General features: G+C 41.4%; 2 protein-coding genes and 2 pseudogenes across 2 annotated transcripts; 2 read left to right on the forward strand and 2 right to left on the reverse strand.

Moving 5' to 3' along the window:
* Positions 1–570: 570 nt before the first annotated feature.
* LOC137292105 (uncharacterized) lies at positions 571–27,229 on the forward strand (annotated as a pseudogene).
* LOC137291549 (actin-5-like) lies at positions 13,315–17,918 on the reverse strand. Its single transcript, XM_067822928.1, has 3 exons — positions 17,837–17,918; positions 16,010–16,136; positions 13,315–14,465 (listed from the first exon to the last, which is right to left on the reverse strand). The coding sequence occupies exons 2-3, from the start codon at positions 16,130–16,132 to the stop codon at positions 13,476–13,478; spliced, it is 1,113 nt and encodes a 370-aa protein (XP_067679029.1). The 5' UTR covers positions 16,133–16,136; positions 17,837–17,918; the 3' UTR covers positions 13,315–13,475.
* Positions 27,230–35,658: 8,429 nt separating the features above from the next.
* Positions 35,659–41,215, reverse strand: LOC137291550 (actin-like). The gene is made up of 3 exons (XM_067822929.1): positions 41,116–41,215; positions 39,283–39,409; positions 35,659–37,749 (listed from the first exon to the last, which is right to left on the reverse strand). Exons 2-3 carry the CDS (start codon positions 39,403–39,405, stop codon positions 36,760–36,762), a joined length of 1,113 nt encoding a protein of 370 aa, XP_067679030.1. The 5' UTR covers positions 39,406–39,409; positions 41,116–41,215; the 3' UTR covers positions 35,659–36,759.
* Positions 41,216–43,529: 2,314 nt separating this feature from the next.
* On the forward strand, positions 43,530–48,997 carry LOC137292106 (uncharacterized; annotated as a pseudogene).
* The last annotated feature ends 3,423 nt before the right edge of the window (positions 48,998–52,420 follow it).

The following is a 52,420-nucleotide window of genomic DNA, read 5'->3' on the forward strand; positions in this document are numbered from 1 at the left end:
CTCTTCGTGCATATTTGTTCAATGAACACTGATTTACTGATTTTGTTCATTTTGATCCCTTGACTCTTTCTTTGACTTGCAGCAAATGCAAGACCAGCATTACGATGAACTTTCAGTAAATGTATTGGAAAATGGTTTCTGTTTGTAAAATAATCAGCATAAATCTAACATACCGCTTTGTTTCCAAGTGAAGTCAGTGACTTTCGTTTTGACAGAAGTTTATAAACAAAACAAAACGTGCAAATCTCTGATCGATTGATAATTATTGATTTCTTCTTCTTGACATTCCAACCCTGCACCGCAACACCCCTCCCGTACCGAACCATCATATCTCTGAGACGAGTCTCCTCTTCTTCCTTATTTCCCCACCCTTGCCCCATCCCCGAAAACTGGCACAGCTATTATCACGTTCCACGGGATCAATACATGTAGTATGACAGTGCTTTATAAGGGAACTGTTGTGGTACCCGAGAACTGCATTGATCTTCGCACATAAATACAGCTGTGGAGGATGTAGAGTACTTCAGTCCTCAGCCGGCGTGCAACAAGGAACGATACTTGCTCTACACTATGAGTGATGACAAGGTTGCTGCGATTGTTATCGACAACGGCGCTGGCACTGTGAAGGCCGGGTTAGCTGGTAGTGATGCCCCAACAACTGTTATCCCCTGCGTCGTTGGTCGTCCCCGTCATCAGGTATAACACTTAATATTGCTAGTGTCATCTTGAAATATTACAATTTAACATTTGTTAGGAAGATATCAGTTACTCACAGTCTTCGATTATATTTCTATATACTTTTGTCATCTCTCAGACGGAAAGACAGATTTGTGTTTGTATATGTTGCCCTGAGGTCATCAGTACATGATGTGTAAAATTATACCAATGAATTAATGCGCAACCTGTAAATTTACGATTTATTAGGACATTGATAAATCAGTAAATACCATAAACACGTTTTCCTCAACATAAATAGGTGGTACATCACAACATTATTGTGGCTACCTTACAATAATTCAACATTTTCTATGCGAAGTAGCATAAGTGATTTATGTCTTGACGGTTGGTTGTGGAAAAATAAGGCAGATATTTTTACTTTATTTCTAAATATAAAGGACATAAACGTAATACATGGTACTCACTGGACATTGGGTATCTATTACATTTACACTTTTCGTAACTAGTACTGCTTCAGCTTTGAAGTTGTGAGCATTACATCTAAAGTAAGAGTATGCTTAAGTTGTGATGATTTAGTCTGAAAAGGATATACGTCCGTATTAACGCACTTTGTATAATCTGAACTAGAGATGAACACATTGCTGTCAAAAGGGACAGAAAATTCAATGATATAAATAATTTCATTAGCTTCATTTTCGAAGACGCCCTGGACATGTCCAGGGTCATACCGTGGATGGACCTCCGGGTCAAAGCCACAGGCATGGCAGAGACGATAGTAAAAGCAGCGAGCCATGCCATCATGTCTTTTAAGATATGCTGTTAAGAAGGGCATCCACTCACAAGGTGTTGGGCAGTCTCTGTAGATTCATTGCAGAGACGACATTTCATGTTCACATTTTGATTAAGAATCACAGTCTGGCGATTGTGAGTGGGAAGTGACTGGTCCTGAGCAGCAAAATGGAAGCCCTCAGTCTCACATGTGAGACCAGGCGAAGGAGTCGGTTGGACTGCTGTTCTGTTCCACGCACTGCATGTACACAAGATGCAATGGCTTCTCAGACAGCTTCTCCACAAAGAACCGGCGCTGGGCAGACTTGGTAAAGGACTTCACCTGGTTTACTCCCATCGCTGTACTGTCCAGCAGTACATCACCATGAGCAAAATCAACTTCAAATTTCAGAATATGTCCAACACCCTTGGCACGCTTAAAATAGCTGTGGAACTCCTTGCTTTCATTGTGAGTCTTGACGTGCATCACCAGAGAATCATCCGATAAATAAATATGTGCAAAAGTACACAATAAATTCTGTCATGAAGAGCTTCCACCTTAATCAAACCCCGACCTCCTGAACTGATTGGCATATATAAACGATTAAGAGAGGAAAGAGGGTGGTGTGCTCTGTTATCAGACATGATCCTTCTGGTCAGGCGGTCAAGACTCTGGATGTCTTGTTTTGTCCAATCAACTACTCCAAAATTATTAATTGAAACAATATTCCTTTTGGCTGTGTCAAAAATAACAATCGTCTGACCCGTCAATACATTTTACATTTCAGACGGCGGGACAGAAGGAAATCTACGTTGGTGAGGAGGCTAAGTCCAAGAGAGGTATCCTCACCCTGAATTACCCCATTGAGCACGGTATCGTCACCAACTGGGACGACATGGAGAAGATCTGGCATCACGTCTTCTACAACCAGCTCCGTGTGGCTCCAGAGGAGCATTCAGTCCTTCTGACAGAGTCACCCCTCAATCCCAAAGCTAACCGTGAAAAGATGACCCAGATCATGTTCGAGACCTTCAACTCTCACGCTGTGTATTTGGCCAACCAGGCAGTTCTGTCTCTGCTCGCCTCTGGTCGTACCACGGGTATCGTGTTGGACTCGGGCGATGGTGTCACCCACACTGCTCCCATCTTTGAAGGTTGCTCCCTACCCCATGGTATTCTCAGGTTGAACTTTGGTGGCCGTGATCTCACTGATTACCTCGCGAAGATTCTAAGTGAGCGTGGTTACTCCACCACCACAGACAGACAAATCGCCAGGGACATCAAAGAGAAACTGTGTTATGTTGCACTTGACTTTGAGCATGAAATGCAGACGGCTGCCACATTCACTTCTTTGGAGAAAAGTTACGAGCTTCCCGACGGACAGGTCATCACTATTGGCAACGAGAGATTCCGTGGTCCAGAGGCATTGTACCAGCCATCCTTCTTGGGTGGGGAGTATGCTGGTATCCACGAAACAACGTACAACTCCATCATGAAGTGTGATGTTGATATCCGTAAAGAGTTATACGCCAACATTCTTCTCTCCGGAGGTAACAGCATGTTCCCAGGAATGGCTGATAGACTACAGAAGGAGATCACAGCCCTTGCTCCACCAACTATGAAGATCAAGGTCATCGCTCCTCCAGAGAGAAAATACTCCGTCTGGATCGGTGGTTCTATTCTTGCACCTCGTTTGACCTCCCAGCAGAAGTGGATCAGCAAGCAAGAGTACGATGAGTCCGGTGCATCAATTGTTCACAGAAAGTGTTAGGTACTGACACTGCATAAAGCGGTGACATTCAGGCAAATACCTATGATCATTGTGATTGCTGCTATCATTTACTGTTCTTCGAATCGTTTCAACTGTTGTAATATTGAAATGACAAAGAAAACGTACTTCATGGCCTCTCCATAATGCTTGGAGCTTTTTTCATGTTTTCTTACATGCTGCCTTTCTTACTGGGTATTCATAACTATTTTTGTCTTTAATATCTTTTCAATGTCTTTTTTACTCCTTTGTGTCTATTGCATGGCTAGTTTGAAAAAGAGTAAGGAGCCGAGATGTCCTATTCACTGCAGCAAAACCATCGATTAATGGCTTTGGGTAATTATAACGTTCCCACAACGTATTTGTATCTGAGCAACATAAAATGACTGTGTCATTTCTGTTGGGTATGTTACGCAGATAAACAGATTATATGTAGTTCCGATTGCTTCCACGAGTGAAAGTATGATTTTCACATGTTAGCCATTATATCTTCTAAGGTGACAGGGGTATGTATTCTTGATCCCAGTCTGACCCCGTTTGTGGCAAGGTAAGTACATGTCATATAAATAAAATATTTCCTTTAATGCATTTTTGTTCATATTTGAAAAACAAATCGATATGAAACTTGGAGATCAGTGTGCAATCAAGAGATTGATAACTGAATGTTGGACTGTTTTATGAATACATTCACACAGTAAAGCTCTGACACGCATCAAAGATGATGAGCCTTTGGTAATATGAATGTGACGGTTGGAGAGAATATTAAAGATGGTCGCTCTGACTGCTGGACGTTGTAAAAGTGGTGGTATCTCTGACTGTTGAAGAGTAACAAAGATGGTCTTTATGACTGTTGGAGAGTGTAACAGAGATGGTGTCTCTGACTGTTGTATCTCTGACTGTTGAAGAGTAACAAAGACGGTCTTTATGACTGTTGGAGAGTGTAACAGAGATGGTCTCGTATCTCTGACTGTTGAAGAGTAACAAAGACGGTCTTTATGACTGTTGGAGAGTGTAACAGAGATGGTCTCTCTGACTGTTGTATCTCTGCCTGTTGAAGAGTAACAAAGACGGTCTTTATGACTGTTGGAGAGTGTAACAGAGATGGTCTCTCTGACTGTTGTATCTCTGACTGTTGAAGAGTAACAAAGACGGTCTTTATGACTGTTGGAGAGTGTAACAGAGATGGTCTCTCCGACTGTTGGAGGCTGTAAAGATGATGATCTCCCTGTTGGAGAGTGTAAAAGCGATGGTCTCCCTGTTGAAGAGTGTAACAGTGGTGGTCTATCTGGCTGTTGAAGAGTGTAACAAATATGGTCTCTCTGGCAGTTGGAGAGTGTAAAGATGATAGCCTCTGACTGTTGGAGAGTACAAAAGTGATGGTCTCTCTGACTGTTGGAGTGCAAAAGTGGTTGCCTCTCGGACTGTGGAGAGTATAAAGATGATCTAACTGGATGTTGGTGAGTGTAAAAATGATGGTTTCCCTGTCTGTGGAGAGCGTACAAATTATGGTTTCTCTGACTGTTGAATGGAACAAAGTGATAGTCTCTCTATTCATAAATATGAAGATTCAAACTGTCATTCTCAGTGTACGATTCAAGATCAATACCTAATATAACCTCCATATGACTGTATGACAGCCAGCACTCATACCCTGTGACCCTCCTGATCCTCTGGCAGATCAGTCTATGCATTTTATCGCTTAAAGCATGTCCTTATTGGGCCAAGTTCTGTATCGGAGGATCCCTTTGCTATACATGACGACCAGTCAGGTCTAACATATGCTTCAAAGTGTTAAGAACGGGGTTTATTCAATCGTGAGATATGTCAAGTTTCTTGGTGTTAATAATTCCATTGAATGATTAATACACTTATTGGTAAATACTGCATAACATAACCTTGTTTCTGTAATTTCTTTGCATAATTTTGATATTTTGCATGAAACGTTAATCCTTTTTTGAAAGCACAACACATACAGCAAAGTAAGATACAATATATATATATAGCATGCATGCATTTTTTTTTCGCTGTAAAGTATTCAAATATGTAATATACAAATGGGTCTTTAGGAAGAGTAAAATTTCTGTATTTCTGGCCAAAGACCTTGTACTGAATAGAATATGTCTGTCTGTATGAATAATTAGTCAGCAGCAGAGGTCCCAAACCCCAGCTTGATGGCCCGGTGGACTGTGACTTGTCACTTCCTTTGATGGGCCGGTGGGCCTAAAGGATGTTGATAGATTGTACGAACGCTTCCAGCGGTTTGACAAACGATCTCAGCGTCTTACCGATAAAATCTCCTACCGATAAAATCTACATTTCAAAATTCCGACCTTCAGAAATTCTGATGCTTCCTCTGACAACATAAAAAATGTAGTCATATTCAGTGAATAAATAGTTTATTGACTTACACATGCTACACATCCTTGATCAAATGTACACCATTTAAACTAGAAACATCAAGATAAGAGATTAGATTTTCGGCTTATTTCTTAGGGCGCCATCACATCTTTCGGTCACAGGCGTTGTTCTGATGGCCGTAGTGATTAACATAGCAAATCATAGTTTGATTATAATGCCATCTTACCTTGTGTACTACGGTCAAAACAATGGTGCATTGGGGTCAGTTACGGTCTACTTTCCATAGTCTGTTTCTAGGCTCTCCTAATCATGTAATGCCACTGTTTCACAGCCAGGCAACCTTACACAGAACACACATGGTCACATAGTCGCCTACTGATGTTTCCATGGACACCACCAGTGTTACAATGCCCGGTAGCCCAAGATATAACAGACGCAGTCACATAGTCGCCTATTGATGTGCCGTGGACACTGCCACTGTTACAAGCCCTACATATACCACACAAGGTCATATAGTCGTCTATTGATGCGTCGTGGACACAGCCATTGTAAAACTGTTCGACAGGCGGTGAATGTACATTCACATCCACTTCCACATCCACATCCACATTCACATCCACATCCACATCCACATTCACATTCACATCCACATCCACATCCACATCCACATTCACATTCACATTCACATTCACAATCACAATCACATCCAAATCCACATCCACATCCACATCCACATCCAAATCCACATCCACATCCACATCCACATCCACATCCTCATTCACATCCACATTCACATTCACATTCACATTCACAATCACAATCACATCCAAATCCACATCCACATGCACATCCACATCCACATCCACATCCACATCAACATCCACATCCACATCCACATTCACATCCACATCCACATCCACATCCACATCCACATCCACATCCACATCCACATCCACATCCACATTCACATCCTCATTCACATCAAGTCTTTGAATGTCATTTAGAAGTGAAAATACATAAGATCCCATCGAATTGAGTGTTCAGGGTTCTTGAGAATGTGTTCAGAGATGGCCGATTTCTGGTCGAGTTTCCTGACTGAGGTCTGATGTTCCTTCATTCTGGTGTTGATTGGTCTCAGCGTTTCTCCAATGTATAGGTCAGACCTCAGTCAGGAAACTCGACCAGAAATCGGCCATCTCTGAACACATTCTCAAGAACCCTGAACACTCAATTCGATGGGAGGACACTAGGATACTATCTATCACAACAACAACAACTGGCGCCAAAGGAAACTGCAAGAGGCCATCGAGATCCGGAGACAGAAACCAGCCATCAACCGCGACCAAGGAGTGTACCTACCAAGTGCCTGGGACTTATTGATAAATTAATCTCATCTACCTGTGTACATTCTATCTATGTAATTCATGTATAGCCAAGCTACCCGAGTACATCCTTACCTACTTGTGTTTGTACATCATCAACCCTCATGTAAACATGCTCACCCCCTATCGTGTGTTATGTACATCATCCTATCATGCGTAATGTATCACCATTGGCTTCCATCCTTATCCCCAATCATGTACATCGTCCTTACCCCGTATCTGTGTTATGTAAACATATCCAATCAACTGTAATGCATTACCATTGGCTTCCATCATTGTTATCTTAACTATCGGCTTCCTATCAGTGCTTGTTTACACTAGCTTTCGTTAACTCGTTCCACTTGTTACTTTGTTATTGTTTTACCTGTACATATAAATACACCTCTGTATCCCTTTCCCAATCACCTGATGAAGGAGTAAGCATTAACTCCGAAACGTTGTGTTCTCTCATAAAGAAGTTGATATCCATAAAAATCTTCATTCTTACTCATTCACATCCACATTCGCATCTACATTCACATCCACATCCACATCCACATCCACATCCACATCCACATCCACATCCACATCCACATCCACATCCACATTCACATTCACATTCACATTTACATTTACATTTACATTCACATCCACATTCACATTCACATCCACATCCACATCCACATCCACATCCACATCCACATCAACATCAACATCAACATCAACATCAACATCAACATCAACATCAACATCAACATCCACATCCACATCAACATTCACATCAACATCAACATCAACATCAACATCAACATTCACATCAACATCAACATCAACATCAACATCAACATCAACATCAACATTCACATCCACATCCACATCCACATCCACATCCACATCAACATCAACATTCACATCAACATCAACATCAACATCAACATCAACATCAACATCAACATCAACATCAACATCCACATTCACATTCACATTCACACCGTCAACTATAGTTCTTACAGGTAAGCTGTCACTGTTACAGACAACGCCATGTTTGTGTTCTGGGATTTCATCAAAGCGTATCCTTTGGGTTGTGTTTAAGCGCTATCCTTGCGTTCATGTCACCAAAAGGCGTGACCTCATCGTTCATAACTGAATGTTCTATCAGCCACCGATCTACCAGCTTGATTGTTGTTGTGTTGTCTCCTGCAGCATGAACCTTTGAGCTAGTGGAGAAACATGCATTTCCTTTAAGATGATATCGCTACAAAATGTTTACAGAGCAAAGAGTTTGCAGTTTGTTGTGAAAATCTGATACCTTCTGACAGTATGCAGTTACAGTTTTGTTCATAAACACGTATACGCCGCCTGATAATCTAACTCCTTTAGACAGTCTGATGTAGGATAGATAAAACATCGATACCAGATGGATTCCAGATGGATACCAGATTTTGAAGAAAGATTCAGTCAGATAAATTATGTCAATTCTTTATATAACTAATAAATTCAGTTATATAATTCTTTATATAACTGCATCATCAAGTTTTGAAATAATGAAAGGAATGCCCTCAATATTCCAGGGCCTAGATTTTCGACGCTCTCTTGGCGGTATGATAGTCGTAAGTTAATGTTAATCTCTTTTCATATCATATATATTCAACGGCAAGAGCATTTTTAGCGACAGTCTATAGCAATCTCTTGTTTACTTCCTGTTCGAGAAGTTATAAATGAATGGCGAATGTTCCCGACACTCTGTCAGTGTATATAAAGGATGGCTCTGTTGAGACACATACAGACTTACACTCGGAAATACTGGAGCTGTGTGCCTCTGCCTATCAACGTCTGTTTGTCAACAATATCAGATTCAAGACTGACACTCCGTGCCTGACCGCTCACTGTGGAAACAAGCGTCAGTAAATATCTGATCTCACTGTAAAATGCCAAGATTCTGGTGAGTTAATATTTGATATGTGTGACCCATTACCTTAGACTTGTGACTCAAGTGCATCGTACTAGAAATCTGTATTTTGATTCATTGTAACTTGCTCACTGTTTGCTCAATGTATTATTGAATATTTAAGACTTGTGTATGGTATTTTTGCTGGTTCAGAGGGGACTCTTAACCGTAACACACCCTAGAAGAGATAAACAACTAAAACATGAAAATCGTGGACATCACAGTTTCATTATAGGAATCAATTAGAACACACTATGATATTGTGTATTTCTGTAAAATACTCAACAGAAATCACTATTACCTTAACATAGTTTTCGTTCTGCAGCTTCCAACATCATTAACAGACTACAGCGTGTCCAGAATTTCTGCAGCCAAAATTCTCCACAATACCGAATTGTCTTCCCAGTTCTCATTGTAACTTTCTAGTGTTTATCGAGTATTGTGTCATGGTAGCTGAAGGACCTGATCTATCCTTCTGCTCGCAACATGAAGTCTCATTGTCGTCAGCATCTGTATGTACCAAAAGTGTAAATTTACTTGGTTGTGGTCATCGCTCCTTTGCTTTGCAGCAAACACACGAGTGGAACTGCTATTCTTCTTGACATTAAATCCTCAGATTCTCTTCAGATCACTTCAAAGTATTCCACGTGCCTATACAGACAAGAGCTCTCCAACTTTTCGTGCGCTGTCAGCATACATTGTGTATGGAGATATGCACCGTAATTATTGCAAATATTTTTTGTTGCTACTGACATCTACTGAAAGACTAAAACAATTAGGCAAAACTACTCCGTGTAGTTACGTTCAGATTTCGTAACTTTATTGACGGATGGTTACAGGCGACGTCACTTTCCATGAAGTCTGCAGCAGTGAATAGTGCAAGAAACCGAATATCTCTCTCTTTACTCGTTTTCAAACCAACCATACAAGAGATCCAAGAGAGTAGAAACATATAAAAGACACAATGAAAGTTATGAATACCCAATACCAAAAGGAAACATACTTAAAAGCTCAAAGCATGAAGGAGAGGACACCAGGAATTTTGTCATTTCAATGCATTTCAATACAGCTCCAACTACCAGAATAAAACTACGAAAGAGTGGTCTTCTAAATGACTGAAAGTGCTCTCTTCAATGTCAACATCACATGCAGCTGCAGTACCAGGAACTAAGCACACTTATTGTGAACAACGGATGGACCGGACTCATCGTACTCCTGCTTGCTGATGTATCTTTGCTCAGAGGTCAAACGAAGGGCAAGGGTGGAGCCACCGATCCAGACTGAGAATTCTGGTGAAGCGCTGCCCTTGATCTTCATTGTTGCTGGGGCAAGGGCTGGATCTCATTCTGCATTCTATCTGCGATACCTGGGAGCATGGTGGCATATAGGTCTTTACGAATATCAACATTACACTGCATGATGGAGTTGTATGCTGTTTCGTGGATACCGTTTGATACATACCCACGAAGGATGGCTGGAAGAGGGCCTCTGGACAAAGGAACCTCTCCTTGCCAATGACGACGACCTGTCAGGAAGCTCATAGCTCTTCTCCAGGGAGGCAGAAGCGGAAGTAGAAGGCATCGCCCGCTCTAAGTCCAGTGCGACATAGCACAGTTTCTCCTTGGCCTGGCGATTTTTCCCTCGGCAGTGGTAGTGAAGGAACAACCACCTGAGTCAGGATCTTCATCAAATATTCAGTGAGATCACGGCCACCAATATCCAGTCTCATTGTGGCGTTGGGTATGGCATGGCATGACACTGGCAGAATTAAGTGTAATACCTGATGATGGGGAAGACCGACGATGGAGGGGAAAACAACTCTTGGGGTATCGTCACCGGCAAAGCCTGCCTTACAAATGCCGGATCCATTGTCAATAACCAAAGCTGAAACGAAGTCAAACATGTTAATAAAATAAAGTAGGAGCAAGTATTGTTCCTTGTTGAGAGCCTGCTGGGGATTCACACTGTGATAATATTGTGAAAGACTGCCCGAGTTGATTGTCCAAGAGTCAGGAGGGACTGTATGTAACTTTGGAACGGGTTTGATAGAATAGACAGTGAAACGATATATGATATTGATGTATAAATTTTCAAATATGTTTCAAATTTTGACGTTTGATTCTTGTGTTTTCGATGTTTTAAGGCTGGTTTGTGTGCAAGAATAAATGCGCAGTGCACTACTTTTCTAAGTTTTACGCTTATACAGTGTACATGTGGTATATTGACATGGTCCCCATTTGCAAACGATGAGCCTAATATCTTACCGTGTATGGACAGTTTTGTCACTTCCCCTCAGGCAAACGTTTTGCCCTATCGCAATTCCTAGAATTATCACCTCTATTTAACATTTTTCACCAAAGTGGAGATAGATTGTTTGGTTGGAGACTTCATATGTTGTATTGGAGACTTCATATACTGTATGTCTGTTTGTATGTGTTGTTAATGCTAAAATAACAAGTAGTGACACACGACAACGAGGAATATTGTCTTTACACCTTAAGTCTGAGTTCTGTTTGAAACATATTTCACATCGACCGAGGCACAACTCGCACCAGGAGGAAACAATACCTAAAATTATACTACTCTATTTTACATAGGTTTTGTTGACATGCAAAACTACATCGAGCAAATCAAGACTGGCATATCCTAGTGAATGATAATTGAGACTTCAGTTTCTCGAGGAGAGGTTGGATAGCCGATAGGTCAAAACATTCATTCGTCAAGCTGTAGATCCGTGTTCGATCCCCCACATGAATGGAGCCGATTTTTGGTGCCCCCCTCTTGCGACATAAAACGTCATTATCGGAGGGCACTACTACTTTGGAAACTAAGGATTGAGTCACTGAATGCACGTATGGCCTCCAGCATCAGATTACACGTTTACTGGAAACTGTGTCAACAATGCTTCACCTTGCAGACTTCAGTCAAAGTGTAATCAGCAGAACACTGAGTCAGTACCAGAAGTTTGGGTCAGATGTCCAGTGATATTGTTAGGAGTGGGTATTTTCCGCGATTAGAGTTGTTATTAATTATTATTATTATTATGGTATTTGTAATTGAGTCATAATATTTACGGTTTTAGGGTGAGTTGTTATGGGTCACACTTCCCACAGAGAATTATTTAAACGGCACACCTCTAAGGCAGCACTTTGGAGTTACCTCCCTTCGACAAACATAAACACGAGGCTACGACTATGTTCTAGAGCTCTCCACGTTATTGGCGATGGTCGTAAGTGCTCGAAAGTTTTTGAAACTATGACAGTATATGCGAATGCTAGTTGCCGTGACGGACACGGACACACATTACTGGAGTATACATCATCAATATCAAAACCTATAACAGTTAAGCTGATAGACAGGTGAGGGACTTGGTAACCAATAAACCGATTTATTTTGAAAGAATAAGCCGCTAGTGCAGGTACATTAATGCAGTCACTTTAATGAAAGCTTACACAGTTTGAACGAGAGGTATACACTTTGTCAGTCTTCGCTTAATCAAGTTATCAGCAAACTTGACATCTGAACTGAACTAAACAATATATACATCCAACGTGGCGGTGGAATGTTTGTTAGGTGGAGGGTACACTATCATAATAATGAGGAATAATAGATAAAACTCCTCTGACATCGTCCTCGATATATCCAGGGCATCAAATCTTAAGGATAACAGTGTCTTTTGTTTTAAACTGTATGCATGGAAAAAATCTCTCTCTAACATGCGTCTTTGATGTGCTTCCAGTAAACATGGTTCCGAGGAGAAAGAAGAATTTTAGGATGGATTCTTAGAGGATGTTATATGAGTGCCCATGTCATACTATGGTAATGTTGGTATTTCGGCGTTTCGGCACGAGTGTCGTAATCATAGTATGGCATGGGCACGAATGTGATATTCTGTTTATTGTCGTAGAAATATGCATCACTTAAACACGGAGGGAAGTACCTGATTATAATGAAAGGCCACGTCACCTGTAATAGCGGCGGAAGAAAATATCAACGTAATCAGGCAGACCTTAGCACCACTTACAGCCACTTACCTACTCGCATATGAAGTAAGTGCGCATTTTCATTAACAGTTATTTGTAAACCCTGAGTCTGAAAAAACACAAACATATATTTCAGTCATAAATATATAATTGATAACCTTTAATCTCCCATCAACAAGAGTTTTGTTTGAAAGAGCCACTGGTTATCTATGAATGAACGTAGTAAAGCATAGTAAATTTAATGAATGACAAAATAGTTCCGTTCGAAATCGAGGCTTGACATGGAAAACTTCCTCGTAAAGTGATACTTTATCCTACGGCATCGTATGATAATATAAACCCCGATATGTTTGCCCTCGTAAATATTATATATCAAAATTCGAATGATCGCTGATCTTACAAAACTAGGTATGAATGTAGCAAAATTTGGTACTTTTTGACAAGTCACCGATCCTTATCCCCTGCACAATTATGGATAAAATAGTTTTTCAAAATGTGATTTGTTTTTTAACAATGTTGAAATATATGTATGTATCTTCTGAATACGACAAAAATGAATATGTTGCAAAAATGCTTATAGGAATAAAAACAATGACGGTTCAGTGATGGTTCAAAAACAACAACGATGAACTAGAGATGGGCCATATTCATCGTACATATCTTTCGTCATTACAGCATCCATGAAGGAGGGCAACGCCGCCCTCACAGAGCCTCCCACCCATGCTGACAGGATTCCATGCGGAGGTGTTCTCACGTTGACGGAAGTTCCAGCGGGTGCTAGGATCTCTACCTCTTTCCGGAGGCGGTCAGAGAATCCTGGGAAAAGTGTAGACCCCCCACACAAGACTATATTGTCATACAGCTGATCACGGATGGAGCTATCACACAGCTGTATGGAGCGACACAAAATATCCTGTATACCCGGCATTTCCTCACCCAGCAATGGAGGATTAAAAATCCCCTCAGGGCACTTGAAGCGTTCCTCACCCACATTGATGAAGGTCCCATCGGACTGTACATAGGTTTTGTTTAAAGTAGACTTGGTCATCGTATTCAGCTCGTGTTCGTAGTCATAGGCCACGTAGCACAGCGTCTCTTTAATGTCTCTGGCGACGTTATAGTTGACATCGTCGCCTTTTTCGATGAGCAATTTTAACAGGTAATATGTTAGATCTCGCCCCGACACTGTCGTCTTACAGACAGCGTGTGGCAAATAATATCCTTCATATACGGGAACTGGATGCGCTGTACCGTCACCGAAATCCAGAACAATACCCGTCTTACGGCCAGATGAAGTCAGAGTCAAAACAGCCTGGGCTGCCAGAGACATAGCGGGAGAGTTGAAGGTTTCGAACATGATCTGGGTCATCTTTTCACGGTTGGCCTTGGGGTTGAGGGGAGCCTCAGTCAGGAGGACTGAATGCTCCTCTGGAGCCACACGGAGCTCGTTGTAGAAGGTATGATGCCAGATCTTCTCCATGTCGTCCCAGTTGGTGACGACACCGTGTTCGATAGGGTACTTGACAGCAAGGATACCTCTTTTGGTCTGTGCCTCGTCACCGACGTAGCTGTCTTTCTGTCCCTTTCCGACCATCACACCCTGAAAGAGAACGTGTCAGCATTATGTGTATATAAGCCAGTAGTTATCGTGGCAGTCATTATATTTATTCAATGATTACAAATCGTAGACAGCTGTATACGACTTAGGTATGAGGCGACAAAAACAATGTGTCTGTAAACAGCAGACACAAAAGACCAAGCGTTAAGTACCACTCTGTGTCAGGACACGCTCATTTCAGCAACATAACATGTTCTACATGCCTTACTTATCTCGTATTTAGACCCTGCATAACGATATAAAAAATTCATACAAGGGGGATAACTCCAACGTTTTTCCCTTTTTGTCGGATATTCAGGCTGCATCAGTTGTTGGTGTCTACATTTCACAACTCTTGAAATACTTTCAAGCATGCTCTTTCTATATATGTGTTTTTCTAAAGGACCGCTCATAATTTATGGCTGTGGGTTGGGGTGGGGGTACACATATTGTACACATGTTCTGAATCCGAAAGGGGGTTGTCATTGATTTTGTGCAATCACTTACTATGTTCATTAAATCTTTTGTTTGTTTGTTTGTTTGCTTATTAGTTTCTTTGGTGTGTGCGTGGTAGGTGTGTAGGTCTCTCTGTGGGTAGGTGTAGGTGGAGCAGTACATCCAGCGTTATGCGCCAATGGCTAGAGGATTGATTTGAAATTAATTACCAGTGATGAAGTGTAATGGTTGTCTGTATGATTTATATATTTCAACCAGACTTGACTGCGGTGTGAAACAATCACTAAACAAACGTTGGGATAAAGCATATCCACTTTCACATATGAATGTGGTACTGTTAATGGGCGATAGAAAATTTACCTTCTCAATATGTCCGAATACGTCTGAAAGTACAAAATGTCCGTACCAAGAGTACACTGCGTCCTGTTTGTGATTGTAGTAATCCATTCTTGAAATTGTAATCGTGGTTTCCAAAACTCATGTTTCAATATTACAGTTCCAGAAAGAAGTAAGAACATGCACGCTCACTTTCATTGATATTGCACCTTATGATGACGCATTATGAATAGAGATCAACATCCGAGCGTAGACGCAATATGTATTTACAACATCGGTCACTGGCTGAATGATATTTCTCGAGCTAATGCTGCAAATGCAATATGACTTTCAGGACTTTTGTTCTGTTCAAGTAAGGAACTAATGATTAGTCCAGAGAATAATTGTTTACAGTTGAAGCTTCAGGGCACGTACTCGTCAGGGATTAGAAAAGAATACTTAACAACACAAGATTCACAGCTCTATGAGACAGCTCTATGTGTGTCTGATATCGTACCCAGTGGATTAGTATTAATTAATCTTACGACCGGATTTTTCTTACAGTGCACACTATGTCTGTCTACGTTATCTCTATATCAACGCCGGACCCGAACCAGTCTCCATTATCCGATAAAGCATATGCCTTTGATCATAAATATACAAACACATGTAACCATAAAATCTATGTCAGGTAGATGAAAATAAGTCATACAATCAATTTTCGGGATAAGAGTTTGCCCTGCTATAAAATCCAAAAGAAACTGTTGGCTTCAGACCTGTCCTCTGGGCCTGCCAACAATGGTCGGGAAGATACACAACGGCTGGGCGGCCCCGGCAAACCCTGCCCTGCTTGTGCTCGAACCGTTGTCAATGACAATAGGGGTAGATACTTCATCCATCTTCCTAGAAAACAAAACACAACTAATCATGTACTCAATCACGTCACTCAATCTTTCTTTATTGTTTGTATGTATGTGCATATAAAATAGACAATAAAAGACAATAAATTGATTTACAAAATGCACAAAAGGAAGCATGATATTACTGGCACAAGAGTGAATCTCTAAGTTTCACTTCATGTTGTATATAAATATAAAGGTATTTTTTTTACTGGACTGCCAATTAACACTAGAGATTAATTAGAGATTTTTAAACTCATGAATGGTGGGATTTGAATAGAACTTATGTGGTAAATACAAACATCTCAGATTTTGATAACTACATTCAAACTAAAATAAAATGAAATTCATTTTCAAGAGAGTTATTTTTACACACAGGACATAATCTATTCGATCTGCGTTGGTTAATAATATATCGAACGGTTTCAGTTTGGAGACGGTGCGAAGAACATCGGAATTTAGCAAGGGCCGATTTGGAATTTTGTGATTAATAAATCTTCTATGTTATTCAACATTAAATGAGATTTTAAAACAAGAATAAAGTGAAAATTTAGGACTATTTACTTGCGATGAGTGCCACTCTTGTTCATAACTTGCTCTGAGTCTAAAGACAAATTCTGATATGAACTGATCAACATTACACAAATTTTGCCGATGTTCCCACATAAAGCAAAATCCAAAAAAGTAGACAATATTCCGAATTTTGTATGTCCAGTTTGTTTTACCATTTACAGAGTCTAAAAGTAACATATCGTAGCATTTCTTTACAAACCTAGAATCTGGCATTTTATATACTTTACACCAATATCTAACAGCCTTTTTTATATACATACACTAGATAACGGCCACATTCTCTCTTAACTACATTTTCGGAGTCGACCGCTTGACATTTAAGAACCGTTTACAGCAAAACATATGTACAATTTCAACTTCATTGAATTTAGCAACTCCCCATATTTCAGCTCCATATAAAACAACTGGGCTAATTTTAGTATCAAATATCTTAAATACCAAACCATAAGGACTTGGATTGAATGTGTAAACAGATTTTAGTATACCATATGCAATTTTCTTAGCTTGCAAATGTTACTATCTTGCACTGACTCCCTTCACACCTTGCAAAAATATTTCATTGGCTTCCCAACATGTTGTACTAATTTACATGTTGCATTTACTTCCCTTACATGTTTGCACAATTTCCTCGGCATATAACACTGAAAATTAGTTTTTCATTCCTCAATGCGCAACCTAAATTCGTGGATCACCTTTATTCGTAGATCGTGGTAATTACCGCGTTATCTCGTAAACTGTCTCGCACGACGTCACGCCTCGCTGACAAAGTAACACCAAGCTAGCCCGTTCATTCACCAGTGAGTGGGAGGTCGCCGACTGAGTACATAAAGCGTACACGTATTTGGACGTTTGAGCGTCGCCGCGCTCGGGTGTGTAGCTACGATAATACATGTTTCATCGCCACAAGAGAGAAACCCAAACAACTTGATAAAAAAAACCCGCTTAAATATCACTGCATACAAAACATTCAAAGAAGGAAGTAATCAACTGCAACATTGAAGTAAGTCCTGTAAGGGAGACAACTCGGACATACACACCCAACAATATCTCATAACGTGTGCACCAGCTGATTCCAGTGAATGACAGTGTAACACTTGTAACTGCCCTGATACCATTGATATTTGAACATACCTGACTTCAGTCTCAGCAAGAGTTCTACTACAGAACACGATCCCAACACCAGCCTGCCCATGGGCCGTGACTCGTCACTCTCTTACTTCCTGTACTGGGCAGTGGAGCGTGAATACCACGACCGGCTTTGGGCAGATTGTATGGACGCTTCTAGTGGTTTTTTGGCAAATATTACTATTAACTGACAAACTACTGATAAAATATTACCGTCCACCTGTGTCTACATTTTGCATCTCACGAATGTTTGCTGTACACACGTCTGTCTCAAGTACTTCTGAGTCTCGTTAAGACCAACACGTCGGTGTATGTAACAATTATATAATTATATTAATATATTGACAATTCTTTCAAATGTCAGGCAGCTGACTTGTGTGCTGGTGTTAACAGCCAAGTAATCAACAAACGTGTGTTGTGCAGATGGGGTCATCTCAAAAGCCGTTTTCTGGTTACCACTTGACAGATTTATTGGGAGTCAGTGTTGCCACTTTCAGAAGACGCTGTTTTCCGAATCGGTGTCACTATCGTCAGAGTCTACCCTGATGACAGCTGGCTTGATGGTGGCATGGTCCAGTCCACTTTGGTCCCAATAATGTCTTCCTATTTCATTCTCAACTTTCTCAACGCACTTTTGCCATGTGTCCTGCGTGATGGTGTCTATTGACTGTTGAACAATCGTCTGTACATCCCGAAGTATGAATGTTACATTTTGCCTGCCAACATCCGATTTCATGATACCCCAAATGAGTTCTATTGGGTTTAAATCGCAATGATAGGGTGGCAATCGCAAAACTGAATGATCATGTTCTGTAAGGTACTCATCAACCTTAAAGACAGGTGTGGTTTTAGTTGACTTTATGATGCCATACAGAACAGGTTTCTTCGCTTTTTCTGGATACGATATTCAACCATTTTATCATGTCCCCCCTCTTACTGTTAGATGTTTGGGCATTTGTATTAGGTACTTGAACGCCATGATATGGAGCGTTATCCATGACAAGCAGACTTTTGTGTGTTGGGGGCTGGGGGGGGGGTGGGGGGGGGGGGGTTTGGGGCAGTGCTGGTACCAATTGATTTGGTACCCATTCTAAGAAAACCATCCCATTCATTTCGGTATGATAGTATCGGTTGTCTTTAGATTTTGCCTTGAAGACTAGGGAGCAGCCAAGTAGGAATCCCCGACTCTCGCAACCAGCATGGAGCACAATCAGTCGCTCTCCCTTGCCAAGTGGTAACTTTCTGGCAAAGGACTCTGAAGAGGAGCTAGCGAACCATTGTGTCCTTGTGGTATGGGAAACATTTACCCATGTTTCGTCCAAATATACAGGCTCGTAACCCTCTGTACGTTTCTTTCGAATTGTGCATAAGTACTGGTTTCTTAGTCGAACAATATCACACCTCTCGCACAGTACACGTCTATTTTCTGAGCCTACTTGTTTGTAACGGAAACCAAATTTGTGAAGCAACGTCCATAAGTGATATTTTGAAGTGACCAAAGAATGATTTGTCTTCATATGCTTTTTTCAGAATTCGCAGAGAGACACAGGTACTTTGATTATATAGAGACTCGATGTCGTTTCTTACCAGCTATTGTTGAAATGAATCGACTTTCTCACATTGTGTGGGTTTTGAGACGGTCCACTTAGTTGTGTCATTGCAGGTTGAATCGGTACAATTTTTCAAGATAGTTTTTGACTTCCCTTCCTTCATCCAAACAGCACGTGCAGTTCGTAAACGATACTTAGCCACAGCACGTTGAGGCCTACCCCTTTCACCTTCGGTTTCAAAAAAGTTGAATACTTTGCAAATAGTTGGCTTAGCGTCGTGTGATAATCTCGTTGTTTCAGGTACTGCAATCACGAATGTCTAGTTCGCCGAGCAAATCACACGTGTCAATTTCACACGCGCACCTTGCCCACCTGGCTGTTCTACCAGCAAGAGGCCCCCCTCGTACAAACTAGCGAAAGGTGACAATAAAATGATGATCGTTTGTTAAATAACTTTTTTATTCGGGTGTCCCAAATTATGAGACACATCATCAGAGTTGGTCTGTCGATTTCATGTGGCTGTGCAAAATTTGGTTTTGTTGCAATTATTAGATTTTGTGTTAGTGAGCAATTCATTGGTCTCAAATGGAATCAAACGGACTGTACTTTCTAAGTGGCATTGTACAATCACAACTTCTTTCAAAGCCCTGGAGGCCAGCCTGGTTATCTGGGTATGATGCACTGGCACTTCACTGAGCGGGGACTGCACAATGGCGCCCTTCACTGCTGGGCGACAGCCAGTTTATTTACAATAGAAAAAAAATCCAGGAAGGGGTTGGCAGAATATTTTGTCAGGTTTTCATCGGTGCTGTAGCAGAGTATACGTGACCAAAGTAACAAACATCATTATCGTTAGAGAAGGACTAAGTTAGTCAAGCAGTTATTCGGATCAATGCGGTGGTAACAATGGCAGAGACTGACAACTGTCAACTGACAACTGTCACGACATTGTACTCACAATGACCACATGGGACAGAACGACCAACGTCGTTAGCATCTTTATGTGAGCAAAATTGAAGATTTCGGTGATTTTCTCTTCTCCTTGTCCCTTATACAGCTGGAATGTTGCTGAGTGCGGTGTAAAACTAAACTCGCTCACTAAAACACATGTTGTATGCTAGAAATACACTCAGCGCCTCATCACACTAATTAGAAAACAAAATTTTGATCCCTAGTCATGATGTTCATTGCTGGATCCAAATCAGTGGGACTGATATTTGGCCTCTTGGCCGTTTTTGGCACGAAAGGACTTTAATTCTCATTGTAAATTAGTCATAATTCATTTACAAATTTGAAATATATACCTGCCGTATTCAGTCGTGTATTTTGAAAAATGTTTTTATAAAAACAATTTGTTCACTGTTTGTATGTTACCTCCAGGACGCGATCTGACCCACTCAGCCACCGCAGCGGTCTAAATAGTTAACTGCATTCATTAACTTCGGCAATGGGAGACATCAAGTTAAACATGCAAAAGGGCACTCGAGGTACGTGATTGACACTACAGTGTGTGAGAGTGAGTTACGTTTTACACCGCAACATCCCAGCAATACCATGGCGGGGGACACCAGAAATGGACTTATCACATTGTACCCATTTCTAAATCTACCCTCTCAAAAACTTGAGACTGTGACAAGAGAGAAATGATGTTAAAAGGAATTATGCAATTATATAGCTCAATGTTCGAGCGTGTGAGATACCGTCTACGACTGGACAGATTTATGTTTGATAATTCTGACGTTTTGACAGATGATATGGAAAATGAAACTTTGGTCAAACTCTCAAGAATGCACCCTCGTGCACGTTCCCATACCGAGACGGGTACGGTTTTCGAACCATCATGCTGTTTGTATTTATTGCCTGTGACCTTTAAATTGAATAAATTTCTTCTTCTCCTTCAAAGAATCGACGGCAGCAGCTGGTTGGTTTGGGAATCAGCAATTCCAGGCTGTGAAAATCCATAACGATACAAACAGACATGACGGGTTAATGGCCTACAGTGGCATTTTTAGTGTGGCTGCAATGTTTCCAATTTGACAATATGTAAAGATACCACAGCTGGGACAAGTCCTGCAATGCATCATGTAAATAATTCTCAACTTTATCACAGTTCCTATTGTAGCGTTTGTTGAAAATTGGATTAAAATGAAGATTCACCAGGTACTCAGGGATGTGTCTCTTTGACACTTTTCCGTTATTAAGAAAACATCATTTCTTAGGAAACCATATGATTTAGTCGTGCTCAAATGTGCCTCTTATCCAGCGACAGTGCCTCTTATCCACATCGTGAACTCTGTTTACGCACACTGCAAACATACATAATATATGTATAACCATATTTTGGTGGTATTGGAAATAAGATTTAATCTGAAATGACACCGAAAGGAAAACAAATTCTGCATAGTTTTCAGTGTTGTGTAAGGCGTGTCATTGTCGTTTGTAAATACGGAGTTGACGTTGGACATGACGGGGATAGATCTCTAGATCAGGTTGACAATGGTTTTGTGGAAGAATCCAGCCCACATCACCACACCCCACAACCAAACATTTCTGACACCTTCTATTATGACGATACGGCAAACAATTTAGATCAGTCAGTGAACATATTCATCCTTTCTTATGATTTAGCTGTACATGAATTACAGCCGATGGCTCTTCTTATAGGGAAGACAACTCCGGATGCACGTGCATTGTCATTGTCATGAAATACATCCCATCATTGCTTTGGTTACTGCATTTTGACGACATGTTTCTTGTATAAACTAAAACATCTGAAACCAGATTGGCTAAATTGGCTATTTGAACCTTGGCTACAAAACCAGGTCTACCTAACATATAAAAAAGAGAAAAAATCATTAAAATTAACATGAAACATATCTGGCAATTGTTTCGTAGCGTGACATTTCTTTAGCGGTTTAGTATTGTATCCAACCATAGGGCATAGGAAAAAATATTATTCAGTGTTTTGTATCATTACGTTAAGAACAATGATTCTTGATTTATCAAGGAAACGACCTCCAAGTTGGTGAAAAATGCAAAATATCGGTAATCACTGCTAATCATTGATGACACCAGGTGTTCGTGAACGGGCAACGTGTTATCCGCAGATGAAATGACAAAAATGTCCATAAACGGTAATCTTTTAGACATCTCGTTTGCAAACTGGAACCGTTTCAATATGTAAACCCCACGTGTAAACTGTATATAACTTTAGAATATGCTTAAATTATACTAACCCTCCCTAAAAATGAAGGCTAAGACCTATTTTTGCTAAAGGTTAGTCTACATCCTCTGGCCCAAGCGTAGAATTTGTGATGCGTTAAATACAGGGAACACATTATCACCCCTATTGGGGGAAAATGAATTCTTTATTGTTTGTCTTTATATGTTGCGCTCTTTTCACATGTTCCTAACTAGTGGGCAAAAGAAAAACGTGTTAATGATCGATAGAATCAAAGCAAAATGTTTTTAAGTTACAGTACTTATAATGAAGTTAGCATTTGGGACAATGGACCAACAGTGTCTATGAGAAACTCATCACAGATGAAGAGCATGTGTCATGTAATAGACAGTGGGGTATGAATAGCACAGTTCATAGATACAAGAGTATACCAAAACACAGCACGAATATGCCGAGGACAATGACAAAAGGCGATTGGTATCGCCAGTATGGGGGCATCACAACGTTAACTGGCAAGAGCCTTAAACTGAAGCCAGGTCAATATCAGCATATTCCAAAGCGAGAGTTCCGACCCTTCTGTGGAATGGCATTCACCCGTCTTCACCGTCAACACAGACTGCAAATAGGTACGAACTGAACGTCGGTGGCTTGGAGAGAGTGCTACTTACAGATGAAAGTCGGTTCAGTTGCTTCAGAAACGATTGCATAGTACGAGTCTTGGATCCAGGAGAGACTGACCAACTGTGCAAGTTAGGACATTGTAAATCGTAAATAACCCTTAACTTAAGAGACGTTTACGACGGGCTTACTATGTCTGCATGGAACGAAATATGCTAGGTATCCTTCAGTAAGTCGTACAGAGTAAGTAAGCGCTCAGAGGCTTTTGTGAACCGACACCCTGGGTCCTTGGGGCCTGAAGCTTTTTAGAGTTGAGGGCAAACACTGCTCAGAGCGACTGATACCAAAATGCGTTCAAGAAGTTCAGCTGTCCAGTGAAGAAGGCGACATGGTATGTGGCGACATTTGTGGCAAGAGAACAAGAAGTCTAAATGTCTCGCGATACAGGGATGAAGTATTGAGACCTTTTGTGGTGTTATTGGACAACGTCCAAGTGAAGTCATTTTGTAGCACGACAATGAGATCTCACACCGCCAGAAGGTTTTGAGAATACCTGCATAACGTTAACGTCTTGCGTAATACCTTCTCTGGCGTTCTCGTATTCTGACATGAATCCCAGTGAACATCTCTGAGATCATCTTCATCGTCAGCTGAAACAGGTTGTATCACCTCCAGATAACCAACAGAGACTTGAACAGACTCCCATGAACAGAATCCCTCCGGACGTCATCCAAACGACGTCAATAAGGAGGCATGTGTTGGTGTGTATGGATGCCACGGTGGCCACACTCGCTACAAATTATGTGTTCCCTGATTTCTGTCGTGCCTCTTCGTGCATATTTTTTCAATGAACACTGATTTACTGATTTTGTTCATTTTGACCCCTTGACTCTTTCTTTGACTTGCAGCAAATGCAAGACCAGCATTACGATGAACTTTCAGTAAATGTATTGGAAAATGGTTTCTGTTTGTAAAATAATCAGCATAAATCTAACATACCGCTTTGTTTCCAAGTGAAGTCAGTGACTTTCGTTTTGACAGAAGTTTATAAACAAAACAAAACGTGCAAATCTCTGATCGATTGATGATTATTGATTTCTTCTTCTTGACATTCCAACCCTGCACCGCAACACCCCTCCCGTACCGAACCATCATATCTCTGAGACGAGTCTCCTCTTCTTCCTTATTTCCCCACCCTTGCCCCATCCCCGAAAACTGGCACAGCTATTATCACGTTCCACGGGATCAATACATGTAGTATGACAGTGCTTTATAAGGGAACTGTTGTGGTACCCGAGAACTGCATTGATCTTCGCACATAAATACAGCTGTGGAGGATGTAGAGTACGTCAGTCCTCAGCCGGCGTGCAACAAGGAACGATACTTGCTCTACACTATGAGTGATGACAAGGTTGCTGCGATTGTTATCGACAACGGCGCTGGCACTGTCAAAGCCGGGTTAGCCGGTAGTGATGCCCCAACAACTGTTATCCCCTGCGTCGTTGGTCGTCCCCGTCATCAGGTATAACACTTAATATTGCTAGTGTCATCTTGAAATATTACAATTTAACATTTGTTAGGAAGATATCAGTTACTCACAGTCTTCGATTATATTTCTATATACTTTTGTCATCTCTCAGACGGAAAGACAGGTTTGTGTTTGTATATGTTGCCCTGAGGTCATCAGTACATGATGTGTAAAATTATACCAGTGAATTAATGCGCAACCTGTAAATTTACGATTTATTAGGACATTGATAAATCAGTAAATACCATAAACACGTTTTCCTCAACATAAATAGGTGGTACATCACAACATTATTGTGGCTACCTTACAATAATTCAACATTTTCTATGCGAAGTAGCATAAGTGATTTATGTCTTGACGGTTGGTTGTGGAAAAATAAGGCAGATATTTTTACTTTATTTCTAAATATAAAGGACATAAACGTAATACATGGTACTCACTGGACATTGGGTATCTATTACATTTACACTTTTCGTAACTAGTACTGCTTCAGCTTTGAAGTTGTGAGCATTACATCTAAAGTAAGAGTATGCTTAAGTTGTGATGATTTAGTCTGAAAAGGATATACGTCCGTATTAACGCACTTTGTATAATCTGAACTAGAGATGAACACATTGCTGTCAAAAGGGACAGAAAATTCAATGATATAAATAATTTCATTAGCTTCATTTTCGAAGACGCCCTGGACATGTCCAGGGTCATACCGTGGATGGACCTCCGGTTCAAAGCCACAGGCATGGCAGAGACGATAGTAAAAGCAGCGAGCCATGCCATCATGTCTTTTAAGCTTAAGATATGCTGTTAAGAAGGGCATCCACTCACAAGGTGTTGGGCAGTCTCTGTAGATTCATTGCAGAGACGACATTTCATGTTCACATTTTGATTAAGAATCACAGTCTGGCGATTGTGAGTGGGAAGTGACTGGTCCTGAGCAGCAAAAAGGAAGCCCTCAGTCTCATATGTGAGACCAGGCGAAGGAGTCGGTTGGACTGCTGTTCTGTTCCACGCACTGCATGTACACAAGATGCAATGGCTTCTCAGACAGCTTCTCCACAAAGAACCGGCGCTGGGCAGACTTGGTAAAGGACTTCACCTGGTTTACTCCCATCGCTGTACTGTCCAGCAGTACATCACCATGAGCAAAATCAACTTCAAATTTCAGAATATGTCCAACACCCTTGGCACGCTTAAAATAGCTGTGGAACTCCTTGCTTTCATTGTGAGTCTTGACGTGCATCACCAGAGAATCATCCGATAAATAAATATGTGCAAAAGTACACAATAAATTCTGTCATGAAGAGCTTCCACCTTAATCAAACCCCGACCTCCTGAACTGATTGGCATATATAAACGATTAAGAGAGGAAAGAGGGTGGTGTGCTCTGTTATCAGACATGATCCTTCTGGTCAGGCGGTCAAGACTCTGGATGTCTTGTTTTGTCCAATCAACTACTCCAAAATTATTAATTGAAACAATATTCCTTTTGGCTGTGTCAAAAATAACAATCGTCTGACCCGTCAATACATTTTACATTTCAGACGGCGGGACAGAAGGAAATCTACGTTGGTGAGGAGGCTAAGTCCAAGAGAGGTATCCTCACCCTGAATTACCCCATTGAGCACGGTATCGTCACCAACTGGGACGACATGGAGAAGATCTGGCATCACGTCTTCTACAACCAGCTCCGTGTGGCTCCAGAGGAGCATTCAGTCCTTCTGACAGAGTCACCCCTCAATCCCAAAGCTAACCGTGAAAAGATGACCCAGATCATGTTCGAGACCTTCAACTCTCACGCTGTGTATTTGGCCAACCAGGCAGTTCTGTCTCTGCTCGCCTCTGGTCGTACCACGGGTATCGTGTTGGACTCGGGTGATGATGTCACCCACACTGCTCCCATCTTTGAAGGTTGCTCCCTACCCCATGGTATTCTCAGGTTGAACTTTGGTGGCCGTGATCTCACTGATTACCTCGCGAAGATTCTAAGTGAGCGTGGTTACTCCACCACCACAGACAGACAAATCGCCAGGGACATCAAAGAGAAACTGTGTTATGTTGCACTTGACTTTGAGCATGAAATGCAGACGGCTGCCACATTCACTTCTTTGGAGAAAAGTTACGAGCTTCCCGACGGACAGGTCATCACTATTGGCAACGAGAGATTCCGTGGTCCAGAGGCATTGTACCAGCCATCCTTCTTGGGTGGGGAGTATGCTGGTATCCACGAAACAACGTACAACTCCATCATGAAGTGTGATGTTGATATCCGTAAAGAGTTATACGCCAACATTTTTCTCTCCGGAGGTAACAGCATGTTCCCAGGAATGGCTGATAGACTACAGAAGGAGATCACAGCCCTTGCTCCACCAACTATGAAGATCAAGGTCATCGCTCCTCCAGAGAGAAAATACTCCGTCTGGATCGGTGGTTCTATTCTTGCACCTCGTTTGACCTCCCAGCAGAAGTGGATCAGCAAGCAAGAGTACGATGAGTCCGGTGCATCAATTGTTCACAGAAAGTGTTAGGTACTGACACTGCATAAAGCGGTGACATTCAGGCAAATACCTATGATCATTGTGATTGCTGCTATCATTTACTGTTCTTCGAATCGTTTCAACTGTTGTAATATTGAAATGACAAAGAAAACTTACTTCATGGCCTCTCCATAATGCTTGGAGCTTTTTTCATGTTTTCTTACATGCTGCCTTTCTTACTGGGTATTCATAACTATTTTTGTCTTTAATATCTTTTCAATGTCTTTTTTACTCCTTTGTGTCTATTGCATGGCTAGTTTGAAAAAGAGTAAGGAGCCGAGATGTCCTATTCACTGCAGCAAAACCATCGATTAATGGCTTTGGGTAATTATAACGTTCCCACAACGTATTTGTATCTGAGCAACATAAAATGACTGTGTCATTTCTGTTGGGTATGTTACGCAGATAAACAGATCATATGTAGTTCCGATTGCTTCCACGAGTGAAAGTATGATTTTCACATGTTAGCCATTATATCTTCTAAGGTGACAGGGGTATGTAATCTTGATCCCAGTCTGACCCCGTTTGTGGCAAGGTAAGTACATGTCATATAAATAAAATATTTCCTTTAATGCATTTTTGTTCATATTTGAAAAACAAATCGATATGAAACTTGGAGATCAGTGTGCAATCAAGAGATTGATAACTGAATGTTGGACTGTTTTATGAATACATTCACACAGTAAAGCTCTGACACGCATCAAAGATGATGAGCCTTTGGTAATATGAATGTGACGGTTGGAGAGAATATTAAAGATGGTCGCTCTGACTGCTGGACGTTGTAAAAGTGGTGGTATCTCTGACTGTTGAAGAGTAACAAAGATGGTCTTTATGACTGTTGGAGAATGTAACAGAGATGGTGTCTCTGACTGTTGTATCTCTGACTGTTGAAGAGTAACAAAGACGGTCTTTATGACTGTTGGAGAGTGTAACAGAGATGGTCTCGTATCTCTGACTGTTGAAGAGTAACAAATTATGACTGTTGGAGAGTGTAACAGAGATGGTCTCTCTGACTGTTGTATCTCTGACTGTTGAAGAGTAACAAAGACGGTCTTTATGACTGTTGGAGAGTGTAACAGAGATGGTCTCTCTGACTGTTGTATCTCTGACTGTTGAAGAGTAACAAAGACGGTCTTTATGACTGTTGGAGAGTGTAACAGAGGTGGTCTCTCCGACTGTTGGAGGCTGTAAAGATGATGATCTCCCTGTTGGAGAGTGTAAAAGCGATGGTCTCCCTGTTGAAGAGTGTAACAGTGGTGGTCTATCTGGCTGTTGAAGAGTGTAACAAATATGGTCTCTCTGGCAGTTGGAGAGTGTAAAGATGATAGCCTCTGACTGTTGGAGAGTACAAAAGTGATGGTCTCTCTGACTGCTGGAGTGCAAAAGTGGTTGCCTCTCGGACTGTGGAGAGTATAAAGATGATCTAACTGGATGTTGGTGAGTGTAAAAATGATGGTTTCCCTGTCTGTGGAGAGCGTACAAATTATGGTTTCTCTGACTGTTGAATGGAACAAAGTGATAGTCTCTCTATTCATAAATATGAAGATTCAAACTGTCATTCTCAGTGTACGATTCAAGATCAATACCTAATATAACCTCCATATGACTGTATGACAGCCAGCACTCATACCCTGTGACCCTCCTGATCCTCTGGCAGAGCAGTCTATGCATTTTATCGCTTAAAGCATGTCCTTATTGGGCCAAGTTCTGTGTCGGAGGATCCCTTTGCTATACATGACGACCAGTCAGGTCTAACATATGCTTCAAAGTGTTAAGAACGGGGTTTATTCAATCGTGAGATATGTCAAGTTTCTTGGTGTTAATAATTCCATTGAATGATTAATACACTTATTGGTAAATACTGCATAACATAACCTTGTTTCTGTAATTTCTTTGCATAATTTTGATATTTTGCATGAAACGTTAATCCTTTTTTGAAAGCACAACACATACAGCAAAGTAAGATACAATATATATATAGCATTCATGCATTTTTTTTCGCTGTAAAGTATTCAAATATGTAATATACAAATGGGTCTTTAGTAAGAGTAAAATTTCTGTATTTCTGGCCAAAGACCTTGTACTGAATAGAATATGTCTGTCTGTATGAATAATTAGTCAGCAGCAGAGGTCCCAAACCCCAGCTTGATGGGCCGGTGGACTGTGACTTGTCACTTCCTTTGATGGGCCGGTGGGCCTAAAGGATGTTGATAGATTGTACGAACGCTTCCAGCGGTTTGACAAACGATCTCAGCGTCTTACCGATAAAATCTACATTTCAAAATTCCGACCTTCAGAAATTCTGATGCTTCCTCTGACAACATAAAAAATGTAGTCATATTCAGTGAATAAATAGTTTATTGACTTACACATGCTACACATCCTTGATCAAATGTACACCATTTAAACTAGAAACATCAAGATAAGAGATTAGATTTTCGGCTTATTTCTTAGGGCGCCATCACATCTTTCGGTCACAGGCGTTGTTCTGATGGCCGTAGTGATTAACATAGCAAATCACAGTTTGATTATAATGCCATCTTACCTTGTGTACTACGGTCAAAACAATGGTGCATTGGGGTCAGTTACGGTCTACTTTCCTTAGTCTGTTTCTAGGCTCTCCTAATCATGTAATGCCACTGTTTCACAGCCAGGCAACCTTACACAGAACACACATGGTCACATAGTCGCCTACTGATGTTTCCATGGACACCACCACTGTTACAATGCCCGGTGGCCCAAGATATAACAGACGCAGTCACATAGTCGCCTATTGATGTGCCGTGGACACTGCCACTGTTACAAGCCCTACATATACCACACAAGGTCATATAGTCGTCTATTGATGCGTCGTGGACACAGCCATTCTAAAACTGTTCGACAGGCGGTGAATGTACATTCACATCCACTTCCACATCCACTTCCACATCCACATCCACATCCACATCCACATCCACATCCACATCCACATTCACATCCTCATTCACATCCACATTCACATTCACAATCACATTCACAATCACATCCAAATCCACATCCACATCCACATCCACATCCACATCCACATTCACATCCACATCCACATCCACATCCACTTCCACATCCACATTCACATTCACATTCACATCCACATCCACATTCACATTCACATCAACATTCACATTCACATCCACATCCCCATCCTCATTCACATTCACATTCACATTCACATTCACATCCAAATCCACATCCACATCCACATTCACATCCACATCCACATCCACATCCACATTCACATCCACATCCACTTCCACATCCACATCCACATTCACATCCACATTCACATTCACATTCACATTCACATCCACATCCACATTCACATCAACATTCACATCCACTTCCACATCCACATTCACATTCACATTCACATCCACATCCACATCCACATCCACATCCACATCCACATCCACATCCACATTCACATCCACATTCACATCCACATCCACATCCACATCCACATTCAAATTCACATTCACATCCTCATTCACATCCACATTCACATCTACATTCACATTCACATTCACATTCACATCCACATTCACATCCACATCCACATTCACATCTACATCCACATCCACATCCACATCCACATCCACATCCACATCCACATTCACATCCACATCCACATTCACATCCACATCCACATCCACATCCACATCCACATCAACATCAACATCAACATTCACATCAACATCAACATCAACATCAACATCCACATCCACATCCACATCCACATCCACATCCACATCCACATTCACATTCACATTCACACCGTCAACTATAGTTCTTACAGGTAAGCTGTCACTGTTACAGACTACGCCATGTTTGTGTTCTGGGATTTCATCAAAGCGTATCCTTTGGGTTGTGTTTAAACGCTATCCTTGCGTTCATGTCACCAAAAGGCGTGACCTCATCGTTCATAACTGAATGTTCTATCAGCCACCGATCTACCAGCTTGATTGTTGTTGTGTTGTCTCCTGCAGCATGAACCTTTGAGCTAGTGGAGAAACATGCATTTCCTTTAAGATGATATCGCTACAAAATGTTTACAGAGCAAAGAGTTTGCAGTTTGTTGTCAAAATCTGATACCTGCTGACAGTATGCAGTTACAGTTTTGTTCATAAGCACGTATACGCCGCCCGATAATCTAACTCCTTTAGACAGTCTGATGTAGGATAGATAAAACATCGATACCAGATGGATTCCAGATGGATACCAGATTTTGAAGAAAGATTCAGTCAGATAAATTATGTCAATTCTTTATATAACTAATAAATTCAGTTATATAATTCTTCATATAACTGCATCATCAAGTTTTGAAATAATGAAAGGAATGCCCTCAATATTCCAGGGCCTAGATTTTCGAAGCTCTCTTGGCGGTATGATAGTCGTAAGTTAATGTTAATCTCTTTTCATATCATATATATTCAATGGCAAGAGCATTTTTAGCGACAGTCTATGGCAATCTCTTGTTTACTTCCTGTTCGAGAAGTTATAAATGAATGGCGAATGTTCCCGACACTCTGTCAGTGTATATAAAGGATGGCTGTGTTGAGACACATACAGACTTACACTCGGAAATACTGGAGCTGTGTGCCTCTGCCTATCAACGTCTGTTTGTCAACAATATCAGATTCAAGACAGACACTCCGTGCCTGGCCGCTCACTCTGGAAACAAGCGTCAGTAAATATCTGATCTCACTGTAAAATGCCAAGATTCTGGTGAGTTAATATTTGATATGTGTGACCCATTACCTTAGACTTGTGACTCAAGTGCATCGTACTAGAAATCTGTATTTTGATTCATTGTAACTTGCTCATTGTTTGCTCAATGTATTATTGAATATTTAAGACTTGTGTATGGTATATTTTGCTGGTTCAGAGGGGACTCTTATACCTTTTGTCACATTATATTAACCCTAGAAGAGATAAACAACTAAAACATGAAAATCGTGGACATCACAGTTTCATTATAGGAATCAATTAGAACACACTATGATATTGTGTATTTCTGTAAAATACTCAACAGAAATCACTATTACCTTAACATAGTTTTCGTTCTGCAGCTTCCAACATCATTAACAGACTACAGCGTGTCCAGAATTTCTGCAGCCAAAATTCTCCACAATACCGAATTGTCTTCCCAGTTCTCATTGTAACTTTCTAGTGTTTATCGAGTATTGTGTCATGGTAGCTGAAGGACCTGATCTATCCTTCTGCTCGCAACATGAAGTCTCATTGTCGTCAGCATCTGTATGTACCAAAAGTGTAAATCTACTTGGTTGTGGTCATCGCTCCTTTGCTTTGCAGCAAACACACGAGTGGAACTGCTATTCTTCTTGACATTAAATCCTCAGATTCTCTTCAGATCACTTCAAAGTATTCCACGTGCCTATACAGACAAGAGCTCTCCAACTTTTCGTGCGCTGTCAGCACTTTCCATGAAGTCTGCAGCAGTGAATAGTGCAAGAAACCGGATATCTCTCTCTTTACTCGTTTTCAAACCAACCATACAAGAGATCCAAGAGAGTAGAAACATATAAAAGACACAATGAAAGTTATGAATACCCAATACCAAAAGGAAACATACTTAAAAGCTCAAAACATGAAGGAGGGGACACCAGGAATTTTGTCATTTCAATGCATTTCAATACAGCCCCAACGACCAGAATAAGACTACGAAAGAGTGGTCTTCTAAATGACTGAAAGTGCTCTCTTCAATGTCAACATCACATGCAGCTGCAGTACCAGGCACTAAGCACACTTATTGTGAACAATGGATGGACCGGACCCATCGTACTCCTGCTTGCTGATCCATCTTTGCTCAGAGGTCAAACGAAGGGCAAGGGTGGAGCCACCGATCCAGACTGAGAATTCTGGTGAAGCGCTGCCCTTGATCTTCATTGTTGCTGGGGCAAGGGCTGGATCTCATTCTGCATTCTATCTGCGATACCTGGGAGCATGGTGGCATATAGGTCTTTACGAATATCAACATTACACTGCTTGATGGAGTTGTATGCTGTTTTGTGGATACCGATTGATACATACCCACGAAAGATGGCTGGAAGAGGGCCTCTGGACAAAGGAACCTCTCCTTGCCAATGACGACGACCTGTCAGGAAGCTCATAGCTCTTCTCCAGGGAGGAAGAAGTGGAAGTAGAAGACATCGCCCGCTCGAAGTCCAGTGCGACATAGCACAGTTTCTCCTTTATGTCCCTGGCGATTTTTCCCTCGGCAGTGGTAGTGAAGGAACAACCACCTGAGTCAGGATCTTCATCAAATATTCAGTGGTGAGATCACGGCCACCAATATCCGGTCTCATTGTGGCGTTGGGTATGGCATGGCATGACACTGGCAGAATTAAGTGTAATACCTGATGATTGATACGACCAACGATGGAGGGGAAAACAACTCTTGGGGTATCATCATCGGCAAAGCCTGCCTTACAAATGCCGGATCCATTGTCAATAACCAAAGCTGAAACGAAGTCAAACATGTTAATAAAATAATGTAGGAGCAAGTATTGTTCCTTTTTGAGCGCCTGCTGGGGAATTAATGAATCGACATCCTCCACAGTTCTTGTGTGCGCCGATGAAAGAAGTTCTCGGGAACATTACTGTTTCTATTTCCGTCAACAAATTATTCTTAGTTTTCACACTGTGATAATACTGTGAAAGACTGCCCGAGTTGATTGTCCAAGAGTCAGGAGGGACTGTATGTAACTTTGGAACGGGTTTGATAGAACAGACAGTGAAACGATATATGATATTGATGTATAAATTTTCAAATATGTTTCAAAATTGGCGTTTGATTCTTGAGCTTTCGATGTTTTAAGGCTGGTTTGTGTGCAAGAATAAATGCACAGTGCACTACTTTTCTAAGTTTTACGCTTATACAGTGTACATGTGGTATATTGACATGGTCGCCATTTGCAAACGATGAGCCTAATATCTTACCGTGCATGGACAGTTTTGTCACTTCCCCTCAGGCAAACGTTTTGCCCTATCGCAATTCCTAGAATTATCACCTCTATTTTACATTTTTCACCAAAGTGGAGATAGATTGTTTGGTTGGAGACTTCATATGTTGTATTGGAGACTTCATATACTGTATGTCTGTTTGTATGTGTTGTTAATGCTAAAATAACAAGTAGTGACACACGACAACGAGTAATATTGTCTTTAGACCTTAAGTCTGAGTTCTGTTTGAAACATATTTCACATCGACCGAGGAACAACTCGCACCAGGAGGAAACAATACCTAAAATTATACTACTCTATTTTACATAGGTTTTGTTGACATGCAAAACTACATCGAGCAAATCAAGACTGGCATATCCTAGTGAATGATAACTGAGAAATGATATTTAACAATGCTTCACCTTGCAGACTTCAGTCAAAGTGTAATCAGCAAAACACTGAGTCTGTACTAGAAGTTTGGGTCAGATGTCCAGTGATATTGCTAGGAGTGGGTATTTTCCGCGATTAGAGTTGTTATTGATTATTATTATTATTATGGTATTTGTAATTGGGTCATAATATTTACGGTTTTAGGGTGAGTTGTTATGGGTCACACTTCCCACAGAGAATTATTTAAACGGCACACCTCCAAGGCAGCACTTTGGAGTTACCTCCCTTCGACAAACATAAACACGAGGCTACGACTATGTTCTAGAGCTCTCCACGTTATAGGCGATGGTCGTAAGTGCTCGAAAGTTTTTGAAACTATGACAGTATATGTGAATGCTAGTTGCCGTGACGGACACGGACACACATTACTGGAGTATACATCATCAATATCAAAACCTATAACAGTTAAGCTGATAGACAGGTGAGGGACTTGGTAACCAATAAACCGCCTGGCGCCCGATTTATTTTGAAAGAATAAGCCGCTAGGGCAGGTACATTAATGCAGTCACTTTAATGAAAGCTTACACAGTTTGAACGAGAGGTATACACTTTGTCAGTCTTCGCTTAATCAAGTTATCAGCAAACTTGACATCTGAACTCTGACGATGTTCAAGTTATTTAGAATTATTCAGATGATGCATTGTAGCTGCTATTTTGTTTGTTTTGTTTTGGGGGTTTTTGTGTGTGTGTATTCTTGTCTTTAAATACTACCAATGTTTAAACACTTAAAATGTCATTTTAGCCCACTAAACAGTCATTTCTGAATAGATCACTATGGATTCTGGCACATCTGTATGTCAGATATGAGCCCAAACAAACCACCTGCTGCCCTCGATTCCAGGGGATTCGTGATTGTATGCCACTAAATGACTGGGTCATGGCTTTTCCCATGCTGGAAGTATGTGGTTTTCTGAATCAGAAATAGTTTTGTCTGACAGACAAGACCCCAAACAAACTACCACTCTCGATCCTTTGAAGGAGAGGTTTATTCAGTATAAACAATATATACATCCAACGTGGCGGTGGAATGTTTGTTAGGTGGAGGGTACACTATCATAATAATGAGGAATAATAGATAAAACTCCTCTGACATCGTCCTCGATATCTCCAGGGCATCAAATCTTAAGGATAACAGTGTCTTCTGTTTTAAACTGTATGCATGGGAAAAATTTCTCTCTAACATGCGTCTTTGATGTGCTTCCAGTAAACATGGTTCCGAGGAGAAAGAAGAATTTTAGGATGGATTCATAGAGGATGTTATATGAGTGCCCATGTCATGCTATGGTAACGAGTACCGAAATGTTGGTATTTCGGCGTTTCGGCACGAGTGTCGTAATCATAGTATGGCATGGGCACGAATGTGATATTCTGTTTATTGTCGTAGAAATATGTATCACTTAAACACGGAGGGAAGTACCTGATTATAATGAAAGGCCACGTCACCTGTAATAGCGGCGGAAGAAAATATCAACGTAATCAGGCAGAGACCTTAGCACCACTTACAGCCACTTACCTACTCGCATATGAAGCAAGTGCGCATTTTCATTAACAGTTATTTGTAAACCCTGAGTCTGAAAAAACACAAACATATATTTCAGTCGTAAATATATAATTGATAACCTTTAATCTCCCATCAACAAGAGTTTTGTTTGAAAGAGCCACTGGTTATCTATGAATGAACGTAGTAAAGCATAGTAAATTTAATGAATGAAAAAATAGTTCCGTTCGAAATCGAGGCTTGACATGGAAAACTTCCTCGTAAAATGATACTTTATCCTACGGCATCGTATGATAATATAAACCCCGATATGTTTGCCCTCGTAAATATTATATATCAAAATTCGAATGATCGCTGATCTTATAAAACTAGGTATGAATGTAGCAAAATTTGGTACTTTTTGAAAAGTCACCGATCATTATCCCCTGCACAATTATGGATAAAATAGTTTTTCAAAATGTGATTTGTTTTTTAACAATGCGGAAATATATGTATGTGTCTTCTGAATACGACAAAAATGAATATGTTGCAACAATGCTTATAGGAATAAAAACAATGATGGTTCAGTGATGGTTCAAAAACAACAACGATGAACTAGAGATGGGCCATATTCATCGTACATATCTTTCGTCATTACAGCATCCATGAAGGAGGGCAACGCCGCCCTCACAGAGCCTCCCACCCATGCTGACAAGATTCCATGCGGAGGTGCTCTCACGTTGACGGAAGTTCCAGCGGGTGCTAGGATCTCAACCTCTTTCCGGAGGCGGTCAGGGAATCCTGGGAAAAGTGTAGACCCCCCACACAAGACTATATTGTCATACAGCTGATCACGGATGGAGCTATCACACAGCTGTATGGAGCGACACAAAATATCCTGTATACCCAGCATTTCCTCACCCAGCAATGGAGGATTAAAAATCCCCTCAGGGCACTTGAAGCGTTCCTCACCCACATTGATGAAGGTCCCATCGGACTGTACATAGGTTTTGTTTAAAGTAGACTTGGTCATCGTATTCAGCTCGTGTTCGTAGTCATAGGCCACGTAGCACAGCGTCTCTTTAATGTCTCTGGCGACGTTATAGTTGATATCGTCGCCTTTTTCGATGAGCAATTTTAACAGGTAATATGTTAGATCTCGCCCCGACACTGTCGTCTTACAGACAGCGTGTGGCAAATAATATCCTTCATATAGGGGAACTGGATGCGCTGTACCGTCACCGAAATCCAGAACAATACCCGTCTTACGGCCAGATGAAGTCAGAGTCAAAACAGCCTGGGCTGCCAGAGACATAGCGGGAGAGTTGAAGGTCTCGAACATGATCTGGGTCATCTTTTCACGGTTGGCCTTGGGGTTCAGGGGAGCCTCTGTCAGAAGGACGGGATGCTCCTCTGGAGCCACATGTAGCTCGTTGTAGAAGGTATGATGCCAGATCTTCTCCATGTCGTCCCAGTTGGTGACGATGCCGTATTCAATAGGGTACTTGACAGTGAGGATACCTCTCTTGGTCTGAACCTCGTGACCGACGTAGCTGTCTTTCTGTCCCTTTCCGACCATCACACCCTGAAAGAGAACGTCTCAGCATTATGTGTATATATGCCAGTAGTTATCGTGTTACTGGCAGTCAATATGTTTATTCAATGATTACAATTCGTAGACAGTTGTATACGACTTAGGTATGAGGCGACAAAAACAATGTGTCTGTAAACAGCAGACACAAAAGACCAAGCGTTAAGTACCACTCTGTGTCAGGACACACTTATGTCAGCAAAATAACATGTTCTACATATGTCGTATTCAGACCCTGCATAACGATATAAAAATTCATACAAGGGGGATAACTCCAACTTTTTTCCCTTCTTGTCGGATATTCAGGCTGCATCAGTTGTTGGTGTCTACATTTCACAACTCTTGAAATAATTTCAAGCATGCTCTTTCTATGTATGTGTTTTTCTAAGGGACTGCTCATAATTTACGGCTGTGGGTTGGGGTGGGGGTACACATGTTGTACACATGTTCTGAATCCGCGAGGGGGGTTGTCATTGATTTTGTGCAGTCACTTACTATGTACATTAATTTTTTTATTTGTTTGTCTGGTTGTTTATTAGTTTATTTGGCGTGTGCATGTGTCTGTCTGTTGGTAGGTGTAGGTGGAGCAGTACATCCAGCGTTATGTGCCAATGGCTAGAGGATTGATTTGAAATTAATTACCTGTGATGAAGTGTAATGGTTGTCTGTATAATTTATATATTTCAACCAGACTTGACTGCGGTGTGAAACAATCACTAAACAAACGTTGGGATAAAGCATATCCACTTTCACATATGAATATGGTATTGTTAATGAGCGATAGAAAATTTACCTTCTCAATATGTCCGAATACGTCTGAAAGTACAAAATGTCCGTACCGAAGGTACACTGCGTCCTGTTAGTGATTGTAGTAATCCATTCTTGAAATCGTAATCGTGGTTTCCAAAACTCATGTTTCAATATTACAGTTCCAGAAAGAAGTAAGAACATGCACGCTCACTTTCATTGATATTGCACCTTATGATGACGCATTGTGAATAGAGATCAACATCCGAGCGTAGACGCTATATGTATTTACAACATCGGTCACTGGCTGAATGATATTTCTCGAGCTAATGCTGCAAATGCAATATGACTTTCAGGACTTTTGTTCTGTTCAAGTAAGGAACTAATGATTAGTCCAGAGAATAAGCATTGTTTACAGTTGAAGCTTCAGGGCACGTACTCGTCAGGGATTAGAAAAGAATACTTAACAACACAAGATTCACAGCTCTATGAGACAGCTCTATGTGTGTCTGATATCGTACCCAGTGGATTAGTATTAATTAATCTTACGACCGGATTTTTCTTACAGTGCACACTATGTCTGTCTACGTTATCTCTATATCAACGCCGGACCCGAACCAGTCTCCATTATCCGATAAAGCATATGCCTTTGATCATAAATATACAAACACATGTAACCATAAAATCTATGTCAGGTAGATGAAAATAAGTCATACAATCAATTTTCGGGATAAGAGTTTGCCCTGCTATAAAATCCAAAAGAAACTGTTGGCTTCAGACCTGTCCTCTGGGCCTGCCAACAATGGTCGGGAAGATACACAACGGCTGGGCGGCCCCGGCAAACCCTGCCCTGCTTGTGCTCGAACCGTTGTCAATGACAATAGGGGTAGATACTTCATCCATCTTCCTAGAAAACAAAACACAACTAATCATGTACTCAATCACGTCACTCAATCTTTCTTTATTGTTTGTATGTATGTATGTGCATATAAAATAGACAATAAAAGACAATAAATTGATTTACAAAATGTACAAAAGGAAGCATGATATTACTGGCACAAGAGTGAATCTCTAAGTTTCACTTCATGTAGTATATAAATATAAAGGTAGTTTTTTTACTGGACTGCCAATTAACACTAGAGATTAATTAGAGATTTTTAAACTCATGAATGGTGGGATTTGAATAGAACTTATGTGGTAAATACAAACATCTCAGATTTTGATAACTACATTCAAACTAAAATAAAATGAAATTCATTTTCAAGAGAGTTATTTTTACACACAGGACATAATTTATTCGATCTGCGTTGGTTAATAATATATCGAACGGTTTCAGTTTGGAGACGGTGCGAAGAACATCGGAATTTAGCAAGGGCCGATTTGGAATTTTGTGATTAATAAATCTTCTATGTTATTCAACATTAAATGAGATTTTAAAACAAGAATAAAGTGAAAATTTAGGACTATTTACTTGCGATGAGTGCCACTCTTGTTCATAACTTGCTCTCAGTCTAAAGACAAATTCTGATATGAACTGATCAACATTACACAAATTTTGCCGATGTTCCCACATAAAGCAAAATCCAAAAAAGTAGACAATATTCCGAATTTTGTATGTCCAGTTTGTTTTACCATTTACAGAGTCTAAAAGTAACATATCGTAGCATTTCTTTACAAACCTGGCATACAATCTAACAGCCTCTTTTTATATACATACACTAGATAACGGCCACATCCTCTCCTAACTACATTTTCGGAGTCGACCGCTTGACATTTAAGAACCGTTTACAGCAAAACATATGTACAATTTCAACTTCATTGAATTTAGCAACTCCCCATATTTCAGCTCCATATAAAACAACTGGGCTAATTTTAGTATCAAATATCTTAAATACCAAACCATAAGGACTTGGATTGAATGTGTAAACAGATTTTAGTATACCATATGCAATTTTCTTAGCTTGCAAATGTTACTATCTTGCACTGACTCCCTTCACACCTTGCAAAAATATTTCATTGGCTTCCCAACATGTTGTACTAATTTACATGTTGCATTTACTTCCCTTACATGTTTGCACAATTTCCTCGGCATATAACACTGAAATTTAGTTTTTCATTCCTCAATGCGCAACCTAAATTCGTGGATCACCTTTATTCGTAGATCGTGGTAATTACCGCGTTTTCTCGTAAACTGTCTCGCACGACGTCACTAAGCTGTACTTCACATACAGCCACGCCTCGCTGACAAAGTAACACCAAGCTAGCCCGTTCATTCACCAGTGAGTGGGAGGTCGCCGACTGTGTACATAAAGCGTACACGTATTTGGACGTTTGAGCGTCGCCGCGCTCGGGTGTGTAGCTACGATAATACATGTTTCATCGCCACAAGAGAGAAACCCAAACAACTTGATAAAAAAAACCCGCTTAAATATCACTGCATACAAAACATTCAAAGAAGGAAGTAATCAACTGCAACATTGAAGTAAGTCCTGTAAGGGAGGCAACTCGGACATACACACCCAACAATATCTCATAACGTGTGCACCAGCTGATTCCAGTGAATGACAGTGTAACACTTGTAACTGCCCTGATACCATTGATGTTTGAACATACCTGACTTCAGTCTCAGCAAGAGTTCTACTACAGAACACGATCCCAACACCAGCCTGCCCATGGGCCGTGACTCGTCACTCTCTTACTTCCTGTACTGGGCAGTGGAGCGTGAATACCACGACCGGCTTTGGGCAGATTGTATGGACGCTTCTAGTGGTTTTTGGCAAATATTACTATTAACTGACAAACTACTGATAAAATATTACCGTCCACCTGTGTCTACATTTTGCATCTCACGAATGTTTGCTGTACACACGTCTGTCTCAAGTACTTCTGAGTCTCGTTAAGACCAACACGTCGGTGTATGTAACAATTATATAATTATATTGATATATTGACAATTCTTTCAAATGTCAGGCAGCTGACTTGTGTGCTGGTGTTAACAGCCAAGTAATCAACAAACGTGTGTTGTGCAGATGGGGTCATCTCAAAAGCCGTTTTCTGGTTACCACTTGAGAGATTTATTGGGAGTCAGTGTTGCCACTTTCAGAAGACGCTGTTGATTTGGTACCCATTCTAAGAAAACCATCCCATTCATTTCGGTATGATAGTATCGGTTGTCTTTAGATTTTGCCTTGAAGACTAGGGAGCAGCCAAGTAGGAATCCCCGACTCTCGCAACCAGCATGGAGCACAATCAGTCGCTCTCCCTTGCCAAGTGGTAACTTTCTGGCAAAGGACTCTGAAGCGAACCATTGTGTCCTTGTGGTATGGGAAACATTTACCCATTTTTCGTCCAAATATACAGGCTCGTAACCCTCTGTACGTTTCTTTCGAATTGTGCATAAGTACTGGTTTCTTAGTCGAACAATATCACACCTCTCGCACAGTACACGTCTATTTTCTGAGCCTACTTGTTTGTAACGGAAACCAAATTTGTGAAGCAACTTCCATAAGTGATATTTTGAAGTGACCAAAGAATGATTTGTCTTCATATGCTTTTTTCAGAATTCGCAGAGAGACACAGGTACTTTGATTATATAGAGACTCGATGTCGTTTCTTACCAGCTATTGTTGAAATGAATCGACTTTCTCACATTGTGTGGGTTTTGAGACGGTCCACTTAGTTGTGTCATTGCAGGTTGAATCGGTACAATTTTTCAAGATAGTTTTTGACTTCCCTTCCTTCATCCAAACAGCACGTGCAGTTCGTAAACGATACTTAGCCACAGCACGTTGAGGCCTACCCCTTTCACCTTCGGTTTCAAAAAAGTTGAATACTTTGCAAATAGTTGGCTTAGCGTCGTGTGATAATCTCGTTGTTTCAGGTACTGCAATCACGAATGTCTAGTTCGCCGAGCAAATCACACGTGTCAATTTCACACGCGCACCTTGCCCACCTGGCTGTTCTACCAGCAAGAGGCCCCCCTCGTACAAACTAGCGAAAGGTGACAATAAAATGATGATCGTTTGTTAAATAACTTTTTTATTCGGGTGTCCCAAATTATGAGACACATCATCAGAGTTGGTCTGTCGATTTCATGTGGCTGTGCAAAATTTGGTTTTGTTGCAATTATTAGATTTTGTGTTAGTGAGCAATTCATTGGTCTCAAATGGAATCAAACGGACAGTACTTTCTAAGTGGCATTGTACAATCACAACTTCTTTCAAAGCCCTGGAGGCCAGCCTGGTTATCTGGGTATGATGCACTGGCACTTCACTGAGCGGGGACTGCACAATGGCGCCCTTCACTGCTGGGCGACAGCCAGTTTATTTACAATAGAAAAAAAATCCAGGAAGGGGTTGGCAGAATATTTTGTCAGGTTTTCATCGGTGCTGTAGCAGAGTATACGTGACCAAAGTAACAAACATCATTATCGTTAGAGAAGGACTAAGTTAGTCAAGCAGTTATTCGGATCAATGCGGTGGTAACAATGGCAGAGACTGACAACTGTCAACTGACAACTGTCACGACATTGTACTCACAATGACCACATGGGACAGAACGACCAACGTCGTTAGCATCTTTATGTGAGCAAAATTGAAGATTTCGGTGATTTTCTCTTCTCCTTGTCCCTTATACAGCTGGAATGTTGCTGAGTGCGGTGTAAAACTAAACTCGCTCACTAAAACACATGTTGTATGCTAGAAATACACTCAGCGCCTCATCACACTAATTAGAAAACCAAATTTTGATCCCTAGTCATGATGTTCATTGCTGGATCCAAATCAGTGGGACTGATATTTGGCCTCTTGGCCGTTTTTGGCACGAAAGGACTTTAATTCTCATTGTAAATTAGTCATAATTCATTTACAAATTTGAAATATATACCTGCCGTATTCAGTCGTGTATTTTGAAAAATGTTTTTATAAAAACAATTTGTTCACTGTTTGTATGTTACCTCCAGGACGCGATCTGACCCACTCAGCCACCGCAGCGGTCTAAATAGTTAACTGCATTCATTAACTTCGGCAATGGGAGACATCAAGTTAAACATGCAAAAGGGCACTCGAGGTACGTGATTGACACTACTGTGTGTGAGAGTGAGTTACGTTTTACACCGCAACATCCCAGCAATACCATGGCGGGGGACACCAGAAATGGACTTATCACATTGTACCCATTTCTAAATATACCCTCTCAAAAACTTGAGACTGTGACAAGAGAGAAATGATGTTAAAAGGAATTATGCAATTATATAGCTCTATGTTCGAGCGTGTGAGATACCGTCTACGACTGGACAGATTTATGTTTGATAATTCTGACGTTTTGACAGAAGATATGGAAAATGAAACTTTGCGCCAATATTAGTAGTGGTTGGCAGTTATGATGTCCGCGGTTGCTCCCCTTCCCCTGTTTTGTAACATGTCCGCCTGATTAAACACGTGTGTTCCGGTGTGAAGGTATCGGTATGATATTGGTCTAACTGGCGTGGTGGCAGCGTGGATACGTATTCACCCTTCTGTAAAGTCAGAATTTTCTGGTTAAGACCCATTCAAGACGAAACCGTAGCGTCACGCTCTCACTGGTGTCAATGTCGCAATTGATCTGGATAGGCACACATTAGTATCGTTCAGCGTGTTGTCATCATGGCACAAACACACAGGGCTCCAAAACAATGGATCCTTACCAAAAATGAAACCATTAATTCTTTCGAAGGTTGGAAACAAAACTTACTGTACACATTGTCCACAGATGCAGCGTTTTCCCCATTGTTAGAAGCGGGTGTAACTTGGCTGAAGAAATCTCGTGCCAACCCGAACAGGGGTTTTACAAATGATGGAGAAAATGTCGCTGTCGCTCAACGCAAAACAGCAGTACAAAAAGTCACTACTTTAGAACTTATGCTCGGCCAAATCGCAAACTACTGCCCTGTCATATCGAGAAACACCATAGTGAAAAATTCTACCTCTTTACCGTACATATGGCAGTCAATTCGCCTCCATTTTGGTTTTCAATCAACCGGGGGTCATTTTCTTGACTTTGATGACATTCATTTGGGAGTAGATGAGAGACCGGAGGATTTGTATCAACGCCTGACAGCTTTCATAGAGGACAATTTACTTCTACGTGACTCAGGCATTACTCACCATGGCGAGGCGATTGCCGAGGACGAAGAAGCCTCTCCTACCGTAGAAAACCTAATAGTGCTTACTTGGTTGCGATTGTTACACAAAGACCTCCCCCGTTTAGTGAAACAGAGATATGGGACGGAGTTACGTTCACGCACATTAGCGTCAATCAAACCCGAAATTTCTCAGGCCTTAGACTCCTTACTAGATGAGATACGTACATCAGAGGATGTGAAAGTAATGCGCTCTCAGACATCCACTCGTAACCAGTACACAAAACATTCGTCCACGACTCAGCGGTTCAAATCTTGTCCACTTTGTACAGCAGCAAAGCGCGCTAGTGTGAATCACTTCCTAAGTGAGTGCAAATTCTTGCCCGACCGAGATCGCAAGTATATCATGAAAGCACGGCAAATTGCACACATTTTGGACGACGTGCCCTCCAGTGACGAGGAAAATACATGTCATGATACAGATGCACCTATTGCTAATGACCCTAGTAGTACTACAACATCGGCAAGACGGGTCCATGTCGAGGAATCGCCATACATGGACACTTTCTATCACCACATTTGCGTTCGCCTCACTCTTGACTCCGGTGCTACCGGCAACATGATCTCTGCCGATACTGCCAGGTATCTAGGTACCCCCATCAATAGGAGTACTCAGTCTGCAAGACAAGCTGATGGTACTTCAAAGCTGAAAATAGTCGGTGAAACAAAGTTCACTGTCCACAGAGATAACAGAGAGTTTTGTTTTGAGGGTCTGGTTGTAGAGTCTCTTGATGTCGGAATACTCGCCGGTATACCCTTTTTGTCACAAAACGACATTACAATACGCCCTGCACTCAAGCTTATCATTTTTTCGGATAACACTAGCATTTGTTACAAGTCTGATGAGAACCCAGACATACACACGGTGAGAAGAGCCGTCGTAGTGAGAGCTCCTGAAAATGCAACAACCATATGGCCAGGTGAATACCTGGAGGTTTCCGTGCCCGTGGAATACAAACATGAACACTTTGTTGCAGTTGAACCCCGTGAAGACACTAGACGTTCCTGTTCATCACTATCCAACTTGTGCCCCCCCCCCCCCCCCCCCCTAGCATTTTGCCATGTTTGTCCGGTCGTGTAAGGATACTGAATATGTCCGATCACCCTCAGACTCTGAGGAAAAACGAACATTTTTGCTCTGTACGTGGAGTCACGACGACAGATTCATATGACACCGTCCAGCCCAACACACCAGCTACTAACTCATCACACCATGCCACTGGATTTTGCTCTGACAGTGTACAAGTCGATCCACATGACATACTCCCAGAGGACGTTTCATACAAGTTTCGTCAACTTATCTGCCAATATGATGAAGTATTTCAGCCAATTGCGAAAGGATACAATGGAGCATCAGGCCCATTCCAGGCTACAGTCAATATGGGACCTGTACTACCTCCCCAACGGAAGGGACGGTTGCCGCAATATTCAAGAGGTCGTCTCGTAGAGTTACAGCAAATGTTTGATGATCTAGAGTCAAAGGGAGTATTCAAACGCCCTGAAGATGTGGGAGTGAACGTGGAATACTTAAACCCGTCTTTCTTGGTCAAGAAACCATCTGGTGGATTCCGTCTGGTAACATCCTTTGGAGATGTGGGACGCTACAGCAAACCTCAGCCGTCATTGCTTCCGGATGTGGACTCTACTTTGCGACAAATTAGTCAATGGAAGTATCTAGTCACCACAGACCTATCCAGTGCATTCTATCAAATACCCCTATCGAGAAACTCTATGAAATATTGTGGAGTGGCAACACCATTTGGAGGTGTCAGGGTATACGTACGATCAGCCATGGGAATGCCGGGCAGTGAGACTGCTTTGGAGGAACTCATGTGTCGGGTACTTGGCGACCTCATTGCAAAAGGAATAGTGGCAAAGCTCGCTGACGATCTGTATTGTGGCGGATCTACACCTGAAGAGCTTTTGGACAACTGGAAGTCGGTTCTACAAGCCCTCCAGAAGAACAACTTAAAGCTTTCCCCCAAGAAAACATTCATTGCTCCACGATCAGTCACCATCCTTGGATGGAAGTGGCAAGATGGATGTATTCAAGCAAGTCCCCATCGAATCGCAACCCTATCTTCTTGCAGTCTCCCCAAAACTGTCTCTGGCCTCAGGTCATTCATTGGAGCTTACAAGGTCTTGTCTCGCGTTCTCCCCCAATGTGCACCCACAATAGGTCCTCTTGATGCTCTTACCGCAGGACGACAGTCGGGTGATAAGATAGATTGGACGACTGATCAAGTCGAAACCTTTCAGTCAGCTCAGAAGTCATTAGCCATGAACAAGACAATCACCCTCCCATGCTCAGATGATGTATTGTGGATTGTGACAGATGGAGCCCTGAGAAAGCCTGGTATTGGTGCCACAATGTACGTGGTCAGGAATGGCAAGACAAAACTGGCAGGCTTCTTCAGTGCCAAGCTGAAACCGCGACAAGTTTCATGGATACCTTGTGAAATAGAGGCATTATCGATTGCTGCTGCGATTCGGCATTTCAGTCCTTATTTGATCCAGTCTCGTCACAAGTCTCATGTGCTGACAGACAGCAAGCCATGTGTCCTTGCCTTTCGAAAGTTATGTCGAGGGGAGTTCTCAACCAGCCCGAGAGTGTCAACTTTCTTATCTGTCGTGAGCCAGTATCAAGCTACTATCGATCACCTTGCAGGTGCATCCAATGTCCCGTCTGATTTTGCCAGCAGAAACGCTCCAGATTGCTCAGATCAGTCTTGTCAGATATGCTCTTTTATTGACACCATGGAAGAATCCGTTGTAAGGAGTACCTCTGTCGAAGACATTGTGTCCGGAAAAGTACGACTACCCTTCATGACTCGCACCACATGGCGTTCCTTACAAAGTGAGTGTGGTGATCTAAGACGTACCCATGCGCATCTGCTACAGGGTGCACGTCCTTCCAAGAAACTGACCAATATCAAAGACATCAAACGCTACCTCGCTGTTGCTACAATTGCAAAAGACGGACTGTTGGTTGTCAGGTATGCTGATCCCCTGCAACCTCCAAGAGAATGCATCATTATTCCCCGCCAGATTGTCGACGGAGTCATAACTGCCTTGCATCTCAAGCTCAACCATCCCTCTGCTTACCAACTGAAACAGGTCCTTCATAGGTACTTCTATGCTCTTGATTTTGACAAGACAATTGAACGCATCTCTTCAACATGTCACCAGTGCGCTGCCCTCAAACAAGCACCTGTAGTGACCTTAGAACAGTCCACTTCTGAGCCACCAGAAGTAGTTGGAGTTTCATACGCAGCTGATGTGATGCGTCGTGAGCGTCAGATGATCTTTGTCCTGAGGGAATGTGTGTCATCATTTACCCTTGCATGTCTCATTGAGGATGAGAAGGCTTGCACATTGCGTGATGCTCTCGTTCGCTTATGTGTCGGAATGTGTCCCCTAGATGGACCAAGATGCGTAGTCCAAGTTGATCCAGCTCCAGGATTTCTTGCCTTACACAATGACCCCTTGCTGTCGAAACACAGAATGACACTTGAAATTGGTCGCGTCAAAAATGTCAACAAAAACCCAGTAGCTGAAAGAGCTATTCAAGAACTAGAGTTAGAAATTCTGAGAACCGATCCATCAAGGGGTGCCATCTCTTCCACGGCCCTAGCAGTAGCAGTCGCCTCATTGAACTCGCGCATTCGTCACGGCGGGCTTTCGGCTCGTGAGATTTGGACTCAACGAGATCAATTTTCTCACCAGCAATTCCCCATGTCAGACAGAGCATTGATATCCTCTCAACACGATTCTCGCTTGAAGAACCATCCCCACAGTGTCAAAGCCAAAAGTGACAACGGCGTGTTTCCATTACCTCCTGTGTTAAAAGTTGGGGACATTGTCTACTTGAAGTCTGATAGAAACAAGGTGTGTTCTCGTTCAAGATATCTCGTCTCCAATATTGATGGCCCATGGTGCGATGTGCGTAAATTTGTTGGAGTACAGCTACGCGACACAGCATACCGTATTCACTCCTCAGATTGCTATCTTGTTCCACCTACACTTCAAGAGCCGCAGGTCACTCAGGAAGAAGACCGAGAGGAGCCTAGTGTACCTGTTGTTACTGATACAGATCTGGAGGTTAATATGAACCCCACAGTGATCCATCACCCAGTGATTCCCAGTGAAATTGATCCCCTGTTTAGCCATGACCTTCCACCAAGCTCGGAACCTCCTTCAGAGATAGTACAGCCTCCAGAGCCTCTTCTAGACACTGACCCTGCACAGACGTGTAGTCGTCCTAAGCGCAACAGGAAGAGTCCATCTTACCTTCAGGATTTTGTGTTGGATCTTTGAGTTTTGTGTTTTCAATTGGGGCAGAATAATCCCCAAGAACCAGAGGGTAGTCTGTCCTATGATGGTTCTTTACTAGTTTTTGTATTTGTGTTCACATTGTGTTAGTTGCTCAAGTGTGTATTACTTGGACCCATTGAGTATGCAAAGGGACTAAATAATCCCCACATTACTGACGTTTGTTTATCCAGTGTTGGTTCCTTTAAACTGTTCTAGCTCTTGTTGTTTCATACCAGTGACACTTGTTATAACAGTGAAGTCAATGACTTTTAATCATTCCTTACAACTTCGCGTTAAACAGCAGTTATATGTTGTATCTGTTAAGGGTGACCCAACTCCTATCTTTAAGAAAAAAAAGGTGGTCACGCCAATATTAGTAGTGGTTGGCAGTTATGATGTCCGCGGTTGCTCCCCTTCCCCTGTTTTGTAACATGTCCGCCTGATTAAACACGTGTGTTCCGGTGTGAAGGTATCGGTATGATATTGGTCTAACTGGCGTTGGTTAAACTCTCAAGAGTGCACCCTCGTGCACGTTCCCATTCCGAGACGGGTACGGTTTTCCAACCATCATGCTGTTTGTATTTATTGCCTGTGACCTTTAAATTGAATAAATTTCTTCTTCTCCTTCAAAGAATCGACGGCAGCAGCTGGTTGGTTTGAGAATCAGCAATTCCAGGCTGTGAAAATCCATAACGATACAAACAGACATGACGGGTTAATGGCCTACAGTGGCATTTTTAGTGTGGCTGCAATGTTTCCAATTTGACAATATGTAAAGATACCACAGCTGGGACAAGTCCTGCGATGCATCATGTAAATAATTCTCAACTTTATCACAGTTCCTATTGTAGCGTTTGTTGAAAATTGGATTAAAATGAAGATTCACCAGGTACTCAGGGATGTGTCTCTTTGACACTTTTCCGTTATTAAGAAAACATCATTTCTTAGGAAACCATATGATTTAGTCGTGCTCAAATGTGCCTCTTATCCAGCGACAGTGCCTCTTATCCACATCGTGAACTCTGTTTACGCACACTGCAAACATACATAATATATGTATAACCATATTTTGGTGGTATTGGAAATAAGATTTAATCTGAAATGACACCGAAAGGAAAACAAATTCTGCATAGTTTTCAGTGTTGTGTAAGGCGTGTCATTGTCGTTTGTAAATACGGAGTTGACGTTGGACATGACGGGGATAGATCTCTAGATCAGGTTGACAATGGTTTTGTGGAAGAATCCAGCCCACATCACCACACCCCACAACCAAACATTTCTGACACCTTCTATTATGACGATACGGCAAACAATTTAGATCAGTCAGTGAACATATTCATCCTTTCTTATGATTTAGCTGTACATGAATTACAGCCGATGGCTCTTCTTATAGGGAAGACAACTCCGGATGCACGTGCATTGTCATTGTCATGAAATACATCCCATCATTGCTTTGGTTACTGCATTTTGACGACATGTTTCTTGTATAAACTAAAACATCTGAAACCAGATTGGCTAAATTGGCTATTTGAACCTTGGTTACAAAACCAGGTCTACCTAACATATAAAAAAGAGAAAAAATCATTAAAATTAACATGAAACATATCTGGCAATTGTTTCGTAGCGTGACATTTCTTTAGCGTTTTAGTATTGTATCCAACCATAGGGCATAGGAAAAAATATTATTCAGTGTTTTGTATCATTACGTTAAGAACAATGATTCTTGATTTATCAAGGAAACGACCTCCAAGTTGGTGAAAAATGCAAAATATCGGTAATCACTGCTAATCATTGATGACACCAGGTGTTCGTGAACGGGCAACGTGTTATCCGCAGATGAAATGACAAAAATGTCCATAAACGGTAATCTTTTAGACATCTCGTTTGCAAACTGGAACCGTTTCAATATGTAAACCCCACGTGTAAACTGTATATAACTTTAGAATATGCTTAAATTATACTAACCCTCCCTAAAAATGAAGGCTAAGACCTATTTTTGCTAAAGGTTAGTCTACATCCTCTGGCCCAAGCGTAGAATTTGTGATGCGTTAAATACAGGGAACACATTATCACCCCTATTGGGGGAAAATGAATTCTTTATTGTTTGTCTTTATATGTTGCGCTCTTTTCACATGTTCCTAACTAGTGGGCAAAAGAAAAACGTGTTAATGATCGATAGAATCAAAGCAAAATGTTTTTAAGTTACAGTACTTATAATGAAGTTAGCATTTGGGACAATGGACCAACAGTGTCTATGAGAAACTCATCACAGATGAAGAGCATGTGTCATGTAATAGACAGTGGGGTAGGAATAGCACAGTTCATAGATACAAGAGTATACCAAAACACAGCACGAATATGCCGAGGACAATGACAAAAGGCGATTGGTATCGCCAGTATGGGGGCATCACAACGTTAACTGGCAAGAGCCTTAAACTGAAGCCAGGTCAATATCAGCATATTCCAAAGCGAGAGTTCCGACCCTTCTGTGGAATGGCATTCACCCGTCTTCACCGTCAACACAGACTGCAAATAGGTACGAACTGAACGTCGGTGGCTTGGAGAGAGTGCTACTTACAGATGAAAGTCGGTTCAATTGCTTCAGAAACGATTGCATAGTACGAGTCTTGGATCCAGGAGAGACTGACCAACTGTGCAAGTTAGGACATTGTAAATCGTAAATAACCCTTAACTTAAGAGACGTTTACGACGGGCTTACTATGTCTGCATGGAACGAAATATGCTAGGTATCCTTCAGTAAGTCGTACAGAGTAAGTAAGCGCTCAGAGGCTTTTGTGAACCGACACCCTGGGTCCTTGGGGCCTGAAGCTTTTTAGAGTTGAGGGCAAACACTGCTCAGAGCGACTGATACCAAAATGCGTTCAAGAAGTTCAGCTGTCCAGTGAAGAAGGCGACATGGTATGTGGCGACATTTGTGGCAAGAGAACAAGAAGTCTAAATGTCTCGCGATACAGGGATGAAGTATTGAGACCTTTTGTGGTGTTATTGGACAACGTCCAAGTGAAGTCATTTTGTATCACGACAATGAGATCTCACACCGCCAGAAGGTTTTGAGAATACATGCATAACGTTAACGTCTTGCGTAATACCTTCTCTGGCGTTCTCGTATTCTGACATGAATCCCAGTGAACATCTCTGAGATCATCTTCATCGTCAGCTGAAACAGGTTGTATCACCTCCAGATAACCAACAGAGACTTGAACAGACTCCCATGAACAGAATCCCTCCGGACGTCATCCAAACGACGTCAATAAGGAGGCATGTGTTGGTGTGTATGGATGCCACGGTGGCCACACTCGCTACAAATTATGTGTTCCCTGATTTCTGTCGTGCCTCTTCGTGCATATTTGTTCAATGAACACTGATTTACTGATTTTGTTCATTTTGACCCCTTGACTCTTTCTT

The sequence above is a fragment of the Haliotis asinina genome, chromosome 7 (genome assembly GCF_037392515.1).
Source record: "Haliotis asinina isolate JCU_RB_2024 chromosome 7, JCU_Hal_asi_v2, whole genome shotgun sequence".
Taxonomy (NCBI): Eukaryota; Metazoa; Mollusca; class Gastropoda; order Lepetellida; family Haliotidae; genus Haliotis; species Haliotis asinina.

Excerpts from the sequence above, each read along its gene's own strand:
- LOC137291549 (XM_067822928.1), bottom strand. The coding sequence starts at position 16,132 with ATGGATGAAGTATCTACCCCTATTGTCATTGACAACGGTTCGAGCACA. Across the intron at positions 14,466-16,009 it reads TTGGCAGGCCCAGAGGACAG|GGTGTGATGGTCGGAAAGGG; the intron begins GTCTGAAGCCAA and ends GTTCTCTTTCAG.
- LOC137291550 (XM_067822929.1), bottom strand. The coding sequence starts at position 39,405 with ATGGATGAAGTATCTACCCCTATTGTCATTGACAACGGTTCGAGCACA. Across the intron at positions 37,750-39,282 it reads TTGGCAGGCCCAGAGGACAG|GGTGTGATGGTCGGAAAGGG; the intron begins GTCTGAAGCCAA and ends GTTCTCTTTCAG.